Raw genomic sequence first — 72,089 nt, 5'->3', positions numbered from 1 at the left:
ATGGTGATGAACAGCTGTTTTAAAGACCTGGATGGAGGAGTGGGATTGAAGATAAAAAGACGTACTCGCATTCGTACTTTATAGACGTACTCACATTATAATTGTACAAACTTTATAGAGGAACTCGGTTAAAAAAAGAAAACGTGTGAAAATTGTCATCTACATTGGCAAACTATGTGCGGACAAACAGACAAACAAGACAAACAAACAAGACAGATAGACAAATGGACCCAAATGCAATACCATCTCCTCTGGCGAGGGTAACAAAACGACTTCTAAAGACACTCTTCTGAGAGAAAGAACATTGCCCGAGCAATGGAACCCTTAAATGACATGTTAACTACCTGTGATCAATTCGACAACAAAAAGAGCCGAAGCCAATTCTTCACCAGAAACATCTCTGAAAATGAAAGACAAACAAATAATTTGAGGCTGAGCGAAGCAAGGTCGAGGCCGTTTATTCCTACGACATGAAACACCTGACAACACAAGCCTGCAGAAAACGGATCTTTCAGAATGCTGGCCTCATTTTCCATCCAATCATCATGTAAGTTGGTATGAAGCTAATTTTTACCATTGCACACATTTCTTATTTAGTTAACTTAGTTGTGGGATGGCTTTGAAGGCCATAAAATACAAGTTGATGACTTTTCCTTAGTGTGGGGAAATGAGGTGCAGAGAGCACACTGCACAAGCACATGTGCACTTGTCAATGGAGATAGTTCGAGCCAAAATTTTCTGAGCCTGAACTGAAAAAAAACAGGAAAGGCAGGAATCCCAAATCAATTTCCCCCAATTTTCCACAAATTCCAAGGAAACTATTTCCCACAGGCTTGGGCTCTATTTGTTTGAAAACTTCTCTCAGCTCAAGCTCAAAAAAATTATGCTTGCACCACGTCTAATCTCTATCATACGTGGTGGCAACGGTGTGGCATAATTACTGCCGGTGTCGCACAATAGACAACACAGAAGATAATGAGCACTAAAATATTATCCTGAACTATGTGTTGACTGGAACTTTCAGTCGAGTTATTTTTCATCTCATTGGCACAAGGGCCTCGGCCAACGTTCCACAATATGGTCAAGGATGGTTTTGGACGCCTATTACTAGTCATAACTAGATGGTATTCAAAGAATACTTACCCTGCGCAGTCAACTTGTTGCGAGCCGACTCTTCTGTTTTGGAACTTTTTTTTTCTTTCTTTGATCCAATATTGCTGCCAGACCACGTGAGCGATGACATCATAAATTTATATTCTCCAATATAATTGTTGCATAGATCAGGCTCAATACATTTCAAACTGATCAGACTAAGCGTTGTCCCTGTCGAATTATGACGTCATAATTATGGCACCAATGACGTCATTGTTAACAACACATTCCCTATATGGAGTTCTTTACAATGAGCCATGTTTCAATTTTTTCCATGGAGGGGATTCAGAGATATAGAGGTGCAACTTTTTTCGATTTTTTCCAAGATTGCGTCTGTACCACGTGACCTACGACGTTATAATTGTCTTTAAAATATTCTACAGGAGGAGGCGCTCCGATGGTGAAAACTTCGTGTCCATCGGACTAACAGTTGCAGTGGAATTTTTTTTTATTCATACTGATCAGATCAAGCGTTGCACTTGTCGAATGACATCATAATTAAGGCACCGATGACATCACCATCATCATATCTTATTCCCCATGGTGAGTACTTGACAATGAGCCATGTTTCAATTTTTTCCATTGAGCGGTTTGGGAGATATAGAGGTGTAACGTTTTTCCAAGAAGGCGTCCATACTACATGACCTATGACGTCATAATTATGAATAAAAAGATTATACAGGCGGAGGCGCTTCTATGGTAAAATTTCGTGTCAGTCGGACCAACGGTTGCCGAGAAAATGAATTTTTAAAATGCAGACACGTACGGCACACACATACGCAACTGAATGCTTAACTCCGCTTTTCGCTTCGCGAGCGCAGGATAACAATAATAATAATTACTTAACAAGTGCCGGCTTATAATAAGGTCGTGTTTTCAGTACTGGTGTGCCTCTGCATGTTCAAATACTGTGTGTTCATATAAAATACTTCTCCAGCCCAGGTTGTACGAGGAACCGATCTCATAAGGGTCATCTTTCAGAAAAAAATATTCCCATTTGCTGGTAAGCAAACCATGCATCAAAAATACAAATGCTTCCATTGTATTATTATGGGGCAGCGGTGGTATTGTTGACGATGCAAGCTGCAGAAAGCGGACATGCAGTAAGGTGTTGTTAACCTGCGCTCACGGGGGAAATAGCAGGGTTAAGCGATCAGTTGCGGGCATATGTGTGGCATACGTGCGTGTCTGCATTTTAAAAATTCATTTTCTCGGCAACCGTTGGTCCGACTGACACGAAATCTTACCATAGAAGCGCCTCCGCCTGTATAATCTTTTTATTCATAATTATGACGTCATAGGTCACGTAGTATGGACGCCATCTTGGAAAAACGTTGCACCTCTACCTCCGAAACCGCTCAATGGAAAAAATTTAAACGTGGCCCATTGTCAAGTACTCCCTATGGGGAATAAGATATGTTAATGAAGGTGTCATCGGTGCCTTCAGTATGACATCATAATTCGACAAGTACTTGATCCAATCTGTATGAAATAAAATTTATCTAGAACTGTTAGTCTGATGGACAGGAAATTTTCACCATAGGAGCACCTCTTCCTGTAGAATGTTTTAATGATAATTATGACGTCACAGGACAGGTGGTCCAGGCACCATCTTGGAAAGAACGAAAAACGTTGGACCTCTATATCTCCGAAACTGATCCATGGAAAAAATTTAAACGTGGCTCATTGTACAGAAATCTGCATGTGGAATAAGTGGTGTTAACGATGAAATCATTGGTGCCTTAATCATGACGTCATAATTCGACAGGGACAACGTTTAGTATGATCAGTTTGAAATTTCTAGAGCGTGATCTATGCAATATTAGAGAATGTAAATTTATGAGGTCGTCGCTCACGTGGTCTGGCAGCCATATTGCATCAAAGAAAAGGGGAAAAAACCTTCAAAAACAGGAGAGTTGGCTTGCACCAAGTTGACTGCACGGGGTGAGTATTTTATGAACACCATCTAGTTTTTTAATTGATCATGCAAATCAGAGATGTTGATTTTTTTAAAGATCCAATGGGAAAGCGGATGAGAAGCAATGCACGACTTGCGCATAAATGAAATAAGCCTGGAGCCAGGTTGGATGTCACACCTGAAGCTAAAGACAGAAAACACGGACAGCAAACAAAGCATGATTCCAGAAAGAGTTAAGTGTTCAAAGTATGTGTAGACAGCCTGCTCTGACGTCCTGCGTGATGGGTGAGGTTCAGCAAGCAGCATGTCCAGTGATGAGCGTCCTGGCTCAAAACCCAATTGAAGATTTCTGCGGGTCTGCAGTGATAATCAAATCCGTTACTTTGCTTACAATTTGGCCGACCAGTGTGCAGTCGAGAGAATGTTTTGCTGCCGTTTTGATGGGCATGAAAATGGTACAGGTTGTACAGTTGATAACACAACGAACCTCAAATGCCAAGCGTGCTGTTGATAATTTACGATTACGTTACAGCTTACCACCGCCAGACTAGACGACAACAAACCAACACGGTAGCTTTTCATCCAAGAATGAATAAAGAACCGGGAACAAGTGTAGCCTGACCTGAGAAGGCACGAGAGTGGGTCATAACATGGTTGTTCAACACTCTACAAGATTATTAAGCAATCTTTTACATCAGTGCCCACTATTATTAAGGTTTTAGAAGCATTTTTAATATATTCTAGTATATCATAACCCAACATATTGAACTACATATTCAATCAATCGGAATTTGTATTCTCTGCTTCCTTAAAACCACTACGCAGTAATGATACACAGAGCAGCATTCATTGTCCCTCGATGTATCCCAGGATTCTTCTTCATGTGTTTAAGGAGTTCTGTTCTCCTTAAAGTGTTCTAAGCGGAGTATTTTGGGCAATAAGGTCTCAAACAAATTCAAAATGACAAAATAGGATCAATAACATTTGCACTTCTCGTGAACGAATGTGAAAATTTTCATGTAAAGAATTATTTTTTTTAAGCAATCACCTCCCAGAAGCAGTTATGTGCAGGTGAAAGAGCAGACGATAGATTACCGATTCATTGTAAGCTACGGTGGGCAGCGTGTTGGGCCGCGGGGAGGCAGACAAAACGTGTTGTTAGATACAACGTGGTTTGATGGTTCATACACCCTCAAATGGAACCGCACTCCAATCCTACTATATTATAAAAGCAAGTGTGTGTTTGTTTGTATGTTTGCTTCTTATGACGAAAAGTTTCGATTTTCGAAATCCAATGAGGAAATGAGGTATGCAGTGAGGAAATTTTCAGTTTTCGTCACATGTCCGTCTGTGTCGTTTGTTTGTTTGTCCGTGAGTGCAATAACTCACGAATGCTTTCAGCTATCTTCGTCAAACCTTACCAGAGGATTCCGAAGGACAAAAGTGAGGCTGTAAATATATATATATATATTTTTTGTATACTGAATCGAGGCTCGTGAAAGAGCTAACATTTATTTCACAAACAAATCAACCAGACAAACAAAATATACAAAAAGAGGGAGCGGAAGACAAGATGGGGAGAGAAGGGGAAGCACACAACCACAACATTTGAGAGCAGGGAGAAGTGTGGGAGGGAGAGGCTATATAGGTCAAACTATATAGGTTTTTGACTATATAGGTCAAAGGTCAAGGTGTGTGTGTGTGTGTGTGTGTGTGTGTGTGTGTGTGTGTGTGTGTGTGTGTGTGTGTGTGTGTGTGTGTGTGTGTGTGTAAATCATAGAAAGAACAGGGCTGGTTCGATCCCCACCAAAGTTTGCACATAGTACCTTGGGTTAGGTCATGGGCACAATAAGAATATACCTTTCCCGCAACACCCCTCCCCCCCACCTCTGTAAGATGGGGGGGGGGGGGGTGGGTTGGGGAGACTGCTTATGACTTTTGCCTGTTCATGTGCCACAGTGCAAGTGGCTCACTGACCCCTGCTGCAGAGAGTCGGGGATTATTAGCAACAACACAAAATATATTTGCCCCACCTCCCCCACTCCCAGGCTGCTCCCAAAGGTAGTGGGTTTTTCTAGTAAACTAAAATGCATCATGTTTGTGCTAATAACTCAAAAGTCCATCACACACACCTCACATCATTCAAGTGTGATTAATACCATTAATTACACAAATAAATAAATAAATAGATTTTAAAAAGTACGAACACAAGTCTTGATCCAGAACATGTTCAAATCACAGACCCCAAAAACTTGAGACTCAAATCAATCATACACTGGCCATTAGACAATCTGATTTGAGTTTGAAGTCCAAAATCGAAAGTGCAAACAAAGAGTGACTGGTGATGCTGATCCGAGATGGATGGACAAACGCAACGTTCTTTGATTTCGTTTGAGAAGGCGATGGTTCTTAAATGAGTTGACAATCGCATTTGCCGTAAAAAAAAAACAATATATATATATAATATATACATACACGTTTATCCTTTTCTACACAAGAAATAATAAAAGACTAAAAATAAGTTTACATTAAATCAAGGTACATTTTTATTAATCAAAGGAGAGACCGTTTTCATTCCTTCATTTGTAAACCAAAGGGAGAGAAGCTTCAACATGGTACACAATAATACAGGAAGTTCCACGTCATACCCAATATGGAGAATGATTGCATTATGTGCTGCAAGTTCCACCCACAATAGGAGCCTCGAGACTCCCATTGCAAATGCGTTTTTAAACAGCATAATAAAATAGTTAACTAGAACGGGCACTTGGTAGAGCGCAGACCTTCGCCGCAGCTACTGTTCTGTACTTGGCATGGGAGTGTAGGGAACAGAACAGTGAACAGTTTGGTGCTGATTTCATGCAAATTGGATAAAAATTGACCGCGCTATGGTAAAAATACGATTTTGACCTTTTCGTGACCTTGACCTTGACCTTTGACCCGATTGCTCCCAAAATCTAATCAAATGTGTCCCGTATAATAACCAATCATCCCACCAAATTTCATGCAATTCGGTTGAATACTTTTTGAGTTATGCGAATAACATACACACACACACACACACACAGACATACAAATAAATACACAGCGATCAAAACATAACCTTCCGCTTTTGCGAAGGTAATAAATAAATATTAAAATAATAATAATAAACGTATTTAAATGTCAGAAGAAAAATTTGTTTATATGCACACATAATGGATTTGGAATCACAAAAACTTACAGAGGGAAATTAAACCCAGGAGGAATCAGGAGCACATGGGACAACAGCAGATAGGAGAGGGGAAGATGGGCTGAAACATGTAGAGTGATTAGTTTATAGTGGGGTGTGGGGCGGTGGGGGGGGGAGGGGAGAGGTGTGCCACTAGCATGACCTGGTACTCCATCGTACTATCACCACCGCTGGGAGTTGGTGGGAAGAATTCCACAAAAGGTATGGCGGAGAAGGTCCACGCACCTCCGTGATCACACAATGGTCTCATGAGGAAGATCCCAACATATTGCGCAATATTTTCCAGACAATCAAACGGCACGACGAATGCCAACACTGGACTCTGCAGCAAGAGAATCACGGAACAACATCAAACGGGTAGCTTTGTCATCACGCAATGGACAAAATCAACAGGGCATTGCTTGGGGTGTGCTGACCGCCGTGGGAGGCGAGGAGAAGCTGACGTTTCAGGCATGAACCCTTCATCGGAGCAAAGGAGCTAATGTGCATCAGAAGCTTTGCGTACTTTTCCGGACCAACGACGCATGTTAAAGCTATAGTAGGTGGAATGCAAACACCCTGATCCCTGGATAGGCAGAACATTCAGGTGACATGTCGGTGGTGCTATTCATCTTGTTCAGGACATTTCTTCAAAATCTTCAGGAACCGATGAGAGCGAGAGAAAGGAGGACAACAATTCCATATCATTTGGCATCTGAATATCTAATACCTCGTCTCCACAAGCAAGTCCACGTCTGCCTGCAAAGTCGGCACAGCCGTTCCAAACCGTAAAAGATTGGATCAATGATCTGAGCCAAGCACACGCTACGTCGAGTTACGTGGATTTAATGGAGAGTCACGTGTGTGGGTTTCATGACGGCACAAACCCTGAAAATGACTGCAGTACATGACCCACGAGTGGGATATGGAGACAGAGCCTCCATTCAGTCGAAGCGATTCCTGTGGCTGAGAACCGAAGCTGGGGAGGTCATTGCTTCGTCGCATTGTGTGGTGTTGGAGTGGGAATCTGACAATGGAAGGGCACCAGCACACAATGGCCTACTCTTTTCAAAAGGGACGTGTCCTTTTATTACGCATGCACATGCGTGCATACCGTATATAGTAGAGATATACACTGGTATGTATGTGTGTGCAGTACAGAAACAGATTGGTATGTGTGTCCCGTATGCAGATATACACTGGTACGTGTGTTCCGTATGGAGATATACACTGGTACGTGTATTCCGTATGGAGATATACACTGGTACGTGTGTTCCGTATGGAGATATACACTGGTACGTGTGTCCCGTATGGAGATATACACTGGTACGTGAGTTCCGTATGGAGCTTTACACTGGTACGTGAGTTCCGTATGCAGATATACACTGGTACGTGTGTCCCGTATGCAGATATACACTGGTACGTGTGTTCCGTATGCAGATATACACTGGTACGTGTGTCCCGTATGCAGATATACACTGGTACGTGAGTTCCGTATGGAGATATACACTGGTACGTGTGTCCCGTATGCAGATATACACTGGTACGTGAGTTCCGTATGGAGATATACACTGGTACGTGTGTCCCTTATGGAGATATACACTGGTACGTGTGTACTGCACGGCGTACATAGATATACACTGGTATGAGTGTACCATACATAGATATTTAAATAAACTGATACGTGCGTACTGCACACATTATAATTATATATATATATATATATATATATATATATATATATATATATATATATATATATATATATATATATATATATATATATATATATACACATACATACACATTATATAAAAACTGGTACGTGTGTATCATGCATCGATATATAAATAAACTGGCCCGACAGCACACAGTGTGTAAACACATTAAATAAGTCAAACATTCACAATGAAGGTAAAACATTTCATTCATAACGAAAAGGTCAAACAGTGTACATCGGCAGACTGCGGCTCGGACACGTACCGAAACAATGTCGCTGGTACGTACAGACTGTACGTACCAGCGACACGGCCACAGGACGGGTGGAGGTTCGAGGGGCGACTGTTACAAACGAAAGGACGGACGTTCGGAAGCGGAAAATGATGAAAGGAGAAAGAGGAGAAAGAGGAGAAAGAGTCCGGACAGGAGGAAGACTAAGAGACTCGAGGAGACGAGAGCGCGGCGGGAGCTTCGGACGCCTCACCCAGCTTGCTCTTGCTCTCCTCCAAGCGCTGCACTTGGCTGCCGAGGTACAGTAGGGCCAGGGAGAAAGCGGCGGCCGCGGCCATCTGAACCTTCCCGGGCATCGTCCTGACCACCGCCATGCGGGGGGCGCACGGCGCCGACCTCCTGCAGCCCCCGCCCGCTAGCGGCGCCGGCGACTGCACGGACGAAGTGGGACGGACGGGCTGAGGCGAGGAGCTCAGAGAGTCTTGTGCCATGCGCTCAGAGAGGCGCAGCGCCCCCAGCGGGCCGACCATCGCTTTCTTTCGTTGTTTTTTAAAATTCATTCCGTCACTCTATTAGTCTATTTAGCGATTTCCTCTCAGTCAGCCTCACCTTCCCCTCCGTTCATCTCCCTCACTCATAATCATAAACCTTCACGTACGAGGGTGTTCAAAATGTTTCGGGTAAACTATTTATTCCTCAAATATCAGTTTTCTGAGGTTTTTCCTTTTTCTTTCCAGGTGTGCGATCTAATACAAACATTCCATTGGTTGTTTCGAAGCACCTCTATCCCCCACACCGCGCCAGCATAATCCCATGCCCCCTTGCATGCGTACGTAATACGTATACAACCCTTTGGCAAGCGTTGGGCTGTGACGTCACTGCGGGCTTGCTTTTCCCTGGTTTATATTCCTGATACGTGAAACACCCTGCAACCCATGCCTTCAGAAAATATACTTTTTGGAACGCCGCCTGCATTTTCCATGCAATTATCGTGTAAATTTGTATTTAAAATCTCTAGGTGTAGGCGCTCCTATGTTTAAAGTTTAGTGTCAATCGCTCAAGCAATTGCGGAGAAACAAATTTAAAAGTGAACTAGAACGGCACTTGGTAAAGAATATACCTCCACCAGGCTGAACGGTTTACGTCTTGTATCCCACTGATAGGCCGAATCTGGATTCGGACCTGAAACAAAATCTAATCCATTTGTTATTGTCACCTACCCAACTCATCCCCAAAGTTTTGTCATAATCCGTGCATAACTTTTTGAAATATTGTGCTCTATATTGTTTTTTGGCCAACCTCTCAATGGTGGACATGATACCCCACGCAGTGTTCAAGTATATACTTCAATTTAAATAAAATAATGATATTAAAGATCGTTTAAAAACTCCGGAAGTTTTACGCTGTTGAAGCAGTTTTATACAACACTGTGGCGGACACGAAAGCTCACTGGCGCGAGGGCATCATTCCGCGCACCAAGTGGGCGGCGGCTACGCCCGAGGGGTAGGCGTGGCCGCGGGATATACACCGGGCGCGCAGCCCGGAACGCTCCAGTGTTACAGTGGAGCTCTTGAATAAAGACTCTTACAACTTACCACGTTGTACACTTCTTCCTTGCTTACAAGCAGTGTGCGTAACACCGCGCTTCATTGGTGACCTCCGACGTTCTGGTCAGCCGTCACTGACCACCTGAACCCACCACAGCCATGGCAACCAACGCGGTAGCGATAAAGCTCCCCGAGTTCTGGGAAGCTCAGGCGGAGATCGGGTTCCTGCAGGCCGAAGCCCAGTTCAGGCTTCGAGGCATCACGGCGGACGAGACACGCTACTGCCACGTGGTCGCCTCCCTCGGGGCCGGCACGGCCGCCCACGTCGTGTCGGTCCTGAGGAACCCACCGGCCGACGACGAGGCGATCAAGCGTCTCCTCCTCGCCATGTTCGGCCTCACGGTGGACGCACAGGCCGATCGCCTCTTGGACCTCCCCGAGCTCGGTGACACGCGACCGTCGGTCCGAATGGACCATATGCTGTCGCTCATGGGCGACGAAACCCCGAACGCTCTATTCCGGGCATTATTTCGACGCCAGCTGCCGGCACGAGTACGCCTCGCGTTGGCCGGTTCTGCGACAACGGAACCCCGAGCGCTCGCGGCCGAGGCCGACAAGTTCTACGCGGCTTTGGACACGCAGGCGAGTTTCGGTGCGGCCGTAGTGGCTCCCGAGCCCAAAACTGCTGCGGGTGCCCACCCCTACTACGTGACGCACCGCGTAGCCGCTGAACCTCCTGCGGGTGCCCACCCCTACTCCGAGGGGCACCTCGTGGCGGCCGCCACGCCCCGCCCACCACCACCGCGGAAACCGCGGCCTCCGGCTTCGCCGCAAACCTGGTGCCATTTCCACGCTAGGTTCGGCCATGAGGCCCGGCAATGTCGCCCGCCGTGCTCATTCGGCAGGTCGGGAAACGCCCGGGCCAGCCCTCGGTAGTGGCACTGAGCACCGGCCGATTAAACAGCCTCCTGTACATAACGGACACCTTATCCGGGCGCCGTTACCTGTGCGACACGGGAGCGCAGGTGAGTGTCGTTCCCGCCGGTACGTCCGACAAGCAGACCGCGGGCCGGGGTCCCGCTCTGCTTGCTGCCAACGGTACGCCCATTCGCACATACGGAAAACGCTGCCTTTCTCTGCGGTTCGGAGGGCAGGTTTTTCGATGGTCGTTCGTGACTGCCGACGTGCCGATGGCACTGCTTGGCGCGGACTTCCTTTGTGCCAATGGCCTCTTGGTGGACGTAAAGCACAGAAGGCTTGTCCAGGCCGAGACGTTCAGCTCGCTCGCTTGCGCGCTGCCCGCCTTGTTGAGCAGCTCACGGAGCGGCTCATCGAGCGGCTTGCTGAGCGGTTCGGTTCCGGCCAGGTTCATCTGCACGCTTCCGGCAGCGGACGAATTCACCCGCCTCCTCGCCCGTTTCCCGGCCCTCACGAGGCCCACCTTCTCGGCGGGGACAGTCAAGCACGGGGTGGAACATCACATCCCCACCACCGGGCCACCGGTCTATGCCCGGGCACGCCGCCTTGAGCCGACGAAGCTCGCGGTTGCTAAAGCCGAGTTTGCTACGCTGGAGCGGCTCGGCATCGTGCGGCGCTCCGAGAGTGCTTGGGCGTCGCCGCTCCACATCGTGCCCAAGCCCGGTGGGGGATGGCGACTGTGCGGGGACTACCGCCGTCTCAACGACGCCACCACCCCCGACCGCTACCCCGTCCCCCATATTCAGGACTTTTCCGCCCGCTTGGCGAATATGTCCTTCTTCTCGAAGGTGGACCTCATACGCAGTTACCACCAGGTCCCCGTCAGGCCAGAGGACATCCCGAAGACGGCTGTCATCATGCCGTTCGGTCTTTTCGAATTTCTTCGGATGTCCTTCGGTTTGAAGAATGCGGCTCAGGCGTTCCAGCGCCTCATGGACAGCGTCTTGCGCGACTTGGATTTCGTCTACGTCTATCTCGATGATATCCTCCACCATCTCCGCATGCTCTTCGAACGCCTGGGCCAGCACGGCCTGATCGTGAACCCCGCCAAGTGCCGGTTCGGTGTCACTGAAATCGACTTTTTGGGGCACCGCGTCACCAGGCACGGGGCTGTCGCCCTACCGGCCAAGGTGGAGGCGGTGAAGGGGTTTCCGCGCCCCCGCACGATCAGGGGGCTCCAGGAGTTCCTGGGCATGGTAAATTTTTACCATCGGTTCCTGCCCCGCATCGCCCATCTCCTGCGCCCCCTGCACGAGGCCCTCCGAGGGAAGCCGGGCAAAGGTGACGTCACCTGGACCGAGCAGATGTACGCGGCGTTCGTGGGCGCGAAGCTTGCCTTGGCTAACGCCACCATGCTCGCGCACCCGACGCCCGATGCACCAATCGCCCTCACCACCGACGCCTCGGAATACGTGGTGGGCGCGGTGCACGAGCAATGGGTGCGTGGAGCTTGGCAACCGCTGGTGTTCTTCAGCCGGCAGCTTCGCCCGCCCGAACGCCGGTACAGTACCTTCGACCGCGAGTTGCTTGGGCTCCACCTGGCGGTCAGGCACTTCCTCCATCTGCTCGAGGGCCGTGCGTTCACGGCCTTCGTCGACCACAAGCCACTGGTGTTCGCGATGGGCAAGGTCGCCGAGCCATGGTCGGCCCGGCAGCAGCGTCACCTCTCGGCCGTGTCCGAATACACGACGGACATCCGGCACGTCGCGGGGAAGGACAACCCCCTGCACGAGGCCCTCCGAGGGAAGCCGGGCAAAGGTGACGTCACCTGGACCGAGCAGCCAGGCAGCGTCACCTGAAGACCTATATTCAGTCATATTCTATAACACCTTTTTCTTCTTCTTCTTCTATAAAAGGATGCTTTCGACTTGCTCACCAAATCCATTCATTCCAAAAAAAAATTCCATCTCTTATAGTGCATCTTTCATTCATTCCCTAAACTCTCCAGCACTCCATCCTCCCTCCAGCATCCTCAAACGTATTTTTGACTCGAATGTCTCAAGAAACTCATTTTGCAATAAATGTTCATTTCCCATTAATCGTACATTTTTCAAAATCCCATCACCCCAAAATCCCATTTCCCATCACCCCTCCCCTCTAAATCTACCCCCTTGCCCATCCCCTCCAAATCATCCCCATCACCCATCTCTTTCAAATCTTCCCCCTTGCCCCTCCCTTCCAAATCTTCCCAATCACCCATTCCTTTCAAATCTCCCCCCACACCCCTCCCCTCCGAGACTCTCCCTCACTCCTCCCCTCCTAGACTCCCCTCTCACCCCTCCCCCTCAAAGCGTCCTCCCCGCTTCTTCCCCCTTCCAACTTTCACCTTCATCTCCCTCAACCTTCTGCCTCGCTCTTCCCCCTCGTCAAATAACACCTCACTGCGCCTCTCCCAATCACCATCAAACCTTTTGTCTGCCCCATCCTTCCCTTTCTCCGAGCTATTCTGTAATCTCTGACACACCTTCAACAGCTCTTCCTACCTCTTCCTCCTCTTCCACATCTTACCCTACCGCTCCCCCCCCCTGTTCTGTATCCGATGCTCCCCCTTCCTCTTCCTTAACAGTATGGACCTCAAACATCCGGGGCCTTCGCTCAAACATGTCTGATCTCTCCATACAGGTTGCTTCTGACAAACCAGACGTGATCTGCTTAACAGAAACTTTCCTCCTTCACGATGTCTCTGATTCCTTGGTATCTCTCCCAGGTTACTCCCTACTCCGGTATGATAGACCTGAGCCTCGTCCTGGAGTTGGGGTTGCTATCTTTATAAAAAACTCTCTTCCTCACTCGCCCTGCACTGCCCTCTCTCCACCTCACCCCCAGGAATACCTTTGGCTACGGCTTCCCCTTCGCTCCCACCTTTTGTTCATATGTGTGTTGTACCGTCCACCAAACAGTGATGACTCCATCTACATCTCGCTGTCTGAGAATATGGACCAACTTCTATCTACCCATCCCAACTCTCTCTTCCTCATATGTGGTGATTTCAACTGTCACCATGCCAGTTGGCTGGGTGTGGGTACCTCTCTCACCAGCCATGGCTCTTCAGCAAAGGACTTCTGTGACTCACTGGGACTGACACAAACTGTCAATTTCCCGACCCGGATTTCAGTCAACGGAGCATCTTCTCTTCTGGACTTGGTTATGACTAACTTCCCTGAAAATGTCTGCTGCTCTTCTTCTGCTCCAATCGGTTCTTCTGATCATGTGCTTGTTAAAGTGGACATGTCTCTGACCATTCTCAGAGAGCGTCCTCAGCGTCGACGAGTCTGGCATTTCACTCAGGCCAACTGGCACGGTCTTCAAGCAGCCATCAATCATCTGGACTGGTCTCCCATCTCTACTGCCTCTGACATAAATTCTTCCTGGGAATTCTTCCAAAGCAAACTGCTCTCTCTCATGCACAGATTTATCCCATCTCGTCTTCTGTTGTCATACCCTTCCTCCCGTCCATGGTACACGGAATCTTGTGGTGAGGCTATTGCCCAGAAACAACTTGCTTTCGTCTCCTGGAAAGCAAATCCAACGGAAGGAAATCTCATTTCCTTTCACAAAGCCCGAAACAAGTGTGTGTCCACGCTCAGGAGAGCCAGGAAACAATATCTCTCCGTTCTCAGGACCGAACTCTCTTATCTGTCTCCCTCTTCCAAATCCTGGTGGCGTCTGGTCAAATCTGTTTCTGGTGTTTGTTCCCCCTCCATCCCCTCCCTCACCTCAAATGGCCACACGGCTGACTCCGCACGCGAAAAAGCTGAATGCCTCAACTCTGTGTTTGCCTCTAAATCTTGTGTCCCAAACCCATCCCTCTCTGTACCCACCGTACCCAGTCGTACCCAGCTGCTCCTGGACTCTGTGTCCTTTCCTCCTGACAAGGTGGAAAAGTTTCTGTCAACCCTCGACTCGGATTCTGCAACTGGACCTGACGGCATCAGCCCACGGGTCCTAAAATCCTGTTCTTCCGCTCTTTCACTCCCTCTCTCTGTTCTCTTCACCCTCTCTTTTGCTCAAGGTCATCTTCCATCTGCTTGGAAATCTGCCAACATCACCGCTTTGCACAAAAAAGGTGCAAAAACAGATCCCAGCAACTACAGACCAATCAGCCTTCTCCCAATTATCAGCAAAGTCATGGAATCCATCATTGCTTCAGATATGAAATCTTTCCTCTTCTCCAATGGCTTGATCTCTGATCATCAATTTGGTTTCAGACCTGGACACTCTACTCTGGACATGCTGCTTCTGCTTTCTCAACAATGGATGGAGGTCCTCAATGCCAAAGAGGAAATTAGAGCAGTCTCTCTTGACATATCACGTGCCTTCGATACGGTCTGGCACCCCGCTCTGCTCACCAAACTCTCCTCTTTTGGTATCCATGGAAATCTCCACGCATGGCTGGCGGACTTCCTCTCTAGTCGTAGTCAACGTGTGGCCCTGAATGGGTTTCTCTCATCTCCTCTTCCTGTTCAGGCTGGAGTTCCAGAAGGCAGAGTTCTAGGCCCTGTCCTTTTTCTGGTCTTCATCAATGATCTCTCTGACTCTCTTGAAAATCCTCTGTATCTCTTTGCTGATGACTCTACTCTCTGTCGCTCCATTCTTCATCCCTCAGATCGGCAGTCTGCTGCCTCCTCACTCTCTGCAGACCTGGACAAAATCACAGACTGGGCATACAAGTGGAACATGTCTTTCAATCCTGACAAATCTCACACTCTTACGATGTCTCTCCGAAAAGACCGACTGGACAACCCTCCCATCCACTTTCTGAATAATCCTCTCCAAGAAGTTCTGTCACTCAAGCTTTTGGGTCTCACTATCTGCCATGATCTTTCCTGGGAAAACCACATTTCAAATCTGGCCTCCAAAGCCAGTCGCCGACTGGGCATCCTCCGTCGTGTGAAGTCCTTCCTTGGCACACCTGAGCTCCTCACCACATACAAGGCTTTCATCCGCAGCTCAATGGAATACTGCTCTCCCCTCTGGGCTGGTGCTCCTGCCTCACACCTAGCTCGTCTTCACGCTGTTGAAACCAAAGCATTCAGAATCATTGGAATCTCCCGCGATGAAGCTAACTCCAAGGGCCTCTCACTCACTCACCGCAGGCAGGTTGGTGGTCTTTCCATCTTCTACCGACTCCTCTCTGGCCTTGCCCCCCCAGCTCTCTCTGGGCTCTGTCCCGCAAATATTCCTACAGGTCGCACAAGATCTGCCTGCAACCCTCTTATGGTCAAACTGCCAAAATCAAGACTCTCTGCTCACCTTCACTCCTTCATTCCTCTTTTCTCCCGCCTCTGGAACAAACTCCCTCACTCTCTTCAATCCCACTCCACCCTCCAGGTCTTTAAAACAGCTGTTCACCACCATCTCTTATCTTCCCCCATCCAAAACCTTGATCTTTTCTACCCCCGCTAATTTCACCCCAATTCCACTTTTTTGAAATACCAACTTCTGTCCTGGAAGTCATTGGTGTCCTTGTGTTTTATACTTCTCCCTCCACCCCCCCCCCCCCTTCCCATGCCTCCTCCCCCCAAGCCCTCTCCCTTCCACACATCTCCCTGCTCTCAAATGTTGTGTGCTTCACCTTCTCTCCCCATCTTGTTTTCCGCTCCCGCTTTTTATATATTTTGTTTGTCTGGTTGATTTGTTTGTGAAGTAAATGTTAGCTCTTTCACGAGCCTCGATTCAGTATACAAAAAAAAAAAAAAAAAAAAAAAAAAAAAACCCGGTGACGGATTGCCTTTCCCGGTCCGTTGCCCACGCGGTCCACCTCGGCATCGACTATGCCCGGATGGCGGCAGACCAGGCTGCTGACCCCGACGTCCAGGCCTTGCAGACCGCCATTACGGGCCTCCGCATCACCGAGGTGCCGTTCAACGGCGCGGGCATGGCCCTCTGGTGCGACGTCCCCCTCGGGCGGCCTCGCCCCATCGTGCCCACGGGCTGGCAGCGCCAGATTTTCGACGCCATCCACGGCCTGTCCCACCCGGGCACGAGGGCCTCCCAGAGGTTGATCGCCTACAAGTTTGTCTGGCATGGCCTCCGGAAGGCCGTCCGCGGCTGGGCCAGGACGTGCCTCGCGTGCCAGCGCGCGAAGGTGCACCGACACACCCAGGCCCCATTGGCCCCGTTTGCGGTGCCGGAACGTCGGTTTGACCACGTTCACGTGGACCTGGTGGGACCTCTGCCCCCCTCGTGGGGTTTCACCCATGTCCTGACCATGATGGACCGCACCACCCGGTGGCCGGAGGCCGTGCCTTTGGCGTCAACGACGGCGGCGGACATCGCGCAGGCGTTCATCGCCACCTTGGTCGCCCGGTTCGGCGCCCCCTCGGACATCTCGTCCGACCGCGGCCCCCAGTTCACCTCGGAGCTCTGGGGGGCGGTCGTGCGGGGGCTCGGGGTCCAGCTGCACCGCACCACGGCCTACCACCCCCAGGCTAATGGCCTGTGCGAGCGGTTCCACCGCTCGTTGAAGGCCGGGCTCCGGGCGACCCTCCGCGATGGCGGCTGGGTCGACAGGCTCCCCTGGGTGCTGCTGGGCATCCGGACGGCGCCCAAGGACGACCTGCGCGCATCCACGGCGGAGTTGGTCTTCGGGCAACCGCTGCGGGTGCCGGGCGAGTTCCTCCCCGACTCCACGGCACCATGGTCTGCGGCGCAGGAACGCTCCACGCTGCAGGAGACCGCCCAGAGGTTCGCCCCGGTGCCCACGGCGCACCACGGGCACCCACCTACGCACGTCGCCCCAGAGCTTCGCACCGCGGAGTACGTCTTCATCTGGCACGACGCCCACCGGACACCACTGCGGTCCCCGTACGACGGGCCTTTCCGCATGTTGGAGACCGGGGTGAAACATTTCACCTTGGACATCGGCGGCACTCCTGACCGTGTCTCCATAGACCGCCTCAAGCCGGCCCACCTCGACGTGGACCACCCACCGCCGGTGGCTCGGCCCCCGCATCGGGGCCGCCCCCCGGCGGGCGGACCCCCGGCACCACCCGGCCCCGCTGGCACACCGCCCCCCGAGCCTGCACCCATCCCGGGTGCAGCCGGAGGCATCCCACCTGGCATCCCTGCACCCCGGACGCCGCCAGTCGTCAGAGGGCGCTTCGGCCGGGTCATCCGTTTGCCCCGCAAACTGGCCCTCCAGGTGCGCGGGAATTCTGGGGGGGCGCGTGTGGCGGACACGAAAGCTCACTGGCGCGAGGGCATCATTCCGCGCACCAAGTGGGCGGCGGCCACGCCCGAGGGGTAGGCGTGGCCGCGGGATATACACCGGGCGCGCAGCCCGGAACGCTCCAGTGTTACAGTGGAGCTCTTGAATAAAGACTCTTTCAACTTACCGCGTTGTCCGCTTCCTCCTTGCTTACAAGCAGCACGCGTAACACCGCGCTTCAACACCTTATTTACATGTCCGAGTACTGTTGAACTTGAGGTTTCTAGAAGTGATAAGAATGCGATTTGTCTTCTGCAGCCTTCAGGTATATAATTCAATTTAAATAAAATAAAGATTTAAAAGCCAAATAAATAAATAAATTCCGGGTTTTTTCGCCGTTTCCCCAGTGTCTATTACATTACACAATCTAACACGTAACATTAGTTATCCATGTCTGTTGTTTGTGTCCTTTATAATGTCCTTAAAAACAGTACGTTTCCTGTTTGGAATGATTTTCAATTTTGTTTGACTGCCACACTGCCACAGAGACAGATAGAGTAATAACATTATCTCACTCCTCTTGCTGAGAGGGGAGGGGGAAGGAGTAATGAGAGGGGGGGGGGGGGGAAGAGGAGGGGAAGGGAAGATAAGACGGCAAAGAGGTGATGGGGAGAGAAGTAGGATGGCAGAGAGGGGTGGGGGAGAGGGGTGGGGGAGGGACAGACATGGGTGGGTGAGGGCAGGGAGGGGAGAAGAGATGGGAAAGGTGTGGGGGAGAGAGAGAGGGAGAAGGAGTGCAAGAGTGAGAGGGAAAGGATGAGGAGAAGGACGGGAAGAGTGAGGAGTGGGGGGGGTGGGGGGGGGGTGAGTTGAAAAATCCACACCTGTGACTCCCAGTTTAATATCTATCTGAGGGACGGCACACACATTGATGAATCACTTTGCCTGTGAAACACCAGCATAACAATTTATATAGCTGGGCTGGGATGCAAACCCAGGGTAGAAGGATTATAGCGTGTGTACATACCTCTCAAACATCGTGCTTGTCCCGTTGCTTTAATCCCCTAATTTATTTTGCCTTCTAACTCCTGGGATGTCCCCACGGAGTAGCTAGCCACTGTATCACCATAGAAGCCCAGTGCCATTTAAGCACTCAACGTTGTTTTTTTTTACATGTATATTTTACACACTTTTATTTAACTTAATCTGATCTTTATTTGTTTGTCTCGTTTCCAATCTCTGAGCCGTTCGTTTTCTACGTCCATATGTCCTAGAGAGCTGAAATTTGGCCCCCGATCCTCTTTTCTGGTACGTTTTCATCTATCAAAATTTAATTTAAAAATAAAATTGGTTTAAAACCTCTTTTTTTTAAATAAAAGTGTGTAGCCCTAAAACATGTTTTTTCGTTTACTTGTTTATATAATGTAATTTACTTATTTTATATAAGTTTCGATATTAATATAATGTATTTTTATCATTTCTTTTTTGTCGACTAAATATCCCTAAGGATATTTGTCTTCAGATGTCTTCAGACTTTTTGTTTGTTGTTTGATGACAAAACCGAAATAATGTCTGCTGCTGCTGCTGATGCTGCTGCTGTTGCTGCTGTTACTGCTGTTACTGATGCTGTTTCTGCTGATGCTGCTGTTACTGTTGCTGCTGTTGCTGCTGCTGCTGTTAATGCTGCTGATGTTGTTGCTGCTGTTACTGATGCTGTTTCTGCTGTTGTTGCTGATGCTGTTGCTATTGCTGCTGCTGCTGTTGCTGTTGTGCTATTGCTGCTGCTGTTACTGCTATTGCTGCTGCTGTTACTGCTGATGCTGTTGCTGCTGCTGTTACTGATGCTGTTGCTGCTGTTGTTGCTGATGTTATTGCTGATGCTGTTGCTGTTGCTGCTATTGCTGCTGCTGTTACTGATGCTGTTGCTGCTGTTGTTGCTGATGTTATTGTTGCTGCTGCTGCTGCTGCTGTTACTGCTGATGTTGCTGCTGCTGATGTTGCTGCTGCTGTTGCTGCTGCTGCTGATGTTGCTGCTGCTGGTGCTGCTGTTGCTGTTGTTGATGTTGATGTTGTTGCTGCTGCTGTTGTTGTTGCTGCTGCTGATGCTGGTGCTGCTGTTGCTGTTGCTGATGTTGATGTTGTTGCTGCTGTTGTTGCTGCTGCTGATGTTGCTGCTGATGTTGCTGCTGCTGTTGCTGTTGCTGATGTTGATGTTGTTGCTTTCCTGAATCATCTGCCGCTCCTTTCCTGAGTCGTTTGTTGGTTCGTTCGGGGGCGGTTCTTAATTACAGGCGGAGTCCAAGCTGCCAATCAATGGGACGATATCCGTAATCGTTTATTAAACAGATTACACAACCTTTGACCTCCTGCAAATCTCTGGGGACGCATTCAGCAGCTGTGTGGTCACTTCAAACACATTAACTAAGAAAACGACTAATTACCGGTATATGGACAAATTGTGAAAAATACGGAAGGATCCACCTGTACTGCGGAAGGGAATTCATACAGGTGAAAGGTGAATAAACTCTCGTGCATGTAATTGTACACCAACCTTGCTGTTGCTTCGTCTGCAGAGTTTTTCTTTGAGGACGCGAGGCGATGCTACTACAGGGACAACGTTAATCTATTATAGAATCGTTAACATAATATTGTGTAACAAGACAACGCGACATTCCGTGTGGTTCTAGAAAAACGATTCGGGATCTGTTGACTTTTGAATCCGAATCCACGCACCTCAGAACCACATTTTAAATATAGCCTACGTTAATAGTATGCTACGTATGCTACGCCTTACAAGCCTACATTGTTACAAGGAACTTCGACACAGGATCGGTCATTCCGACTCATTCGACCCATAAAAACCAAGGTTGTTTTTGTTCACTTATGGTTGTTTGTCCGTGCTCTTTAAAAAAAAAACCAAAAAAAAACAAAAAACCTCAGATACCGAGCTGGGGTGTGTTCAGTTACCAAGCAGCTTGCTATCGATTGCCAAGCCAGCCGTTCCTTATCAACCGTTTCGTTGAAGTGCTTGCTTGAATGCTTAAGCTGTTTGGCGAGCGCTCTCCAAGCTGCCTGGTAAATGAACACACCTCGGACGTCGTCGTGTGTGCAGATGCCCACATAGTCTGGTACATGACTATGTTTGACTATACTCCAATACAAACAGCAGATGTAGTCATGTTTATTAAACTGACGTAGAAACCGATTGATTGTGGTTATAATGAGCCTCGAATAAAATGGAATAAGACGATTAGTCAGTGGAGGTGTTGATTGCTGTTTTTCGCATTAAGGCTGGGCTTCCATCTTTTTTCTTCAAGCATTTTGGCTCGTAGCGTATTACATTAATGGCGAGGATAATAGACATCCTTGCCGTTAACAAAACAATCCAGGAGGAGATGATCGTGATAGAAACAAGAAAAACTTGTCACATAATGACATAACCTCCGCTGCCGTCATGGCGCGTTATCTCGGGTTTGGTTCGTTCCTCGCCCTGTGCCTGGTGAGTGGCCTCGTTCACATCGCGTGATCTCCCGTGTTTCCCTCTCGAATCACAGACATGTTGGAAGGATAAACACTTAATCACTCACGTATGTTGTTCTATCCATTATTACAAATATTGAGATAGAATGATGTGTGTGTGTGTCGGTGTGTGTGTGTGTGTGTGTGTGTGTGTGTGTGTGTGTGTGTGTCGGTGTGTGTCGGTGTGTGTGTGTCGGTGTGTGTGTGTGTCGGTGTGTGTGTGTCGGTGTGTGTGTGTCGGTGTGTGTGTGTCGGTGTGTGTGTGTCGGTGTGTGTGTGTCGGTGTGTGTGTGTCGGTGTGTGTGTGTCGGTGTGTGTGTGTGTGTGTGTCGGTGTCGGTGTGTGTGTATGTGTGTCGGTGTGTGTGTCGGTGTGTGTGTGTGTGTGTGTGTGTGTCGGTGTGTGTGTGTCTCGGTGTGTGTGTGTGTGTCGGTGTGTGTGTGTGTCGGTGTGTGTGTGTGTCGGTGTGTGTGTGTGTGTCGGGTGTCGTGTTTTGTTACTGTCAATTCTTCTTCCTGAGAGTATTTATATATCAAAATCTGTGTAAACTTTGATGTACAACTTAATGAATTAAATTACCTCACACAAACACGCACGAGACAGACCTCCGTTCCACCTCCTGAAACCCAGCCACGTGTGGAGATAGCAACTAAAAACAGCAACTTACACACACAGAGAACCCTAATACCCTTCAGAGACCTAAGACCCTTTAGAGCACTAAGAACCTTAGAACCTAACCCTAACCCTAACAACCCTAATCTACTATATAAGAGAGCTGTTGGTCTGTCTAGTGACTAGTGTCTGTCTGTCTGTCTGTCTGTCTGTCTTTGTGTCGCCATTTTTCTCAGATGGCTGAACAGATCTTCGTCAAACTTTCAGACTCAGAGGTTCATCAGTGACTGCCTGGGAGTGTTTTAGAAAAAAAAAAAAAAATTCTGAAATAAAAACAGTTCGTTTTTTTGGATTAAAAAAAAATCGCTCAATAATGGCTAAGCCTTTTAAAATTAATGACAGTTATATACAAATACACATTCGCATAAATAAATACAAAACAATCACGAGCCATTTGAACACAAATAAATCAAACAATTCCGGAAGTGAACGAAGGTTGTAGTCAGGCTTCTTCTTCTCCGTGATCGGAATCACACTTAACTCAGAAACGTGATGAACGTGTACTTACTCAGAAATTCACCAGCATATATTCAACGAAAAGGTGATGAACCCCCTTCCGGTCCCCCACTCCCTTCCTCACGCCTCGCTTCCTCATCCTCCCTACCTCACCCCTCCCTTCCTCACTCCTCCCTTCCTCACCCCTCCCCCTCCCCCCCTACCTTCCTTCTCCCTCCCTCTCGCCTCCATCTCACCCCTCCCTCTCACTCCTCCTCCTCACTCCTGCTCCTCCCCCTCCTCCGCCTCCTCCTCCTCCTCCCTCCTCCTCTCCTCCTGCCCGGCAAGGCCGGGTACTCCTGCTAGTACCACATATAGAGCATGTGTTACGTGCTCCTCCCCAAACCCCCTGGTCACGGTGTACCTCCGAGCCCCGAGAGGAGTCACGGCAGAAAGATGTGTTATTCTGTGTCAAAGATCAATGGTGAAACCACACCATTGTTACCAACAAACAAATATTGTATTAAGGTCACACAAGAATAACAACACAAAAACAATAGTAATCAATTGTACAACCAATATATTGTTACGGACCGCGGATAAGATGTTGGTTTGCCGAGCAGATGGCACCGCGACCCTAACAGTTACCCCGACTAACCCGATTCCTGAACGTTGGCCGAATCGCGCCACAGATATTCAATGGGGAAAAGACTAAAGCGAAGGATGTGAAGAAGAATAAAGACAATGGGTAAGGAATACAAATATAATTTATTTACTATTTACAAGACCAAAATAACCAAGGAGAAGGAAGGATAATAAAATAATTTACAGAAGAGGCAAGGCGACACAGCGAAACTTAGCTTAACTATGCAGGCTTAATTAATCCCAGGACAGAACAAACAAAAGACAGACTCACACGGGGAATGATGATAGGAATGGCAGGAGGTGGATGGCTGGAGGGAGAGGAAGGTCCACTGGAACTGGGTCACGGTCGGGCCGGGAGCGGCAGCTCCGTTCCTCCCTGGCCACGGTCGGCACCGCCGTCAACGCCCAAGCTGCGGTCGTGCGAGCTGCCGCGGGACGAGCTCTGCCGGTCGAGTTAAAGCTGCCTGGTGGAGCCAACGCTGCTTGGTGGAGTTTAAAGCTGCTGGTACTGCTCGTGGTACTCCTCTTGCTTGCTCTCAGGACTCTCTCTCAATGCTTGCTCTCAGAACTCCTTCTCTCAATGCTTGTTCTCAGAACTCCTTCTCTCAATGCTTGCTCTCAGAACTCCTTCTCCCTCCTCTCTGCTCTGCGCTGCTTGTGTACTGCCAACTCTCTGACGCACCTCTCTTTGCACGTCTCTCTTTTGGTCCAACCACGCACTCGGCTCTTGCGCGCGCGCTTTTATAGCGCCTCAGGCGATCAAGCCGCCGGCCTTCAGGACACGCCCCTCGGTGAGCTCGCTTCGGCCCTGATTGGTGGGCACAGGCCCTCTGACTCCACCCTTGATGACGATGGGCGGGCACGCCCTTCTTCCCCGAGCTGAGCACATGCTTAATGGCGGCAATTGTAGTTGGCAATGCGAATGGCAATTGACGAAAAGGGAATGTGAACGGAATCTACTCTTATTTCACTTGGTGCAATGGAGTGTCATCTTAATGGAAGACAAGGCCTTACCCTAATACACATAATAAGGAAATAAACTACTGAACAGGGATATTATGGTGTCCTTCATGTATGCTTTATGGAACTAACTACGGGAACGCCCTTTGACCTTTATACAACACTGGAGTAAGGAGGGCGATATTTTACAACAATTTACACTACAACAACAAAAAAAACAAACCATTCTCATATCCACAACAATATATTTCCTATGATGGTACCATCAGGTTCGTACAATATAACTCTCTGTGCTCCAAGTGAGCGAAAAGAAGAACATTCCCAATGTCTCTATTCCCGGCTTCAAGCCAAAGTCGATTCACTCCAGTGATCATCCGTACGATGTCGTATCGAGACCAGAATCCCGTTGGGTTGACAGTCACAGTCCCGCTGCCAAAGATGGGTGAAGGTGCCCTCAAGGCGACTGGGAAATCACACCCTCGGGTATGGACGTTCCACGGCTCCAAATCGGCGAACCGCAGATTTCACACTCAAAAGCCACGTTACACACGCACACCAGATTAACATCTGAATGTGGTGAAAATGGGTGAAGCGAAGTGAAAAACCTTGAGCGAAGCGCAAAGCGCGCGAGTCAAAATGGCCGACAGCCCTTTCTCGTGGCGTAACAGCACTACGATGAGTCGATGATTCTCCTCGGAATCAACCGCAAAACCTGACACGCAGGTTGATCTGTCACAGCGATAACAACTCCATTGCAGGAATCCCTTTCCTGGAAAACCCGAAGTTCCCTCGTGACCCTCGTTCGTCAACGTTTGCTCCAGACCTCGAAGCATCTAGGCTTCTTGTCCGACTCACTCGCTCCGCCTTCTCTTCCTCCTCTTCCTCTTCGTCGTCGTCTGGTTCTGGTTTCATTTAAAACATTAACTTTTTTACCTTTTGAAAATAGTAATCTATATTTCCCTCAAACGACAACAATAATAGTACATGGAATCAAAAATGTTTGCAGTGGATGAAAACCACAACAACGGAAGTGACGAATCCGTAACACATGATAGAACCGTTAGACCCCTAAAATCCCACAGATCCCCTTGGATCCCTTTTACCTTTCAGACCTTTTCGCCACTTCAGACACCTTTAGTTATATCTCTTCACCCTTTAGACCTTTTATATCCTAGAACCCTAGAACGTTTAGACCCCACAGACCTTTTAGAGGATTACACCCATTAAGTGCCTTGATTCCCTTTAGATCCCCTAAGCCTTTTGACCCCTTGGACCCTAACTACTATAGGAACGTACTCTTTAGATCTTGAGACCATTGATGACCTTTTAAGCGCACACCACACAAACATCTATAGGCTTCCAAAACTCAGAATATACTTTTTTCAGCAAGTGATTCGCAAACTTGACCCACCCAGGGTGTGGGTACTCTGTTCGTCTAATTTAATCTTGTGGAACTTTCTAATGAAACTCGCTATTAATCTTTTACAGTATACGTATACATTATACAGTATAATGTTGTGCAGCTCTATGAAGAGGTTATCATTATGAATTTACTCTTGCGTTGTTGAGCTCTCTAACCATGATGGTTGTTTTATAAAGAGACTTGAGTTTAATAAAATATGCAGTTTCATTTCTTTACTCCTAGTTGTTTCATAATCCATCCACAACTTTTTGAAATATTGTACTATATATCGTTTTTGGCCATATTATCATTACTCGATGGTGAAGAATCACTTGAAAATTAAAAAATTCCCTTATCCGGATCCATATTCGGATCGTCACCAAAATCAAATCGATTCATCCTTGTCACCCACACAACATGTCCACCAAATTTTGTCCGAATCCATCCACAACTTTTTGAAATATCATGTTCACAAACAGACAAACGGACAAACAGGCAGTGGTGAAAACATAACCTCCATCCACCTTCGGTGGCGTAGACAACAACACGCTGAGGTCATCGGCATGGTTGAACACTGACAAAAGTCTCTTTACGATGGTGGAACTCAATAAATCGAGTTATAGGTACATTTTGATGCCATAAGCAGAATTGCAAGGCATTAGTAATTATGCTTGTGAGGTTTGGTGATGATGCACAAACCTTCGAGAGGGGAGCTATAACATCAGACAGACAGATAGGCAGATATACAGACATATAGGCAGGCAGACAGATATACAGACAGATAGATAGACAGACAGATGTTGCCCTTTTATTTATAAGGGTTTGAGAAATGCTCTTACTTCTCTTTTAAGAGAAACAAACATGATGGAGATAAATTGATTCTGAATACTGTCCTGTAGCAATACCTTGCTTCAATATAACAAGGCTAATGATCACAAACTGTATCATCATGAGTGTTAGCCCCTTGGGCAAAGATCAGAGAGATCCAAAGCAGCTTTTTTTTATTTCTCCACAAGATTCTAATTTACCCCATTTACCACATTTCCCTTTAAATGTGAACGTTGTTTGTGCATGATAATGTTTCTCCTTGTGTATTTGCACTGCCCAATCACATGTACACCTTTGTCGGCAGGTGTCGGTGAGCGCTGCCGAGCTGTCGTCCGATGTGTGCAGAGACCGGGGCTTTTCCAGTGGCCTAGTGTGCTCGTCTTGCGACCTTTTAGCTCAGTTTGACCTGCAGCGCCTTGACCCTGATTGTCGAAGCTGCTGCCAGCCTGAAGCGGAAGAACAGGAGATGAAGGTAACGCCTCTGTTCTGTCTGTGTTCTATTCAGAAACGGCTTTTGGTTTGTTTTTGTGAAAAACTGAGTCGTATGTTTGGGTGTTGCTCTATAGTCTATATGCTTCATCTAATGCGTCATCCCATTCCGAGAGCCGGGCAGTATCGATATGCTGCTTTGATATAAGTGTACCCTACCATGACTGTATTGGCATGGCCAGTTTACTGCAAAGCATTGATACATTTTCCACCTTGTGCAAGGAAATAGGTTGGTATTAAAATTGTGTGCAGTTTTAGATTTTGTCCCCTCCCCGGAAATTGATAGCACACTTGTAGGATCAGTGAATAGGACTTTCTAAAGTAATTTGGACATCTTTGTGACGTTAATTACTTTCTCCATTATTAATCCCCTACCGGTGTACACCGGAGGGGACTATAGGTTTGCACTCCGTCCCTCCGTCTGTCAGTCTGTCCGTTTGTCAGTCCGTCACGCAAAGAACAGCTTTCCGGACTTTTTTCCTTAACTCTTAATGCTAATGATTTCAAACTTGGTACATGGTTTCCTCATGATAAGTTACAGATCAAGTTCGAACTTCACGACGATTCGATCATTTTTGACAAAGTTATGGCACTTTGAACTTTGGTAATTTCCCCAACAGTTTTCCGGACGACAGACTGCTGGTAGGGGACGTGTATTGCAGCGCAATACTCAGAATGCTTGTTAGTCCCCTACCGGTGTACACCGGAGGAGACTATAGGTTTGCACGCCGTCCCTCCCTCCGTCCGTCAGTCTGTCAGTCCGTCAGTCCGTCACGCAAAGAACAGTTTTCTGGACTTTTTTCCTAAACTCTTAATGCTAATGATTTCAACCTTGGTACATGGTTTCCTCATGATAAGTTACAGATCAAGTTCGAACTTCACGACGATTCGATCATTTTTGACAAAGTTATGGCACTTTGAACTTTGGTAACTCTGATAATTCTGATGATCCTTAACTCAGTGCCATTTTAAGTTTTAATTTCCTTTAAAAAAGGTTTTCTCTGCAATAATAGGACCGATTGAGATCAAATTTTCACCATATGAGGGACTCGGTCTGTAGAATATTTTAATGGTAATTATGACGTCACAGGTCACGTGGTTCGGCCGCCATATTGTTTTTCATGAAAACACGAAAACCCCTTTCTCTCTGCAATGGCTGAACAGATCGAGGCCAATCTTTGCAGGCAGAATCGCATACCCATGACGAACAAAAAAGTCAACGAGCATGACGTCATGCGTCACATGGTTTCAGAGTTATGACGTTTTTAAGCATGAAACTTTAAAACCGAGCTCCTCCCTCATTTTTGATCCAATCAAGGGGAAACTTCACAGATCTGTTCAGCATGTCAATCTACTAAAACGTCCTTTTGGAATTTGCGATAGGGCACATGGTTTGGCAGATATCGTTAATGAAACGAAAATATTTTTAAAATGGATATCTCTTGTTTATTCTAGAGTTCTCCTCAAGCCGCACCGCTCGCCCTCAGCCTCGTCTCGCGAACGTCAACAGCGCGACACAGTGCGCGCTTTCCGGAGGGGCGGAGCCAAGCCGAGCAACATATATATACACATCGATCATTGATCGTGAACCGGAAAATATAATAAATTATTTATATTTAGCGACTCGAAAGGTTCTTTATCAACAACTTATTTTCTCGTGCTTCTGCTGACCTGTCTGCAATGTGTATAAATCGAAGTCCCGAGTGTGAATCACAGGTGAGCCCGTCCTAAGGTAATTAGCGATTGGGAACGATTCAGAACATGTGGATAAATAACCCTTGGTAATTTCCCCAACAGTTTTCCGGACAACAGACTGCCGGTAGGGGACATGTATTGCAGCGCAATACTCAGAATGCTTGTTAAACTGGCATCATACCCACATCACGTGTCAGTCGCTTCCCTGTCATCGCCTACAAGCCAGCATCCTTCCAACCCCACTTCTTCGATGTGTCCCCTCTTCGGCATCCCTCCACTTCATGTCCCCTCCTTCTGCATCCCCCCTGACCCCACCATCTCAAAGTTCCCCCTTACCCACACCTTCAAATCATTGCCTCACCTCGTGCTTCTGTTGGAGGTCACGTCTTTTCGAAGCTGCTCCATGCGCTCACGCTTTCGAAGCTAAGTGATATTTCTCAATTGTGTTTTTGTCGAGACTGTATCTATCTTTCGGTGTATGTACCTATAGCGTATCTTTTGGAAAATTTTCGGTGCTAATTTTTCGTACATGTATACACAATCGTCGGTTAATGGTATCGAGTATTCTGCGGCCTAGTACTCGTAGGCTTAGACTACCGTACCGTCTCTGACCTTGTGGTTTGTTTTTCTCTCAGCGATTCGTCGAATGCGCTGAAATTATTTTCGTCTCTGTTTCGTACCAGTCGTTCACCCCGTACCTCCTTGTTTAATATCTGTACTCACAAAAAAAAAAAAAAAAAAAAAAACCCCAAAAAAAGCATTTCCTTCCCAGGTCTTATTCGTTTATTTGTTGTTCTTTTTGTTCGTTCGTTCTTCGTTCGCGATCACGCGGTTAGAAATGTATAATCTCTCCCCTGAACAACTATTTTCTCTCATATATTATAACACCCTTTTCTTCTTTCCCTACAAAAGGATGCTTTCGTCTTGCTCACCAAATCTATTCATTCCAAAAAATATATATAATACCATCTCTTACAGTTCCTCCTTTCTACATTCCCTAAACTATCCAGAACTCCATCCCTCCTCCAGTGTCCTCAAACGTATTTTTGACTCGAAGGTCTCAAACTCATTTTGCAAAAAATGTTCGTTTCCCATGAATCGTACACTTTTCAAAATCCAATCTCACCCCTCCCCTCCAAATCCTCCCCATCACCCATCCCTTTAAAATCTCCCCCCTTGCCCCTTCCCTCCCCTCCCTCCTAAACTCCCCCCACACCCCTCCCCTCCGAGACTCTCCCTCGCTCCTCCCCTCCTAGACTCCCCTCTCACCCCTCCTCCTCAAAGCATCCTCCCTGCTTCTTCCTCCTTCCAACTTTCACCTTCATCTCCCCAAACCTTCTGCCTTGCTCTTCCCCCTCCTCAAATAACACCTCACTGTGCCTCACCCAATCTCCATCAAACCTTTTGTCCGCCCCATTCTTCCCTTTCTCCAAGCTATTCTGAAATCTCTGACACACCTTCAACAGCTCTCCCTACCTCTTCCTCCTCTTCCACATCTTACCCTACCCCTCCCCCCCCCCTGTTCTGGACCCGATGCTCCCCCTTCCTCTACATTAACGGTATGGACCTCAAACATCCGGGGCCTTCGCTCAAACTTGACTGACCTCTCCATACAGGTTGCTTCTGACAAACCAGATGTGATCTGCTTAACAGAAACTTTCCTCCTTCATGATGTCTCTGATGCCTTGGTATCTCTCCCAGGTTACTCCCTCCTCCGGTATGATAGACCTGAGCCTCGTCCTGGAGGTGGGGTTGCTATCTTTATAAAAAACTCTCTTCCTCACTCGCCCTCCACTGCCCTCTCTCCACCTCACCCCCAGGAATACCTTTGGCTACGGCTTCCCCTTCGCTCCCACCTTTTGTTCATATGTGTGTTGTACCGTCCACCAATCAGCGATGACTCCATCTACATCTCACTGTCTGATAATATGGACCAACTTCTATCTACCCATCCCAACTCTCTCTTCCTCATATGTGGTGATTTCAATTGTCACTATGCCAGTTGGCTGGGTGTGGGTACCTCTCTCACCAGCCATGGCTCTTCAGCAAAGGACTTCTGCGACTCACTGGGACTGACACAATCTGTCAATTTCCCGACCCGGATCTCAGTCAACGGAGCATCTTCTCTTCTGGATTTGGTTATGACAAACTTCCCTGAAAATGTCTGCTGCTCTTCTTCTGCTCCAATCGGCTCATCTGATCATGTGCTTGTCAAAGTGGACATCTCTCTGACCATTCTCAGAGAGCCTCCTCAGCGTCGACGAGTCTGGCATTTCACTCAGGCCAACTGGCACGGTCTTCAAGCAGCCATCAATCATCTGGACTGGTCTCCCATCTCTACCGCCTCTGACATCAACTCATCCTGGGAATTCTTTCAAAGTAAATTGCTCTCTCTCATGCACAGATTTATACCATCTCGTCTTCAGTTGTCATACCCTTCCTCCCGTCCATGGTACACGGAATCTTGTGGTGAGGCTGTTGCCCTGAAACAACTTGATTTCGTCTCCTGGAAAGCAAATCCAACGGAAGGAAATCTCATTTCCTTTCACAAAGCCCGAAACAAGTGTGTGTCCACCCTCAGGAGAGCCAGGAAACAATATCTCACCATTCTCAAGACCGAACTCTCTTATCTGTCTCCCTCTTCCAAATCCTGGTGGCGTCTGGTCAAATCTGTTTCTGGTGTTTGTTCCCCCTCCATCCCCTCCCTCACCTCAAACGGCTTAACGGCTGACTCCGCACGTGAAAAAGCTGAATGCCTCAACTCTGTGTTTGCCTCTAAATCTTGTGTCCCAAACCCATCCCTCTCTGTACCCACCGTACCCAGTCGTACCCAGCTGCTCCTGGACTCTGTGTCCTTTCCTCCTGACAAGGTGGAAAAGTTTCTGTCAACCCTCGACTCTGATTCTGCAACTGGTCCTGACGGCATCAGCCCATGGGTCCTAAAATCATGTTCATCTGCTCTTTCACTCCCTCTTTCTGTTCTCTTCACCCTCTCTTTTGCTCAAGGTCATCTGCCATCTGCTTGGAAATCAGCCAACATCACCGCTTTGCACAAAAAAGGTGCAAAAACAGATCCCAGCAACTACAGACCAATCAGCCTTCTCCCAATTATCAGCAAAGTCATGGAATCCATCATTGCTTCAGATATTAAATCTTTCCTCTTCTCCAATGGCTTGATCTCTGATCATCAATTTGGTTTCAGACCTGGTCACTCTACTCTGGACATGCTGCTTCTGCTTTCTCAACAATGGATGGAGGTCCTCAACGCCAAACAGGAAATTAGAGCTGTCTCCCTTGACATTTCACGTGCCTTCGATACGGTCTGGCACCCTGCTCTGCTCTCCAAACTCTCCTCCTTTGGTATCCATGGAAATCTCCACGCATGGCTGGCGGACTTCCTCTCTGGTCGTAGTCAACGTGTGGCCCTGAATGGGTTTCTCTCATCTCCTCTTCCTGTTCAGGCTGGAGTTCCCCAAGGTAGTGTTCTGGGCCCTGTGCTTTTTCTGGTCTTCATCAATGATCTCTCTGACTCTCTTGAAAATCCTCTCTATCTCTTTGCTGACGACTCTACTCTCTGTCGCTCCATTCCTCATCCCTCAGATCGGCAGTCTGCAGCCTCCTCACTCTCTGCAGACCTGGACAAAATCACAGACTGGTCAAACAAGTGGAACATGTCTTTCAATCCTGACAAATCTCACACTCTTACAATGTCTCTCCGAAAGGACCGACTGGACAACCCTCCCATCTACTTTCTCAACAATCCTCTCCAAGAAGTTCTGTCGCTCAAGCTTTTGGGTCTCACTATCTGCCATGATCTTTCTTGGGAAAACCACATTTCCAAGCTGGCCTCCAAAGCCAGTCGCCGACTGGGCATCCTCCGTCGTGCGAAGTCCTTCCTTGGCACACCTGAGCTCCTCACCACATACAAGGCTTTCATCCGCAGCTCAATGGAATACTGTTCCCCCCTCTGGGCTGGTGCTCCTGCCTCACACCTTGCTCGGCTTCACGCTGTTGAGGCCAAAGCTTTCAGAATCATTGGAATCTCCTGCGATGTAGTCAACGCCGAGGGCCTTTCACTCACTCACCGCAGGCAGGTTGGTGGTCTTTCTGTCTTCTACCGACTCCTCTCCGGCCTTGCTCCCCCAGCTCTCTCTGTGCTCTGTCCCCCCAATATTCCTTCAGGTCGCACAAGATCTGCCTGCAACCCTCTTATGGTTAAACTGCCAAAGTCTAGGCTCTCTGCTCACCTTCACTCTTTCATTCCCCTTTTCTCCCGCCTCTGGAACAAACTCCCCCACTCCCTTCAATCCCACTCCTCCCTCCAGGTCTTTAAAACATCTGTTCACCACCATCTCTTATCGTCCCCCATCGAAAACCTTGATCTTTTCTACCCCCGGTAATTCACCCCAGAGTCCTTGCAGTGTTCATATGTTTTAATCCTCTCCCACCTCCCCCCAAGTCCTCCCGATGTCCCTGCTCTCAAATGTTGTGTTTGTGTCCTTCCCCCTCTTCCCCCTCTCTTTTGTGTCCTTCCCCCTCTCTCCCCATCTTGTCTGCCGCTCCCCTTGTTTTTTGTGTTTTGTGTGTCGGTTTGTCTTTTTGTGTGATTAATGTTAGCTCTTTCACGAGCCTCGATCTTGTATACAAAAAAAAATAAATAAAATAAAATAAAATAAAATAAAATAAACCCACCCCTCAAAACTTCCCCTCACCCCCCCCCTCAAAGTTTCCCCCCTTATCCCATCCCTCACAGCTTCCCTCTCACCCTACCCCCACAAAGCTTCCTCTCAACCTGTCCTTTCAAAGCGTTCTCCTTACTCCACCTCCTCAAGCCCACCCCTCATTCCACTGCTCTCAGCTTCCCCCTCGCCACGCCACCTTTCAGTTTCCCATCGTCCCTCCCATCCAAACTATGATGTTTTCTACTCATCTTGTCCACCCCATGCATCTTTTCCTGCCCCCCCCCCCATTTCTCCCTGCACCCATTGTTTGGCAATATATCCCTCCATATTGTGCTTCAACTCCACTGTTGTTGGTTCCCCTCCTCTCTACTGTTCCTTTTGTCCTGTTGCGTCCTGATCCGTTCAATGTCCTTCTACGAGCCTTGATTTTGTGTCGAAAAAAAAGAATATCTATGCTGCAGCATTTGGGGAAGCCGAGAAGTGATTAAGATGCTTGTTGAGGCGAATACCTTGACCAACAATACAACAACAACAACAACAGGCATTTTAAGGCCATTTTCCCTGCAAGAGCAGGGGTTAGCTTTGCGGTCCCCATGACAATGTTCTCCATTTTGCCATATTTTCTGCATCTCCCCTTGTTAACCCCCTTGCCCGCATTTCTTCTTCGACCATCTTTAGCCAAGTCTTTCTCGGTCTTCCCCATCCTCTACTTCCTTCTACATTCATTTCCATCACTCTTTTCAACCAGTCACTTTCATCCTTCCTCAACACATGACCAAACCATCTCAACCTGTTTCTCTTCACAGCATCAATCACAGGCTCTATTCCCATCATTTTTCGCAATTCATCATTTGTCTTCCTCTCTCTCAACGATACTCCGCACATCCACCGAACCATTCGCATTTCCACCCTTTCCAGCCTTCGTTGCTGCTCTACATTCATGACCCATGTCTCGCTCCCATAAATCATAACACTTCTCACACATGCAGCATACACCTTTCCCTTCAGCTTCAATGACACTCCCCTCCTCGTCAGCACGCCACTCAGTTCCCGAAACTTCTTCCATGCACATCTCACTCGAGCAACCGTTGCCGAATCTGATCCACCTTCTCCATTCAGCATGTCTCCAAGGTAACAAAATGTTTTCACACCTTCCAGCTTCACGCCATCTCCAAGTTCCAACTCAACATTTCCTTCATCTGCAGCTCCCTCTGTGCACACCTTACACTTGAATGTAGCTGCCACACTGGTTAATGACCCTCTCAAACCACTACATTTTTGATGAACCCACTCAGCGCACATTGTACATTGAATGGAATTCACTCCGACACCCTTCCTGCACACAGCACACGGCCACTTCCCAGTTCTTTCCACCTCACCACATGCTTTACCACTTGCCATCACCTTCGTTTTTCCGATATTCACCTTCAGACCTTTTGTCTCCATACATTCCTTCCACTTGTTCATCTTCTCCTTCAGTCCATCCATACTTTCTGCAATCAACACCAGATCATCTGCATACAACAACTACCACGGTAAACCCTCCTTTACGTTCTGAGCCAGCACCTCCATCACAGCTACAAATAGTAGTGGACTTAGTACCGACCCCTGATGCACTCCCACCTTCACCTCAAACTCACCACTGTTCCCGTCCTTCGTCCTTACAGCTGTGCACGCTCTTTTGTATATTGCCATCACTATGATCAACCATTCCTCCACACCTAACTTCCTCAATGCCCATGTCACTACTTCACGTGGAACCCTATCGAATGCTTTCTCCAGATCAACAAACCCAAGAAACAACTTCTTCCTCTTCTCCATATACTTCTCCTGCAACTGCCTCAAAATAAAAAGCACGTCTGTCGTGCCTCTTCCTGGCATAAATCCAAACTGCATTTCGTCAATCTGCACTTTCTTCCTTATCCTCCTCTCCAACACCCTTTCCAACAATGTTCCATTGTTCCAACCTTGACCAACAATGTTGAAGACAATCCACTCATTTACTTTTTCCCTACATTACCAGATAGAATTATCTTTTTATTCAGAGGTGTAGGCTCATGGATAAGCTACGAGACATAGGGCAGCTGTTTTGCAGACTTGTAGGGGGTCTACTTGGGGAACAGGCAGACAAAGGAATGCATCCAGGACGTATAACAGATCATTAATTGGCAGGAAAGGAAGAGGGAAAATGCGAGGGGATGAAGTGGCTATGGGGAAAAGCCTAAGGTGATGACAGATATGGCTCTCTTTGAAGAGGGAGGGTGGTTTCGGAGGAGTACAAGACAACAGATGCAGGAAGTTGATTCCGCAAACAAAAGAATGGAGGGATGGAGGTGAGCATAAAGCTTAGACATGGGGAGGTAACCAGGCGTCTGTTTCTGGGAGACTGTATTAAAATGCTGCTCTTGGAGAAAATCAGATTTGAATCGTTACAAGAGCATTAACAGACATCTAGGAAAATAAGGCCTGGGGGGGGGGGGGGGGGGGGGGAGGGGGGTTGGGGGAAGGGGGTGAGGCAGCTATTTTAGAAATCCCCAGAAATGTCCAGAGCTATTTTTTTTTTGTATTTTTTTTTTTTTTTTGTATACAAGATCGAGGCTCGTGAAAGAGCTAACATTAATCACACAAAAAGACAAACCGACACACAAAACACAAAAAACAAGGGGAGCGGCAGACAAGATGGGGAGAGAGGGGGAAGGACACAAAAGAGAGGGGGAAGAGGGGGAAGGACACAAACACAACATTTGAGAGCAGGGACATCGGGAGGACTTGGGGGGAGGTGGGAGAGGATTAAAACATATGAACACTGCAAGGACTCTGGGGTGAATTACCGGGGGTAGAAAAGATCAAGGTTTTCGATGGGGGACGATAAGAGATGGTGGTGAACAGCTGTTTTAAAGACCTGGAGGGAGGAGTGGGATTGAAGGGAGTGGGGGGAGTTTGTTCCAGAGGCGGGAGAAAAGGGGAATGAAAGAGTGAAGGTGAGCAGAGAGCCTAGACTTTGGCAGTTTAACCATAAGAGGGTTGCAGGCAGATCTTGTGCGACCTGAAGGAATATTGGGGGGACAGAGCACAGAGAGAGCTGGGGGAGCAAGGCCGGAGAGGAGTCGGTAGAAGACAGAAAGACCACCAACCTGCCTGCGGTGAGTGAGTGAAAGGCCCTCGGCGTTGACTACATCGCAGGAGATTCCAATGATTCTGAAAGCTTTGGCCTCAACAGCGTGAAGCCGAGCAAGGTGTGAGGCAGGAGCACCAGCCCAGAGGGGGGAACAGTATTCCATTGAGCTGCGGATGAAAGCCTTGTATGTGGTGAGGAGCTCAGGTGTGCCAAGGAAGGACTTCGCACGACGGAGGATGCCCAGTCGGCGACTGGCTTTGGAGGCCAGCTTGGAAATGTGGTTTTCCCAAGAAAGATCATGGTAGATAGTGAGACCCAAAAGCTTGAGCGACAGAACTTCTTGGAGAGGATTGTTGAGAAAGTAGATGGGAGGGTTGTCCAGTCGGTCCTTTCGGAGAGACATTGTAAGAGTGTGAGATTTGTCAGGATTGAAAGACATGTTCCACTTGTTTGACCAGTCTGTGATTTTGTCCAGGTCTGCAGAGAGTGAGGAGGCTGCAGACTGCCGATCTGAGGGATGAGGAATGGAGCGACAGAGAGTAGAGTCGTCAGCAAAGAGATAGAGAGGATTTTCAAGAGAGTCAGAGAGATCATTGATGAAGACCAGAAAAAGCACAGGGCCCAGAACACTACCTTGGGGAACTCCAGCCTGAACAGGAAGAGGAGATGAGAGAAACCCATTCAGGGCCACACGTTGACTACGACCAGAGAGGAAGTCCGCCAGCCATGCGTGGAGATTTCCATGGATACCAAAGGAGGAGAGTTTGGAGAGCAGAGCAGGGTGCCAGACCGTATCGAAGGCACGTGAAATGTCAAGGGAGACAGCTCTAATTTCCTGTTTGGCGTTGAGGACCTCCATCCATTGTTGAGAAAGCAGAAGCAGCATGTCCAGAGTAGAGTGACCAGGTCTGAAACCAAATTGATGATCAGAGATCAAGCCATTGGAGAAGAGGAAAGATTTAATATCTGAAGCAATGATGGATTCCATGACTTTGCTGATAATTGGGAGAAGGCTGATTGGTCTGTAGTTGCTGGGATCTGTTTTTGCACCTTTTTTGTGCAAAGCGGTGATGTTGGCTGATTTTCAAGCAGATGGCAGATGACCTTGAGCAAAAGAGAGGGTGAAGAGAACAGAAAGAGGGAGTGAAAGAGCAGAAGAACATGATTTTAGGACCCGTGGGCTGATGCCGTCAGGACCAGTTGCAGAATCAGAGTCGAGGGTTGACAGAAACTTTTCCACCTTGTCAGGAGGAAAGGACACGGAGTCCAGGAGCAGCTGGGTACGACTGGGTACGGTGGGTACAGAGAGGGATGGGTTTGGGACACAAGATTTAGAGGCAAACACAGAGTTGAGGCATTCAGCTTTTTCACGTGCGGAGTCAGCCGTTAAGCCGTTTGAGGTGAGGGAGGGGATGGAGGGGGAACAAACACCAGAAACAGATTTGACCAGACGCCACCAGGATTTGGAAGAGGGAGACAGATAAGAGAGTTCGGTCTTGAGAATGGTGAGATATTGTTTCCTGGCTCTCCTGAGGGTGGACACACACTTGTTTCGGGCTTTGTGAAAGGAAATGAGATTTCCTTCCGTTGGATTTGCTTTCCAGGAGACGAAAGCAAGTTGTTTCAGGGCAACAGCCTCACCACAAGATTCCGTGTACCATGGACGGGAGGAAGGGTATGACAACTGAAGACGAGATGGTATAAATCTGTGCATGAGAGAGAGCAATTTACTTTGAAAGAATTCCCAGGATGAGTTGATGTCAGAGGCGGTAGAGATGGGAGACCAGTCCAGATGATTGATGGCTCCTTGAAGACCGTGCCAGTTGGCCTGAGTGAAATGCCAGACTCGTCGACGCTGAGGAGGCTCTCTGAGAATGGTCAGAGAGATGTCCACTTTGACAAGCACAAGATCAGATGAGCCGATTGGAGCAGAAGAAGAGCAGCAGACATTTTCAGGGAAGTTTGTCATAACCAAATCCAGAAGAGAAGAGGCTCCGTTGACTGAGATCCGGGTCGGGAAATTGACAGATTGTGTCAGTCCCAGTGAGTCGCAGAAGTCCTTTGCTGAAGAGCCATGGCTGGTGAAAGAGGTACCCACACCCAGCCAACTGGCATGGTGACAATTGATGATCCTTACTTTGCATTTCAGACTTCGAGAATCCAATGATTTTTGAGTTAGGAGAAGCAAAACGTTCATGGTAGAATAGCCATGTCGGAAGCCAACCTGATGATCAGAGATTAGAAAGTTTGGAGAAGAGATGATGCCTAAAGTCTGCAGCAATGATAAATTTGCTTATGATTGGGAGGGGATTGACCGGTCCTTTGTTGAGTGAATCAGACTTGGAACCTTTCTTGTGAAGACAGGTAATGTCGTCAACTTTCCATGATGAAAGCAGCCGACCATCGGAAAAAGACTTTGAGAAGGGCGAGGAAAGACGAGAGGAGAAATGAAGGCCGAAGCACAGTTTCTATAATTGAATGTGTGTGGCGGTTCATTAACCAAAGCTTGTGCTTTGGGGTTTAAGCTGAAGCTCTGAAAGAAGAGTTTGTCTTTTGAGTCTTGCATCAGTTTGGTGAATCGAATGTGACCTCTTCCACACCCATTATCACCTCATTCTTCTATGAGCCTCGATCTTGCATAGAAGAAGAATGTACCTATTGCCCATATACAAGCAGAACAAGAGTGATGTTGGCAGTACTTTTATGGAGATGGATTGTTTTATGGGTCTCGTTAAATGTATAGTGGCATACTGTGCTTGTGAGTCCTCAGAAGCATGGCTGTGGTCGTGCATGGTTGAACATGGACTTAAATGCAGTGTCGGACATTGATGGAATACGTATTTTTGGTGTACGCTGCTGTATTGCATGGCAGCTTGCTGCAGACTCTCGCTGTTGCCCTTTTCCTTGTTGCTGGCTTAACGACCAAGAGAGGAAATTCAAAATCTTATCTTGTGACGTTTTCCCAATTAATTTGCCGGAATCTGCTAGATGATCACACCAATTCATCTTCAGCATCACCAGCTCATTTGTCTCAGCACGCTGTTCTGATTGTGGGTGTCCTATTGTGGCAGCGAGCACTTTACGGACCTTGAACGTGTGTGTGTGTGTGTATATATATATATATATATATATATATATATATATATATACACATACATACATACATACATACATATATATTTGTGCAGCGTCTGTCCTGTGTTGTGTTGTGTTGTGTTGTCTTGTGTTGTGTTGTCACTGAACTACTTTCTCAAACTTTTGTGAAATCGTACCAAACTTCTGGTATGCACATATCTCTCCCGTCGGTATGTCCTAAGGGTATTTTTTATTTTTTATTTTGGGAATTTTTTTTTTTTTCAACTTCAATTGTTTATAAAATGTGATATCACGTATATTACAAATACATTTGTGCAAAATAATTGTTTGAATTATGATTGGTTTAAAGTTAAACCATGACAAAACGGCAACTCGGGTACAATCATTTATCTCTTTATCGACACATCTGGGCAGTGTCTGTGTTGTCACTTAACAACTCCCTCAAACTTTTGTTTCCGTGGTTGTGAAGTGTTTTTAATAACGTTGTGGTGGTTTTGAATCACGTGGTGGTGAGGTATTTTGAATTGTGTGGTGGTGAGGTGTTTTGAATTACTTGGTGGTGAGGTGTTTTGAATTATGTGGTGGTGAGGTGTAATCGTCCCAAACTTCCAGTCTGCAGCTACCCCTCCCCTATGTATGTGCTGAGGGGTTCTTTCTTGAAAAAAAAACATTCAACCTAAATTGCCGATAAAAATGTAATATCACAAACACAACAAATACATTTGTGCAAAGTAATTGTTTGTATTATGATTGGTGAAAATCATGACAACACAGCAACTCAGTTACAGTCATTAGCCTCAGCTAAAATAAGCCTGTTCCTCAGTGTCAACGCTTGGTGAGGCGAGCTCAGCGAGCCGAGCAAGCTAGTATATATATATATATATATATTGTTGCGAATATGGAATTTGACCTCCATATCCGCTTGTAAATATTCCCCTATCTTCTCCGATACTCCCCAACTCTCCCCTTACCCCATTCCCTAGTCCCATTGTCTGTAAACAACACCCATTAGAGCCGATCTTCCCCTTCATGCCCCCATTAAATGTCGTGCCCAGGTCCCCCGCACCACACGTAGACAATTATAGGACATCTTGCTAGTTATTCTTAATCTATGTCAGTTAAGGACTTGTTTCCATTAATTATGACTCTTCGTTGCACCAGAATGTGATGATATGGCACCAGTAGGAGTTTAGGACCGTCCCATACCTCCCCGCATCTCTTCCCATCATCTCAAGCTCCAACAACAACCACAACAACAGCGGCTATGCGTCCTCACTCCGGCTCGGTTGGCCGCCATTGAACATGTGCTCGACGGGGTTACCCAGAAGGGGGCTCCCTGTCGGCCCCTCGTCAAGGGCGGAGCCGGTAACCCCCGCACCCAATGAGAAGCCATGGGCCGATGCCATATGGGGCGGAGCTAACGAGCGAGGGCGTGACTCCCCGCCGGATATACGCGGCCCCGCGCCGGACGTGACGAGAGATGCGCCCCGAGCTTGGAAGGACAAGACGCCACCCTCCCGAGCGCTGAGCGACCTCCCCGGCATCTCCACCAAAGTCGCGACCCACGAGCGCTGAGCGACCTCCCCGCATCTGCTGGACACCACCGTACGCGATTCTGTCCCTGAGCCAGGTGCACCTGAGCCATCGACTGCCGCTTTCCTGGCCATCAAACCCCGTGTGAGTGAGCCTTGTCCCGTTTATCTGTGGTCTGTCTAGGGTTAATATAAGAGTGTGTTTAAGTGCCCACCTTCCTATGTTTCCCTCTTGTCCCTGTAATCTAACCTTTTCCGCCTTAATATAACCTCCTCCGGAGGTCTTGAGAACTGAACCCCTGGTGTCGTATTGTGTGATTGTAATCCAGCCGTGTGTCTTCTTTTTCTTTCCTATTGAGCCAGCATAGCGCGGCTTCGTCGACGTTCGAGTACAATCGGGTAACTTGTGCGGATACGGCGGCCATCCCGCTCGGCCCACCATACCATCAAAGTCGTATCTGTAACAATTGGTGTGAGGAGTGAGATTGGACCCGGAGCGCGTTTACGCGCTCGAAATTATAACAGCGAAATTTGATTGTGTTTTACAAAAAAAAAAAAATAATAATAAAAACCCGAATTTTGAAAGTCGCGCTATGGCGGATCAAGACGGCTGGGGTCCGGTAGGGGAGAGTGAGGTAGGGTCGATCCAGGACCAAAATGAGGGACGTGAGGAGAGCGAAACAGCGAGGGTAGCAGGCGCGCAAAATGGCGCCTCGCTGGTCACCGCGCCGGCGACCGTGACAGCGCCCCTGGTGGATCCGAACCTTTTCCTCCTGCAAATGGGGGCCCTTATGGACAGGCTAGAAGCCAAAATGGGACAAATGGGGAACCGGATGGATGCTCAGGGTGAGCGATTGGAGGGCCAAATGGGGGTAATGAGGGACGAAGCGAGGGCTCGGAGTGAGCAATTGGGGGTAATGAGGGACGAAGCGAGGGGTACCGGTGAGAAGTTAGACAATAATTTTGAGGAGTTAGACAAGAAAATTGGGAAGTTAGACAATAATTTTGAGGAGTTAGACAAGAAAATTGGGAAGTTAGACAATAATTTTGAGGGGTTAGACAACGGGATAAAAGAAGTGAAAAATGGGTTAACGGGGGTAGAAAACAGAATGGCCGCTCAAGAGAATCAAATGGAAGGGATGCAAAAAGGGTTAGAGGGGTTAGAAAACAGTATGGAAGGCAAATTGAGGGACATGAGGGACCAAGCGGAAAGGGAAGTTAAACAAATGGAGCAGCAGATAGAGGGGGTCAGAATGGGGGTAGAAACCAAACTGGATGCTCACAGGGAGGAAATGGAGCAGATGAGGGTGGCATCTGGGCAGGAGATGCAAGTGATGGGAGAAGAGATCAGAGGAGGAGTGAGTGAGGAGGTCGGAGGAGTGCGCGAGGAGGTGAGGCACTGTGAGGAGCACATGGAAAAGGAGGTGAGAAAGGCGACTGTAAAGTTACAAGGGGGCATAGAGGACCTGACGCAAGAGGTGGAGCAGCTGACGGTGGGACAGACGGAGTTAGTGGAGCAGGTTCAAAGGAACACTGCGGTATTAGGAGGTTTAAAAGCGACACAAAACGACATAAAAAACGACTTGATAGCGACGAAGAGGGAATGTCAGATGGTACGTGAGGGACTGACAACGAGGTTGGACGAGGTGATAGAGGTAATGGAGACGACGGACCGGCAGGTGAGGACGCACATGGAAACGGTCAAGGTAGCCTTGGAGGACGAGCTTGAGGAGACGTACCGGGGAATAAAAGAGGTGAGGCACAAATTAGAAGAAGTGGAAGAAGGGGTGAGCGAAATTAAGAAGCGACGGAGAGGGGATAACAAAGAGATAAAAGAGGAGATAAAAGAATTGGTCCAAAGTCTGTGTTCGGATCGTGATGATGTGCTCATTAACCGGATGAGGGATTCGCAGGTGATGGAGGAGAAGCGAAGAGAAAGAGGACCCGGTGTAAGTGGTGACCAATATGGTCGTGCGTATGATGCGCCAGGGGATTTAAGGAGCTTGGGGGTCGAGATAGACCCGGGTGTTCGTGAGAGGCCGTGGGTGAAGTGTGCGACAGGTCTGGTGTGCGAAAGAGGAGGTGTGCGAGAAAGTCAGACTCTGGGGTGTGTGAGGAAAAAGTGCGTGCCAAGGAGTGAGGGTGCTGGCGAGAGTGAGTCGGTCGTTGCGTGTGTGCGAGGGAGCACATGGAAGCGTGGTGTGGTGAGTGTTACAGAGGGTGTGACGGGAGAGTGTGCGCGAGAAAGGTGTGTGACGGACAGGTGCACGAGGAAAGAGTGCGCTGTCAAGAGTAAGGGTGAGTGCGCTGTCAGGAATGGAGGTGGAAGTAGTGAGAGTGACATGGAGCGTGAGTTAGTTGTGACAGGTGAGCGAGGATGTACACCTGGGATGGAAGGATGCACACCTGGAATGGTAGAGCGTGAGTGGGAATGCACGCTGGAGTTGGTGGTGAGGCACGTGGTTGGGTGTGCGAATGAGAGCACACCTGTGATTGTCACAGAGGAGGTGACCGAGGAGGGGGCGCGAAGAGGTGTATTGGTGAGGTGTGCTACCAACGAGTGTGTGCCAAAGTGTTCGGTGGTCAGGTGTGTGACCAAGGCTGTGAGTGGAATGAGGGTACCTGGGTGTGTAAGGAAGGGTACGAGGAGCATGGGCACAGCTGGATGTGTGAGCAAGGAACGGGCTGCGGGGTGTAAGCATGCAGGTGAAGCATCGACATTAAACGGGTTAGAGGTTAGGTCGACTTTTAGCCGAATCGGGCCCTCGGTGCGTGCTGGGCCTCGCTTTGAACGGCCGCGTCCGTGCTCCACTAGGCGGAGCGGGCAGCCCGATAGAAAGGGTCGTCATGGCGACCACTTTTTGGTGAGGCATTCCGGCAGGCCGAGATCGAGCCATGGGATGGCTCCGTGCCGAGATGGTGCGTGGGATCTCGGCCCGGGTAAACCTCCTTCCCTGCACCGAATGCGGGATGTATCCAGCCGCTGGCACAAAACAACCAGCATTCATTGTTTGGCTTTACGAAGCCGGGCTTTGGACAGGGATTGGCGCACCGAGAGGTATTAGTGAGTCGACTGGGTGATGAGGTTAGTGTTTTGGACCCAAAATTAGAGAAAAACAAAATTTGATGATTGGCAAAGGATTGGCAGTAGTGATTGGCAGATGATGGGCAGTGATTGGCAAATTTTTGATTTATTGAAATTTGATGTGCAAAATTGGTAGTGAGAGACCCCCGATGTGGTGGGATGGCAAATCCACCATCTTTCCCATAGTGGGGCAAAGGAGCTATAGTTTATGGGGTGTATGGCAGTGAAAACTAGCCCGGGTGGGTTAGGTTATATTGTAGGGATCTAGAAGAGATTGACATTAGGTAACGTTAAGGTTAGTTAGTGACTGATACCTGTAGTGGGGACGCAGGCAGATTAGTGTGGATTATAATGACGAGGGAGCGCAATAGTTTAAAGGGACGACTGGGAAGCGCAAGTTTCAGAGGGGAGTAGTTAGCTGAGATGATGCCGTGTTTGTGAGAATTGAACAGGTGTGATTGCACAGGGGTGCAACTGGACAGGTGTGTGGAGCAGTGTATGAGTAGTGAGTGTGTGGATCAGCGCGAATGCGCTTGGGGGAGAGAAGGGTGCAGGTGGCACCAGGTGTGAGAGCACAGGTGTGCAGGTACAGGTGTGTGGAGAGAGTTGGAGTGAGTGGTACGGAGTGGTGTGCATGGTGCGAAGGTGTGGATGGGGGAAGAGTGGACCCCTTTCACGAGTACCCGGGGCGGGTAGTGTAAGTGTTAGGTAGAGGGTGCAGGTAAATTGTGGTTGGATATTGGCATCTGTGGTGCGGTTGCAGAATGGTGTTGTGAATGGGTGCATTAGTGTTGTGGAAATGGCTGGGCGTGTAGCCTGTTAGTGTGTGTAGTTGGTTGGGCACTCCACCACTGTGAGGATGTCGGCCAGGTGAGGCCGCAGGTGGGCTCTGGGAGCCGGTAGTTGTGAGTGGGTGCCTGAGGATCCCGGGTGTGGATCGGGCAGCCCAGTGCCAGAGAGGGCACGGAGTGGGGAGAGAGCCAGAGGGCCTTCCCCAGGTAGTTAGGTTAGGGTGAGGAGCAGGTAAGCTCGGAGGCAACTGCAGTGGTGGAGGGGTGCAGGTGGGTAGACCCACTGGGAGAGGTACACGCCACAGCCCAGAAATTGTACGAGGGCACCGGGAGATGAATCGGGGGAGTGAGACCCCAAATTGAAGAGCACCACAGTTTGGCCAATGGGAATTGGTTTTTAGAACCCATAGTGTAAGAGGGCCAATGGTTTGGCCGGAGAGAGACCCCGGGTAGTGTAAAGTTGTTAAAGTCATTTAGGAGATAGTTAGGATTGATGAACCTGTCGCACCATACGCAGCCACTTGCCTGTGGTGATGATGATGACTCCACACCTGTGTTTTCTTTGTTTGTTGCAGGAAATGAGATTGCTGTGAGGATTTGTGAGACGCATCACGACGTGGATGAGACATTGGGGTGATTCCATCTCTCCCTCCCTAGGAGGGACTGATGATGAATTGGTAATGGCAAATTTTGATGTTGAGTTGAAAATGGCAAATTTTGATGAGAGTTGAAAATGGCAAATTTGATTGGTTAGGAGGGAGAGAAGACGAATTTGGTATATGGGAGGAACGGGGAAGACAGTAGGGATGTTTGTGGATTTGTAAAGTAGATGTTTATGGGTAGTGTTGTGTTTTGTTGATACAGTAAGGGGTAAGGGAGGGGCCATGTAGGTTACCTGGTGGGGGGGGCGTACGGTAGGAACGTACCTGTCTCACCTGGTTCCCATGTGCCCCCAGTGTGCATCACCTTGCATTGCGTGCACTCTTGCGCCCTTACCACCTTACTCACTTGTTTCTTCTGTTGTCTCCCACCTCCGAGGATCTGGCTTTGGGGTAGAGAGAGAGGAGAGAGAGGTGCTGGCGACGCAGTTGTGGGCCTGCACTTTCGCTGTTCGCTGCCTGGATCGGTACACCATATGGACCGCAATGTTTGTGGCCACCCACAATGGACCGCAGTTCGTTTGCGGCCAAGCACCACCCGGGGATGGACCTATGGATCAACGTGGCACCTATGCCATACAGGTGAACCACTAATAGTTAATACCACCAAGTGCACCACAAGAAGAGCAAGAGACACCTGCAGGGTTAGGGGTTGTTGAAGTTATTTTTATTCCAATGAACAATGGTGACTGCACCGATTGGTGGTGGGGTGGTGCTTTTGATGCGCGGGAAGGGTGCTCTGCACGTTATTAAAGGCCGTCGGCCACAGAGCACTCGTGGGTTGGTGTATCGATGTTGGCAAGCGCGCTCTCTCTATGCATAACATCTGCATGTGTTCCTCCAAAGACAGGTCCTGGATCGTAGTGTAAATAGCAGCGTAGTCTTGTAAATAATGCTCCCTACCGGCTGTATGTTTAGTTTGAGGATTCTTTCCGGATTCGGTTATCCTGTGGGTGTGTTTCTGAGAGGAGAAGGGTGCAACGTCGCAGGGGGACATATTTACTCATTTGTGAATATCTATAAAACTGTCGCACTCAGGGTAGAGTTAATAGTAGAGGGAACTACATTGCGTGCCACACTAAAGTAGGTAAAAATTTATCGGGTCGGGACGCCCCGAGGGTAGAGAAGGGTGCAATGTTGCGAATATGGAATTTGACCTCCATATCCGCTTGTAAATATTCCCCTATCTTCTCCGATACTCCCCAACTCTCCCCTTACCCCATTCCCTAGTCCCATTGTCTGTAAACAACACCCATTAGAGCCGATCTTCCCCTTCATGCCCCCATTAAATGTCGTGCCCAGGTCCCCCGCACCACACGTAGACAATTATAGGACATCTTGCTAGTTATTCTTAATCTATGTCAGTTAAGGACTTGTTTCCATTAATTATGACTCTTCGTTGCACCAGAATGTGATGATATGGCACCAGTAGGAGTTTAGGACCGTCCCATACCTCCCCGCATCTCTTCCCATCATCTCAAGCTCCAACAACAACCACAACAACAGCGGCTATGCGTCCTCACTCCGGCTCGGTTGGCCGCCATTGAACATGTGCTCGACGGGGTTACCCAGAAGGGGGCTCCCTGTCGGCCCCTCGTCAAGGGCGGAGCCGGTAACCCCCGCACCCAATGAGAAGCCATGGGCCGATGCCATATGGGGCGGAGCTAACGAGCGAGGGCGTGACTCCCCGCCGGATATACGCGGCCCCGCGCCGGACGTGACGAGAGATGCGCCCCGAGCTTGGAAGGACAAGACGCCACCCTCCCGAGCGCTGAGCGACCTCCCCGGCATCTCCACCAAAGTCGCGACCCACGAGCGCTGAGCGACCTCCCCGCATCTGCTGGACACCACCGTACGCGATTCTGTCCCTGAGCCAGGTGCACCTGAGCCATCGACTGCCGCTTTCCTGGCCATCAAACCCCGTGTGAGTGAGCCTTGTCCCGTTTATCTGTGGTCTGTCTAGGGTTAATATAAGAGTGTGTTTAAGTGCCCACCTTCCTATGTTTCCCTCTTGTCCCTGTAATCTAACCTTTTCCGCCTTAATATAACCTCCTCCGGAGGTCTTGAGAACTGAACCCCTGGTGTCGTATTGTGTGATTGTAATCCAGCCGTGTGTCTTCTTTTTCTTTCCTATTGAGCCAGCATAGCGCGGCTTCGTCGACGTTCGAGTACAATCGGGTAACTTGTGCGGATACGGCGGCCATCCCGCTCGGCCCACCATACCATCAAAGTCGTATCTGTAACAATATATACAGACTTGGCATTTAATATGGAATTTTTTTTTTTTCTTGACTTGGGTTTACTTTCTGAACTCAGTATATCAATCTGGTGAGTTTCTTTTACCCTTCGGTGATGTCTTTGTTGAAAGAACCATGTCACTGATTGTCTTTCGCAGCAAGAAGTCAATAACAGGATTATATCACAGGTGGCGTGACAAAATGTAAGGACAGGTACATTTGACGCTTGGCTTCACAATCGGGTATATAAGGGTTGTTGCGTTCTGTATTAGTGGAAAACAACTGCTGCACGTCTACAAAAGCTATTGCCGCTTCCTCTGGAGATGGTCCGTCAACTTGACAATGCTGTTTGTCATGGAGTGGTGGCTTTACGAAATTCTGGCATGAAACAGCGTGCTATTGCTCGGCAGTATGGCATTACTCAAGGTCAGGTGTCAAAGATCCTGAAATGAAATGCTCAGAGGGGTGTCCCTACTCCAATACCGAGGCCAGGACGTCCACGCAGAACCACAAGGAGAAATGATCGCCAGCTGCACCGGTTAGTCTGCAATGGCCGTACCAAGTCAGCTAATCGGCTTAGGGCTGAGTGGCAGCAACTGACAAATGTGCCTGTATCCAGAAGGCTAGTCAACCAACGACTGGTTCAAGCAGGCTATCGTGCCAGGCGTCCCCTGAGAAAGCCACGCCTGACCAGACAACACAGCCAGCGCCGATTGCAGTGGGTCAGAGAGCACCGTCAATGGCAGCCAGGACACTAGAATCACGTGACCTTCAGTGACGAGTCGAGATTTCTGGTCTATCGTCAAGATGGCCGCGTCCGAGTGCGCAGACTACGCAGATTGCGAGTGCGCAGATTGAGCGCAGTGCGCAGATTGCACTACCCGCATGAAGCCCACAACGAAGATTGTATAGTGCCAAGAGTCCAAGCTGGAGGTGGTGGAGTGACCGTTTGGGCTGCTTTTCATGCAGGGGGCAAAACTGACCTGGTTGTTCTGAATGGAAACCTGAACCAGTTCAAGTACAGGGTCATTCTGGAAGAAACATTGCTTCCATTTGCTCGTGTAGCCTTTCGAGGAAACTTTGTCTTCCAAGATGACAATGCACGGCCTCATCGTGCTCGCATGATCCAACACTTTCTTGCTGACCGTGGTGTAGAGCATATGGAGTGGCCTGCCATGTCCCCGGATATGAATCAGATAGAGAACTTGTGGGCAGAATTAACGCGTCAAATCGACAACTTGGACCAGCAGCCTACCTCTGTGCGTGAATTGCAGCAGACTATTGTCACTGGATGGCAAGCGATTCCTGTCCAAACCTTGGCAAATCTCGTGAACAGCATGCCTCGACATGTACGTGCTCTCCTGAATGCTCGTGGGGGTTACACGAAGTACTGAACTGTAATTTTACTGTCCGTAATCCAAGTCATAATTTAGCTTTTGTTTTTGTTGAAACTTTTTTTGGCTAATGTGCAAAATAAAGTGATACTTCTGGAAAACGTACAGAAGTTTAACACAGTACTGTCCATGAATTAAGTTCGATATCAGTTTACATCACTTTCAAGGATCAATTTATTTGCTTCGAAATGTCAAATGTGGTTTTTGTTTCTTTTAAAGGTCACATTAACAAAATCTAGAATAATTTCAACATAATTCCAATGAACTTTTGGTTCTAAGTCATCTTGAAAAGTAAGTTCACCCCCACAAAAAAAATATTCCATATTAAATGCCAAGTCTGTATATATATATATATATATATATATATATATATATATATATATATATATATATATATATATATATATATATATATATATATATTGTTGCGGATCTGTCGCCGGCCTTCTCCCCTTATCAAGGGGGGATTAATCCCCTTGTCTTTACTGACCTGGCGCGACCCGAGACCTATTACGTCCCTTCTGGACAGCGCCAAATAGGGTTTCGGGACCAAATTCGCTCGTACCTAAGTTCTACCGCTGCCCTGTAAGCGAGGAAATAAGCCTCGCATGAACCACGTGTGATGGTGATACGCCGAGCCGTTTGCGTACACGTGATCCGCGCCGTAATAGATAATGGAACCCGATTCAAGCGGTTTTACCCGTGCCACGCTTAGTCAATGGAGAAATCACAAAGATGATCAAATTCAGAAGAAAAGGAAGAACAAATAGGTTTAATTATTATGCACGTATTTACAGCTCAGGACGAAGAGACACAGGGAAGCTTAGACAGTCTTATTTCTTAATACCCAAGGACAAACGGGCCCGTCTCACTCACACTCACACGGAGATTGCAGATGGGCTGGATGATGTTCTCCAGCGCTGCGGTGGTCGTCCAGGCTCAGCCCTGTCCGGCTCTCCACGGTCCCCGGCACGTCCCGCACAGATGGAGGTAGGCGAAGGCAGGAACTCGTATCGTGTCGCTCGAACAAACGGGTAATCTCGGGGCGAACAGTAGAGGGCGGACTTTGTGCGGCTGGCGGTTATTCAGCCGCGTTCACTCGCTTTGGCTGAACCGCGCAAGTTATAACCGCCCTGGCTGCGCCCACGTATTCCTCGTAACCAAGTTCATACAGTGTGAGTGATCCTCTTCAAGAGCGTCTCCCTTCTCAGAACTCAGAACTCCTTCAGCGCACCTCTCCCATAACTCAACTGAGATGGGGGCTTTGCGCAATCAGTTTTATTGCCAACCCCTTAGCCCGTTCGATGTTCCAACCACGCCCTGTGACGCAGCACTGCAGCCACACGCTGTGAGCCCTGATTGGTGGCTCATTCTTACCATCATCGCCTCGCCGCTGCGCCGACCTCAACCCTCCTCCACCTTCCGAGGCCCACCTCATGTTAACTCACGCCCAGCACAACTAGGTCTTTTTAGCCGCAATGAATCGAGCCTATGGATGTGGAATGGTTTGTAGAAGTAGGGCCTATCCTCCTGTCTTCACACAACGCAGGATTAACACTGGAAGGGGGCCTACACTCACATATACTAAGACATAACTATACTACAAATGAGGCTACATGTTGCTCGTGTGACTAACTATGGGGGGCAAACCTTTAACCTTTATTGAGCTCTACTGTACAAATCTCAAAACCGAAGCACTGCCCCCCTCCCTCGTCAGACTCGTCCCCGAGTCGAACCCACACAAGTGTGAACGACCGGTTTTAAGAAAGACTTGGGACTAGTTTTTAATTACATGTGACACTTAGATGTGGTTCCCCTCTAACATTTACTCTAACCCGTGTATGTGACAGTTTTACTACACTAAATATGTCCCACCTACTGCGTTGTGTAACTAACTAACAGCATCGCACCCACAACTAACCGAATTGCGGAATTAATTGTCAAACTACACATAAAGCCGGTGGGTAGCATCTTATTTACAAGCACAAAAACCTAATTATTTACATCTCTATAACCCAGGACCTCTTCTTTTTGGAAAGAAGGTTGGAGGGGAGAAAAAGCACAGCAATGCACCAATACACAAAACACAGTTCAAAAATGCACAGTTCACCATTTGCTGCTGGGCCGCATCTTCTTGCTTCATCTTCTGTGTGCAATAAAAACTTAGTTCTTCTTTCCTGGCACACCAGAATAAAATGTACAAGAACCCGTGTTCGTTTTTATTTGCCAGCAGGGCCAACCTTATGTGGTCCAACTGCGTGACATTGATGCCACTCAAAATACGTGGTCCGAAGATGCAAGTTAAGTTTGCAGCAAATGATTGCTCAGAAAAGTGTAAAGCCACAAAACGTGTGGTCCATGTGTAATGTGGTGCAGCAAAGTGTCTGTGCGCGCACAGTAAAGTTATAATAAAGAATACGGCAGCAAAGCACTGCGCAGTTCATCTGCACAGGTGTAGCAATGTGCAGCAGAGGTGCTGCACAGGTGTAGCTGCACTTGCATAGCAAGGTGCAGCGGCACAGTTTGAGGTTGCTGCACAACTCCTCATCCAAAGTGGGTCCATGGGTGGGGAGGAAGACAAAGCACAGTCAGCAAAGGAAAGGGCGCAAGGGTACACATCAAAACAAGGCAATGCAGCATGAGGGGCGCGGGAGAGCGAGCAGAGCAAGCTCGTCCCTAACCGTTCGTACCCCCCCATGTCAGCTTACACTACCCTTGCCCTTCCCTGTATTTACAAATTACAAATTCGTCACTACGTCCTGTCTCCCATATCCCCCTCTAAGCCAAATTCGTCTTCCAATCCCTCCCAAGAAGGAAGAGATGGAATCAATACACAATGTCACTTTCCGTCGTGATGCGTCTTACTCACTCAAATCATTCACCTGGTGCTGGTGCGGAGCTTTGTCACCTTGGTGAATGAATGTGGATTGCGCGAAGGGAATTCCTCTTCCTAACTACTCTAATTGACATTAACTCAGTTAAACTACCCGGGGTCATACACTGCCAATCGGCCTCTTTACACTATGTGGTTCTAAAAACCAATTCCCATTGACCACCTGGTGCCTTACAAATTTGGGTCTCACTCCCCAATTTTTCATACTGTGCCTTTGCACAATTTCTGGGCTGGGTCGTGTGGCTCCACTAGCAGGTCTACCTACCTGCGCACCTCCGCCACTGAAGTCGCCACCCGAGCTTACCTTGCTCCTTGCGACTACCTGAATTGGGGAAGGCTCCTCCTGGCTCTCTCACCCCCTGATGCTCTCTCTGGCATTGGGCTACCTGGGTCCTCCTGGATGGATCCCCGCCCCTCGGGCCCCACTGAACACGACTCTGACTGGCTCCCAGAGTCTACCTGCGGCCTCACCTGGCCGACAAACTACCAGTGGCGGAGTGCTCCAATAACCATACGCACCAACAAAGCCCACACGTCCAGCCATTCCACAGACTCATGCACCCATCCAAGCACTTCTTTGCCACTACCTGCACCACAGGTGTCAATATCCAATAATTTACCTAAGCCCTCTGCCTGACTTTTAACTACCCACCCCGGGTATTCGTGAAGGGGTCCATCTTCCCCCATTCACTCCTTCGCACCCTGCATTCCACACCTTCTATCCCGCACCAAGCATTCCACACCACTCATTCCACACCATTTATTCCACACACCAAGTTCTCTTGCACACCTCTTGTGCTCACATACCTGTTCCCCACTTGCACACCATGCAAGTCAATTCACTTCAACACACTCCATTCGTCCTCAATACACCACCTCTGGTTATCCCCAACAAATTCCTCATTTGCGCCTCATTCTCAAGCTCAACACACACAGTGATTCTCATTCAATTCCTCATTTGCTCAAGCTCATCCTCACACACAATTTCTCCGCACTACTACACATACACAGCATCATCTAACTAACTACTTCTCCCCCTAATACTCGTGCTTCCCCGTCTTCCCATTAAACTAATCACACCCTCGTCATTATCATCCAGCTAAGCTAACTATGTCCCCTCTACCTGTACAAAAGTCACTACTTAAATCTTGTCATCTACTGTCATTTACTAAATCCCTAGCAATTATCCTAGCCCGCCCTCGGCTAGTTTACACTGCCACCCCATAATCTACTGTTCATGTGCCCCAAAGGATGTGAGGAATAGCAAAACCACCACTCTCCCACGCCGGGTACCATTCGCCAACACTATTTCTATTAGTCCACTCCACTTGAGCCTCTCGGTGCGGAAATACATTTTCATCACAGCTCGGCTTCGAAAAGCCGAGCGATGCATGCGGGTGGTTGGTCGCCTGTTGGTTGGGTCCGTCCGGCATTTTCGATTCAGGGGAGGAGGTTTTGTTGGGCCAAGGTTCAGGGGGCCATCCCTGCGCGGTGCCTTTCTGTCCCATGCACGATGGCCCAACCGCCCACGGTCGGAGTATCGCACCCGCCAGGGGGCGAAGCTCCGAACTCTCCTACCCCCCTCCCCCCCGAACTGTGCCGATCGCCTTTCCCCCCAAGGCGCGGCACCGACCATACAGGGTGGGGCCCCGCACGAATCGTGCACGCCGCCGCGGCAACGATCCCCGCCGATCCCCACTGCACACAAAGCACCCCGCGCACCGAGGGCTCGCGTCGGCTATACGTCGCCCTAAATGCTCCCCCAGTCTGCGTCGATGCTTGAGCCGCGTTCTCAACACTCGCGACCCACTCCTCTCTCGCACATCGAGGCGCTCCAGCGCCTCCCATACACCCCCTGCATTCGGTTGCCGCACGCTCTCGTGCATTCTCTTTTCTTGCACATTCAGGTACACACCACACAGGCGCACTCATGCCGCTCGCACACTCCATTATCACACACCCTCACACACATCCTGGCGCTCTCATACCACTCGCACACCCTCGCGTACACGCTTTTGTTACACCCTCAGTAACAACCACGGGTGTGCACTCTCCCGGTACACACCCAATCAGCGCTCACTTACCCACGGGTGTACAATCTCCTGTTGCACACCCAATCACATGCTCTGGTGTGCACTCCCGCACACTCTCTACAACACGCTCTGGTGTGCATCCTCTCTCACTCTTGGCCATCGCACACTCTGTTTCACACTCTCGCTCCGGTGCACACTTCCTTCGCACACGCGTGCCATTCACTCGCGTACATCGCACCACAGACCTTCCACGAGCGCCCGGGTTTCGTCGGGATCCCAAGCGCGCCAAAAATCTTTTCGCGCCAAACAGTTTCGCGCCATACACACTCCTGCTCACTTTAAGGACCCTCTTCCGCGGCAGCACCTGCAAACCTTCATTTTTGTTAGGAAGCACGACATCACAATGCAAATCCAGACTTTGAGTGCATTCCATTTCTACCTCAGATTTAATTTCTATCTCTGCCGTCTCCTCGGCCCCAATTTCAACTATACACATTTCTTTTTCTATATCTAGCTCGACGGCCGCCGGTGCACATAAAATTTTATTTTCTAATTCGGCGGCCGTCGGCTTTCCCACACCCCGAGTCGCGATTTCTACCCCCTCGGTCACTTTAGCCGCGCTCTGCCCAAGCTTGCTTTCTACGCATTCCTCACACCGCGTTACCTCGTCGCGTACCAATGCGACCTTTCCGCTCGACCTGCGCCTCATGTCCTCCCCCATCTTTTTTATTAACTCCCCTCGGGTGTCCATTTTGCTTTCCAGCCCCTTTTTCACCTCGTCCAATTGATCACCCATCTTTTTTATGTCCCGGGTGGATTTGTCCCCCAATTCTTTCAATTGGCCACCCATGTTGTTTTCCAATTTATTTAACCCGTCTTTCAGTTCCCGGGTGGTTTTGTCACTTTGGGTGTCCATTTTCCCATTTATTTTATTGATGTCATTCTTTTGGGCGCCCATCATTTCTTTCATTTCTTTCATGAATTGCGCCATGACGAATGGCATATACCCTGGCACCGCGGGCTCGGCTCTCGCCGCCACGTGCGAGGCGTCGCCTTTTTCTTCCCCTGCTACCTCTGCTGCCGTACCCTCATCAATTTCCTCTTCTTCCCCCAATTCTTCCTGTGGGTCCTGGGTTATCAACTCTTCCTCTTCATTTACCGCCACCGGCATTCGACCGCTTTGGCTAGCCATGGCACGAATTAAAATTTTTGGATTTTAAAAACTGAATTTCGATCGCTCATAATTTTGGGTCAAATTTGTCCAAAAAAAACTTGGTTGGGTTCCAAATCCCACTCCCCGACACCAAATGTTGCGGATCTGTCGCCGGCCTTCTCACCTTATCAAGGGGGAATTAATCCCCTTGTCTTTACTGACCTGGCGCGACCCAAGACCTATTACGTCCCTTCCGAACAGCGCCAAATAGGGGTTCGGGACCAAATTCGCTCATACCTAAGTACTAGCGCTGCCCTGGAAGCGAGGAAATAAGCCTCGCACGAACGACGTGTGATGGTGATACGCCGAGCGGTTTGCATACACGTGATCCGCGCCGTTATAGATAATGGAACCCGATTCAAGCGGTTTTACCTGTGCCACGCTCAGTCAATGGAGAAATCACAAAGACGATCGAATTCAGAAGAAAAGGAAGAACAAATAGGTTTAATTATTATGCACGTATTTACAGTTCAGGACGAAGAGACACAGGGAAGCTTAGACAGTCTTATTTCTTAATACCCAAGGACAAACGGGCCCGTCTCACTCACACTCACAAGGGGATTGCAGATGGGCAGGATTATGTTCTCCAGCGCCGCGGTGGTTGTCCAGGCTCGGCCCCGTCCAGCTCTCCACGGTCCCCGGCACGTCCCGCGCAGATGGAGGTAGGCGAAGGCAGGAACTCGTACCGTGTCGCTCGAACAAACGGGTAATCTCGGGGCGAACGGTAGAGGGCGGACTTTGCGCGGTTGGCGGTTATTCAGCTGCGTTCACTCGCTTTGGCTGAACCGCGCAAGTTATAACCGCCCTGGCTGCGCCCACGTATTCCTCATAACCAAGTTCATATGGTGCGAGTGATCCTCTTCAAGCGCGTCTCCCTTCTCAGAACTCAGAACTCCTTCAGCGCACCTCTCCCATAACTCAACTGAGGTGGGGGCTTCGCGCAATCGGTTTTATTGCCAACCCCTTAGCCCGATTGATGTTCCAACCACGCCCTGTGACGCAGCGCTGCGGCCACATGCTGTGAGCCTTGATTGGTGGCTCATTCTTACCGTCATCGCCTCGCCGCTGCGCCGACCTCAACCCTCCTCCACCTTCCGAGGCCCACCTCGTGTTAACTCGCGCCCAGCACAACTAGGGCTAGCCGCAATGGATCGAGCCTATGGACGTGGAATGGTTTGTCGAAGTAGGGCCTATCCTCCTGTCTTTACACAACGCAGGATTAACACTGGAAGGGGGCCTACTCTCACATATACTAAGACATAACTGTACTACAAATGAGGCTACATGTTGCTCGTGTGACTAACTATGGGGGGCAAACCTTTAACCTTTATTGAGCTTTACTGTACAAATCTCAAAACCGTAGCAATATATATATATATATGTAAGATCTTTGATTATAACTACTAGGTTATTTCTCCCTTTTTTCTTTACATTTTGTCCAGGTAATCGCGTCCACATCCAATCCCAACATCCGCTGCATTGCAGTTATTTTTGTTGTTGTTGTCGAAGGGGCTATTCTTTATTTTTTCTTCTTCTTCTTCCTCTTCTTTCTGTCCTATCTTTAATAATGCACATAAATCATGTTTTCTGTGCTATATTCTCCTGATCCTTCCCACAGCGTTATGCTGGAGCTTTATTGGAGGTATGTGGATGAAAACTGGGGAGGTTCCCCCAGGTCCAAGGTAAGTTTATTTCCTTCCTTTCTTGCTCGAAATGATACCCAAGGTAACTTTAATTGTGAGATTCATAACCATTAATCCTCGTGATAAATTCCAGGTATATTATTTTAGTGCTGATTATAAAGTGTCTGCTTAACTGAGTGCTTCATCCAAACCGATTTGGGTTGTAAAATGGCTCTCCAGGTTGATATCCAGAGCGGCCGTAGTGTAGAGCAGCCAGGTGCTCCATTATTTGTGCTTCGGCCAAATTGACCTCAGGGTGGCTGTTAAGAGAAGCAAAACAACGAAGCTGACATCGTAGACATCTTTCCTTACCATTTTCACAGTTAAAGTTTATCTCCTGCCTTGTATCTGCAGCTATTTTAATGATTCCACAAGGTCACTTGGTGAGGCCCGTCTTGTGCTAATAGTTTGTTATTTTAATTGGCTTTGCGTGGTTCTTTAACCTGGGTTCATGGATTGTACTGAAATCTCCATCAAATTGTAAGGAAGCTCAGGGAAAATTATTCGTATTGTAAATTAACATCGCCCAGTGTGGGATGCTTATGCTGCAGTATTGCTGTCCAACTCCGCCGTTATTTGCACCACCAAAATCCTGGTTCCACTGGTTTCGGTTTTTCTTCATTTTGTTCAAAGTGAGGTTTGCCCACATTTAGCAGATTGCTCAAATTACTGAGATGGTGAATGGCGGTTGTTGTAATCCAATTGAACATCTCGTATAAATGCGACAGTCAGGAGAGGTCAGCTCTCTGTTTGGGAGTGGTTCTCGGTGAGCTTTGAATGTGCAAGCCGTACGCTTTCTCCCTCTGTGGACTCTCGCCATATCTATCGCCATGCACGAGAGTACATTGAACGATCGTGCAGCAAATAGTTTTGTGTAACGGTGTATTTTACGTGCACTTTTCTTTCAGTTTGTTCCCTTTCCTTTCACGTGCAGTTGTTCTAAATGTACTGCAAACGGAGTGCAGGTGCGTGCCGTGTAATGCAGCGCGAGGGAGATTCGTTTTCCTGAGAACCTGTTGTCCAATTTTGTGGAGGCTAATCCATCTTGTGCTTGTTGGAAGGACAGCTGTGTTACATCACATGGAGCGCAGGCTTACCTTGTCGTACATGTATCATTGGCTTGATAGATGGGTTTGACGAGAGAGGTTTCACCGTATAATCGCGGTGTGAATTCTGTTTTGTGCCCGCATTTCCTTTGTCTCTTTTGAATTTCTGGCTCGCCTCTGAGGAGAACTTTATCCAGGCCTAGTAAAGTGTGGCACGTGAAAAACAAAATTCCTCTTAAAATTCCATTGAAATAATTGGTTCTCCTTAAATTGACATAATCTTCTCTCTGTTATCATCTTTTCATAACAGCAGGGAGGTCCAGCAATGAATAGCTGCATCAAAAGGTTCCCGTCATTGAAAGGGCAATCCAATCACTCTGGAGGCTTAAAAGAGGGGCTGTGGGTGGATTATGTCGAAATGTGAGAATGCGATTGTACAATTATTGCGGTTGAGACAAATTACAGTAATTGTGCACCAGTGAGGTCCCACAGAATGCAGAACATTAGGCGTTGATCCGTTCTACAGCACAGTATTTCATCACCCTTCTGTCTGTGTGGTCCTCTTGCTTTTTCTCTGGTTCTAACCACACGTACCATTGACATTTGTGAGGAATAAAAAAGCTTGTATCAAGATTTGCATCGTTCTCTCATGCATTTGTTTGGATTCCAAATAGCGGCTTGGGTCGGTGGGGGGCTGGAGGGAAGTGGGTGGAGGGGAGGGGGTTCAGCATTTTCCTTTATCTCTGCACAATTGGAGATCTGCTTGGGTCAACTTAAAATGTAGGCTCTATACCATTGTGTGTGTGTGTGTGTGTGTGTGTGTGTGTGTGTGTGTGTGTGTGTGTGTGTGTGTGTGTGCACGTGCGTGTGTATGTTTGCGCGTGCGTCCGTTTCCATCTCTCTCTTGGTTCCACAAACAGGCGAAAGGAATGGACAGGAGGGCGGTAATGCTCAATCCTGTGAGGTTAAAGAGGATGGGATGCTATTCCGTTCGTTAAGATAATGATCATTCTTGGACAAAACGCGAAATCAGGTGGCATCACCTTTTTTGCAGCATACGTGCTGAGGTGGGGGAGAAAATTGAGAACTAAAACTCAGAATAGTAGAAGAAATGAAGTTGGTGGGAATGTGAAGCATTTTGTCAAAAATCCAACCGAATTAACATATGGGTGCATTGTACCGTAAAATACATCTTGGCCATCGATACTATGAACTAAGATTGCAGAATGAATAAACTATGAATGTTGAGCCTAGTGAGAAGGACTAGCACAGTATAAAGAGCGTTGTGAAATTGTGTTCTTGTGACTGCTTTCACGCCGAGTGTTTTCTTAGTGCATCTTGTTCTCTTCCTTGTTGTTGAAAAATAATTATTGACAAATGACATTTTTTGTGTAACAACCCACAAGTCCAAAATGACAATCTATCACTTCTCGTCTTCCTGTCATTTTGTTAATTCGTCTGGTATTGTATTTTGAATTTGATTTTTAATTTGAATCTGGTATTGTATTGTATTTTGTTAATCCTCCTTTCTTTTCTTTTATTTCTTCTTTATGTATTCCAGGGTCATGACTCGTGGAAGAGCTAGATACTTTTACATCAGTCTTAGCCATGTTGCATTCTGAATTATTGGCAGCGTTGCTGCCATTCATTTATTTATTTCCACGATACAAATTGGCATTCTGGAGGTTTGAACATTCCTGCCAAGGTTGATGTGGATGTTTTTTGTCCTCCCCCTCCCTCCTCCATTATCTGCCCACTCCCTGGCAGCCTTTGTTAAGAGCAACAAGCCAAGCACATTCAAAGGGTTGACGATCAAGGTAATACATCATTACCGTGCTGACTGTGTTCCCTTGCGCAGGTGGCCATATCTGTCATGATTGACATGCATTCGTGTCATATGAGTCTCTTTTGAAATATCTAGCTTTCAGTGTTTTATATGCTCCTGGGAGACGGTGTGTGTGCCTCGCCTACAAAAGGCAGGTGAGATGTGGGCCTTTAATGCCGGTTCTTTGTTTTAAAGCTTTTATGTTGTCAGGTTTGGCGACACTTTGTAGTGCGGGTGAGTCCACATTGTTTGGCTCTACCTTATTTTCGTTTTCATTTTTACATGGCAAGAGCTCATGGAGGAGCTAGAGCACAAATTGCATATGTATACAGACAAAAACACGAGACGACACAGGACTTCACTCGGACAAACATCTGCCGATCTTGGGGGAAGTGATTAACTTACCAGGGCATTCTGGGTGCAAGCTATTGTCTGTGCATGGCAATTAAGGAGACACATCGCCTTCTCCCCCACCCCCTTCACAATCAAACTGAGCATCAAGCAAGGAAGCAGCACATGCACGTACCATTTTAAGTCTGTGATATGACTTCGCAGGATCGGAATCAAACTGCTGAACTCCCAGACTTGGAGTGATCTCTCAAACCATTATGCCACCAAGTCTGTATTTACAGCTGATGCTAAAATGGAAGACACGTTTTAAATTCTGGGAAGTAGAGTAAAAAAAAGAACACTGTAATTTTGATATTTGGTTAAATCGAGTATCAACTTCTGCTTTATCCTCGTCATGCCTGTAGACATGATTATCAATATAACCACTGATGAGCATTGCAGTCACCTTTCCCAATGGAGTTTGTATAATTATTTACTGCCACTATACTGGCATCCTGATGTGCACGTGACACCCGCTACCCCCTCCCCAACCCTCTGCTTCCCCCTCCCCCCTTCTCTCTGCTTCTCCACCCCTCTGCTTCCTCTTCCCCACCCCTCTGCTTCCTCTTCCCCACCCTTCTGCTTCCTCTTCCCCACCCCTCTGCTTCCTCTGCCCCACCCCTCTGCCTCCTCTTCCCCACCCTTCTGCTTCCCTTCCCCCACCCTTCTGCTTCCCTTCCCTCACCCCTCTGCTTCCTCTTCCACACCCCTCTGCTTCCACTTCCACACCCCTCTGCTCCCTCTTCCACACCCCTCTGCTCCCTCTTCCACACCCCTCTGCTCCCTCTTCCACACCCCTCTGCTCCCTCTTCCACACCCCTCTGCTCCCTCTTCCACACCCCTCTGCTCCCTCTTCCACACCCCTCTGCTTCCTCTTCCACACCCCTCTGCTTCCTCTTCCACACCCCTCTGCTTCCTCTTCCACACCCCTCTGCTTCCTCTCCCCCACCCCTCTGCTTCCTCTTTCCCACTCCTCTGCTTCCTCTTTCCCACCCCTCTGCCTCCTCTTCCCCACCCTTCTGCTTCCCCTTCCGCACCCCTCTGCTTCCCCTTCCCTATCCCTCCACCTCCCCCTATTCTCCCCTCCACCTCTGCCCCCAGGCTGCCTCCTTCACACCTCTTCCATCCTCTTCCCCACCTGCTCCCTCCTCCACCCCATCTCCTGCCCCATTCCCTCACCCACTCCCTTCTCCCCTCTCCTCTTCCACCTTACTACTCCTTACTTATCCTCTCCCACCACTTCCTCAACCTCCTGCCTCACACACACCCTCCTCTCCTCTCCATTGTACACCGCTCCTTTCCTATGCCATCTCCAGGCATTGCAAATCGTCATTGCCGGGCACCAAAGGGGGCTCGGCAGTGACGCACGCTGAAAGAGAGTACTCAGTTTTCACTCTAGTTTCTTTCTTGTTTGTTTGTTTTCTTGTTTGTTTTCTTTCTTGTTTGCTTTCTTGGTTGTCCGGACGATATCTCAGCCATCCTTTGAGCTAGGAAGCTGAAATTTCGGCACAGTAGTGAGCAAGTCCTTTGTCAAAAACGGTATTTTTTGTTTTTTGATTAATCAATTAATTGATGAGTTATTTAATTATTAGCGATTCATTAAGTACTTATTTAATTAATTAAATTTCATTTCTCTTCTGACCATTATTAACTCAGGCACCTTTTGAGTTAGGAAGCTGATATTTGGACATGCCAATGACCAGGTGATTTGGCTGCAAAGGCTATTTTTGATTTATTAATTAATTAATTAATCAATTAATCGATTAATTATTTAATTATTTGATTAATGACAAAAAAAATTTTTTTTTTTAACTTACAGATTCTGATGAAATAGTGATGGTTTATGTGTTCTCTGACCGAATTGATTAATAATTTAATTTATTTATGATTATTATTTATTTATTTTCATTATTAATCATTTATTTATCTTCTTTCTCATTTGGCCAATATCTCAGGCACCTTTTGAGCTCAGAAGCTAATATTTGGACATGAGTGACCAAGTGATGTGGCTATCAAGGATATTTTTGATTTATTGATTAATCAATTAATCAATGTATCGATTAATTATTTAATTATTCGATAAATTACTAAAAAAAAATTTTTGCCCCCAGTTACACATTCTGATGAAATGGTGGTGCTTTATGTGTTCTGTGACCGAATTGATTGATAATTTAATTTTTTAATGATTATTATTTATTTATTTTCATTATTAATCATTGATTTATTTTCTTTCTCATTTGGCCAATATCTCAGGCACCTTTTGAGCTGGGAAGCTAATATTTGGACATGACAGTGACCAAGTGATGTGGCTATCAAGGATATTTTTGATTAATTGATTAATCATTTAATCGATTCATTATTTATTGATTAATCGATGAATTACTTATTGATTAATCAATTAATTATTAAATTTTTTATTAATGACTTATTTGATTAAATTTCTAAAAGATACATCTTCGGATGAAGCACGAGTGGTTTTGTTATGGTATTAGCCAATTGATTAAGAAAATATTTTGTGATAATCTTTTATTGATTTTAATTATACAATTAATCAATCAATTAGTGGACACCTCTCCCTCCCAATGCAGCCTCTATGAGCTGCACTGCGGTATTGCCGGGCGCCAGAGGTGCCCCGGCAATGCCGCGCTGTAGGATATTTAATTATTTGGCATGGGGGCGGTGTACTTTGAATGTATGTGTACTTGTTTCATTTTTTATTTCGATGATTTAGAGATCCAGCATATTTTTAGAGCAAGATCTAAGAATCTACCTGTGCCAACAGGAGTTCTCGCTGACGCATCATGTATATATGGTTTTGGCACGTAGCACAGACACAGATTGCGTCTGAGTGGACCCTGGCGCCTCTTAATAGGATCGATCGAGCAACCCGACTCTTCCAGTCGATTCTTGTGCTCATCAGCTTTGTTTTGATTACAAACCCCGACAACTTGACACAGCCCTGCGGGTCCATAAATGTCACCTTTCAATGTTTTTGCACCTTGCCCTTCAACCTGTGTACACGTCTCTCAACCTGTGCATCTGCACCGATTTTCCCCTGGCCCCGCCTCCCACTCCTGGTTTGCATTACCTATGTCGCACTATTAACGCTTTCAACACCTGATACCTGCCATGTACAGTATGTTGTTCTGTTTGTTCCCAATTCTTGAGCGCACGGCTCATCATGCTGAGATTCCTCATTCCATTCCCATCTACTGTGATGATTTTGTCCATTGTGTATGGATGTCCTCACAATTCATGCCATCGTATACTCATGTCTCCTCATGTATTTGTCGAAGAAGAAGGCTCCTCCATGAGCCTTAGCGATGTAGGGAAAACAAAAGTCCAATGAGAAGCTAACAAAGTCCAAAATGCGTATCTGCAATATGAAAGCTAAATGTTCAACGGTTTTTGAATATCGCGTACACAAAAGTACATGGACGGATGATCAGTTGGTCGGACATAGCTCATTTAATGTCCCTTGTCGGAAGGGCGGGGGACAAAAAGGAAAGGAAAGTATGTTTGTTTCATGTTTTATTGCTTCCTGTAAACAGTTTGGTGTGAACATTCCCAACAACTGCTCAAAGTGCTCATTCAGCACTGTTTTTTGTTGTTTGGTTTTCTTTTCATTGAAATCCTCTTTTACGCACCTGCCATGTTGTACAAATGCTATGCAGTATTTTTTATCTTTTATAAGGTCGACATTTGTGCAGAAGGTATATAGGGATTTTCTAGTTCTATGTTTGGTTGCTCTGTGTGCTCGATGGTTCAATTTCCTGTATTTGAGATTGCGGAATGTCACAACCACTGCTGTAAGCCACGTCGAGATGACGCAATGAGGAACGGGGCATGTTCAGTGGTATTTCTGAATTGACGTCCTTTTGTGCAAAACGTTTTAACTTCTGATCTTTGTACAGATGTTGAGGCTCATGGAAGAACTAATGACAGGTGAAAAGAGTTCTCTCCTGCTTTTATTTTATTATTTTTTTGTTCTTCTTCCCATTTTTCCCTTTGCATCCCAGTATGTGCGTGGCGCTGACCCCGTTCTTAAATTGCTGGACCAGGATGGGAATGTTGCTGAGGAGTTGAGCATCGCTAGGTGGAACACGGACAGTGTCGAGGAGTTTCTCTCGGAGAATCTGGAACGCTTGTAAACGCAGAACTTTCCTTCCCATATGTGCCTTTGTACCGTCTCCTCTCCGTTTTTCCGTATTGGAATACCCATTTGTTAAAAATAAAAACGAAACTGCAGTTTGCCACTATGCTGATAATGGAGAAGCTGTATGTGGTTCAACACATGTGTAACAATTTGATGAAAGTGGCTTAACAATCTGCACGGAGTGAACTTGCTTCTTTGGACCAAATGTTTTCGTGTCTCACACCTCGATTACTCCATCGACTTCTTTTTTTTGTTGTTAATCTCTCCGAGTTTGTCTGTTGGTTAATTGTTTGGGGTGTAACGGTCGCTCTGGACTCGGACAAAATCTTCGAGTCCTGTGACGAAGACCCCAAGGATCTTGAGATGTCACGGTGGCCGCCTTTCCAGCGATTTGCCGAGTGTGTTGTCCTGCTTCGACCACCCACCCCACCACCCATGACGATTGCGTGCCAATCCATTCGTGGAGTGCGCTGTCTGAATTCCCGGTTTGAATGGGTGTCGCTGCATATCCCTGTACAATAAACTCCAAACGGAATCCTTTTCTCACTCGTTTTGTATGATTATTATTATTATTATTGAGGAATCTGTATCTTTTCATGTGCATGGCCTATCGATTCGTTACTTATCAAGTAGAGTATTTTAACTTGTGGAATAGATTCCCTCCAATTTTCGCTCACCATGATGCAATATGGTCGCTTTGGATTTGAATGCAACTTCAAACTGCTGATTCTGTTTCGGTTATAATTGGCTCCAAGACAAGTAATAACATGATTGAAACCTGAAAGGTCTGCAGCAATGTCACACTGTGCCATTTCTATTACAGTATCATCGGGTGGTAAGGACTGTGGATATCCCCTTTCTTCACATTGATGCCACTGGATTTGATCTGAAGGAAAGGTGAAAGGATCTGATGGTAGACCTGACAAAAGTAAAATTATATGTGGTGAAGTGATAGTTTTTTGGTCGTTTTGGTCTTTGTTCTCCATTAGTGGGTTTGTATCATTCCCCCACCTGTGCTGCGACAGGATTTGTTTATTACCTCTGCCACCGAAGGTGGATGAAAGTTATGTTTTCACCCCTGTCTGTCTGTGAACAAGATATCTCAAAAGGTTGTGGATGGATTCGAACGAAATTTTACAGAGAGGTAGTGTATGTGACACGGACAAAATGATTAGATTTTGGTGAAGATCTAGATTCAGATCCGGCTACTATAATTTTTGAAGTGATTCTTCACCATTGGGAGATAGGGCCAAAAATGGTATATAGCACGGTATCTCAAAAGGTTGTGGACAGATTTGGACGAAACTTGGTGGACCGGTTGGGTGTGTGACAAGACCAAATCGATTCGATTTTGGTGAAGATGTCATTATGGATTCGGATGTGAGAATTTTTTTTTTTTAAACTGATTCTTCATCATTGAGAGTTTGGGTAAAAAGTGATATATAACATGATATTTTAAAAAGTTGTGGACGAGTTATGAATAAACTTGGTGGATGTGTTGGTAAGGTGACCAGAACAAGCCGATTAGATTTTGGTTCAGGTCCGAATCCAGATTTTGTCTATCAGTGGGATACAAAAGGACCGGCTCGCTTTGCGGCAAAAAGGGTTGGCGTCAGGAAGGGCATCCGGCCGTAAAACATTGCTTCAAAAAGGGGACCGAAAAACAACAACAACCACAGTTCCCGAAAAAGGCCAACCCCCGCTTGCGGGGAAAAAATGGCCTCTAAAGGTGGTTTGGTTAGTGGGATACAAAAGGTAAACTGTTCAGCCTGGTGGAGGTTTGTGCTCTACCGAGTGCTGTTATACACTACCGGTCACAAGTTTTAGAACACCTCAATTTTTCCAGTTTTTATTGAAATTTACGCAGTTTAATGTCTCATTGTCCTCTGAAATTAAGCACAGAACAAATAAACAATTGGAGATAAAAAAGAAATCATAGAATCATTGCAAAGAAAGCCAAGGTGTCGGTGAGTACAGTTTCCTACACCATCAAAAGGCACTTGGAAACTGGAGGAAACTCTGACAGGAAGAGGTCTGGCAGACCCAAAGCCACAACAGAATCAGAAGACAAGTTTCTGAGAGTCAACAGCTTGCGTGATAGGCGGCTCACAGGACAACAGCTTCAAGCACAGCTTTACACTGGTCGAAGTAAGCAAGTCTCAGTTTCAACTGTGAAGAGAAGACTTCGAGCTGCAGGTTGGACAGGTCGAGTGGCAGTAAGAAAGCCATTGCTAAGATGGCAAAATAAGAAAAAGAGGCTTGCCTGGGCCATGAAGCACCGCCAGTTGACGACTGAAGACTGGAAGAAGGTCTTATGGACCGATTAATCAAAATTTGAAATCTGGTTCATCACGCAGGGTTTTTGTACGCCGTCGAGTAGGCGAAAGGATGGTTCCTCAGTGTGTGACACCAACTGTCAAACATGGAGGAGGAAGCGTGATGGCCTGGGGCTCTTTTGCTGGATCCAGAGTCAGCGACTTGCACAGAGTGACTGGCACCCTGAACCAAAAGGGCTACCACAGCATTTTGCAGCGCCATGCAATACCCTCTGGTATATGCCGAGTTGGTCAGGGGTTCATCCTACATCAAGATAATGACCCTAAACACACCTCTAGGCTATGTCAAAACTACCTTCGAGGAAAAGAACAAGATGGCAGGCTTCAAATCATGGAATGGCCAGCACAGTCTCCAGACTTAAACCCTATCGAGCTGGTTTGGGATGAACTGGACAGAAGGGTGAAAGCAAAGCAACCTACAAGTGCAACAGATTTGTGGGAACTTCTGAAACAGTGTTGGGAAGAACTTCCCGCACAATATTTGATTTCCATTGTAGAAATAATGCCACAAGTGTGTTCGGCGATGATATCTGCAAAAGGTGGCTACTTTGCTGAGTCAAAAATTTAAATTAAATTTTGTTAAACAAAATGATTCTATGATTTCGTTTTCATCTCCAATTGTTTATTTGTTCTATGCTTAATTTCAGAGTACATTGAGACATTAAACTGCGTAAATTTCAATGAAAACTGGAAAAATTGAGGTGTTCGAAAACTTTTGACCGGTAGTGTAGTTTACTGGTGTTTTTGCTTCACAAACTTGGTCAGGATTCAAAAATACGTGTGAGAAAGGCTCGTAGGCCAAGAGTCTCAGTCTGTGCTCCTCACTACAGCAGTGCGTCAGCCGCGTTGTGCCATTGAAGAAATGTCCGTCATCATGTTCAGTCGTTTTTGAACGTGTTCTTTCATCAATGTTGGTGTCTCGTAATTAAATACCAACGACAACAGCAATGTGGACAATTTTGTCCACCATGAACATGCCCTTGAAATAGTGCAATGGTGTCACATTGGGTGCTTTGAGTGATAATCAAGATAAGGTTTAAACACTGGAACTGGTGCCAACTGTGCCAACCCACTAATGGAGACAAGGTCTATTTAACCCCAATTCACCCTGACCTGGTGCACCAATTTTTTGGCACATCCCTGAGGGCATTATGCTTTCAAAATCTTTACCTGGTATTAAAGAGGACATGTCTGCATGCTTTACAATGCTAAATGGACCAACAACTTCCTTTTGTCTTAGTCCTGAAAAAGCAGTTGTCAGTCCATGTGGGCACAACCATGTCCTGCCAAGAAGGTGGTTGTTCTGGTACACACTACCTTTCTGCTCTGCACCACTTTGCTGTTTACCGTGGAGATGGTACAGTACAAGCTAAATTGAAAAGGATATTCTATCTCCATCGGATGGTCTATTCAATCACTTGTTCTTTTGTTCTTTTCATTGCAGCACTGGGCTGCGGGTGGCATCATTTAATGGGGCGCAGCTTTGCCCCACCTGTTGGTTATAACAAGAATTTTGAATCTGGCCTTAGGGCCAGCGGTAGCTTACCAACTCTTTTTGAGAGACCCTGGGATTTTTCAGTGGGACTAACTTTAATGTCCACTAATGAATGCTGACAGATGAAAGGCCCATGAGTTCAATGTCCATCTGAGGAACGGCACACGCGTTGATGTATTGCCCTGACTGTGAAACACCAATATGACAATCTATAACTATCCTGCTAGCCCTGCAACTGAAAATACGGTTGAGCAATACAACTTTAAGGACAATTTCATGTGCTTCCCTTTTTTAAAAATTACTATTATTACAATTTTTTTCATTAAGTCTAAGGCTCGTAATGGAGCTCTTCCAGCAATTTCTGAAATCCTCATGGTATTCTAGCTGGAATGCTCGAGCAAAGGTTTTGTTCAATGGAACACTGCGCACTCCTTTGGGTTGGCGCCTCTGCCTCGCACCTTCCTCTTAATGACATGGAAACCGAGGCCATCGAAATGTCCCGCAGTGAAGTTGAGACTCTGGACACGTTCCTCCCACATCGAAGTTCTGTGACCTCTGTGTTCTACCGCCAGCTTCCTATTCTTGCACCATCTGCTAGCAACACCCACTTGCTGTGAAACTCCCAAAATCCAGGATTACTATTCACGCTCCACTTATTTGTTCTTTTTTTTTTTGCCTTCTCAGTCTGTTCAATCACTCTCTTCTCTCCAGGATTTCAAGTGGGCTGTTCACCACCTCCTCAAAGCTGCAGGGGGGGAAGAGGTACACAGCAGCCCTGATCTTGCTTTTTAATTCCATGATGATGTTCTGCAGGAATTCTGGAATGAGTCTCGTGAGCGAGGAAAAAAGTCTTCTTTTATCTATATTTTCCTTTGGTACATGGGAAACCAAATCTCCTGTCTTTTGCGCAGTAACAATCTTTTCTTTTGGTATGCACTTTGTTTTGCTTTCACCATTGTTTTTGCTTTTCCAAAGCAGTCATCTCATTAAAATACCGTTTTGGACAAAACGTGCAGCGTCTTGTTCGATCCCTTTAATCCTCACTCCTGACTTTTTTTGTTGAGGTTGTTATCTTGCTTGAAATTCCCTGCAGTGCTTGCTTTGCAATGATGAATGGAGAAAAGTGTAAGGAGGAGGAGGAGGAAGAGGAGGAGTGGGATGGGAGATTTCTTTACTCTGCTTTACATTTTCAAACAAATTAATTTGTTGCCATCACATGTTCAAACTTTGCTCGTGCTCTGTGAGATCTGTCCCTGGAATTCCATCATGCCATAAAGTGGTTCTTGAGCAGTTGAATCGATGGAGATTGAAAAGATTTTGATCGCACCTTCATTTTAAATTTGATAACAAATCCGATGCACGAGCAAGATGTCCAGGCCCGCACGAGGTAGAGATGGGGGAGGCAAAAATTCGAATGGCATCTTCTGTCGTCGAGCCGGCAAGCTGGGAGCATCAATTCACATTTATTGCCACGTCTGATGCAATGTAAATGCTCCAATGGCGGCGAGGTGCTCAATTTGGAACTGTTTATTCGATAGATGTAGCTATTTGATATCTAGGGTCGTAATAAAAATGTGTATTGGTGTCAAAGCCAGTGACGAATTACAAATTAATAGGATAGGATTAGGATTACCTCTGCCACTGAAGGTAGACGCAGGTTATGTATTCACCTCTTTTTGTCTTTGAACGGGTTATGGACGGATTCCGACTAAACATGGTGGACAGGTTTGGTTTATTACAAGGACGAATTGATTAGATTTTAGTGAATTTCTGGAATCGAGAGTTTATTTAATTTCTCTAAGTGATTCTTCGCTATTGAGAGAAAAGGCAAAAAACGATGTATAGCACAATATCTCAAAAAGTTGTGGACGACATGACAAAACTTGGTGGATGAGTTGGGTAAGTGACAAGAACAAGATGATTCGATTTTGGTTCAGGTCCGGAATCAGATATGGCCTATCAGTGTGATACAAAACGTAAACTGTTCAGTAGGGTGGTTCTCAGCTACATAAAGCAAAAAAAAAAAAATTTAATTGTTTTACTCCTAACCTTTAATTTTTTGGGTGTTGAGGTAAAACTTCTGCCTGTGAAATATTTTTTCAATACATCAAGTGTTAGGGGTTGCACAGTGACTCATGGTTACCAGCCACTCAATGTTTGTGCCCGATAAGTGTTGATTTCCTGCAATCGGGAAACCTCTTGCGATGTTCTGTCACAACTTGAAGCAGATACTGGGTTTGCTGTTCATCCCTTGTCAGGAGACGATTGTACTCTTCAATGAGAGCAACTACATACACCAGAGTACAGCTGTACTGTATTCAATTAACTTCAAAATGTGCAGTACATAGCAGGGTCATAGGTCAACTGTAATGGTCAAAATCACAAGTAGAGCAGCGGAGAACAATAATCATCTCCAAACATTTATGCGAGCCAAATATGTGAAATTACAAACTACGTGTGCAACCCCTAAATTTAGTCCAAATGGCTTAAAATTTCACTATAAGGTTTATTTCATACATACAAATTTTTTTTAATGTTAGGAGCATGACTTTTCCAACTTTGATTTTGAAGAACCACCCTACTGTTCAGCCTGGCGGAGGTATGCTCTCTACCAACAGAGTGCTGTTCTAGTTTTAACTTGATTCACTGGCGTGGTTAGAGTGATCTCTCCGATGCAAGTGGTTAGCGGTTTGAATGCTCGAGTGTTAAAAAGATGGTCCATCTGCTTGTTCTTGCTTGAGGCTCAGCACTTGCAGGATGCAGCACAAACTAGCCCCGTGGGTTGACACGCCCCTTTCCTGCGCATGGCAACATCCAATGGCTGTCAGTGGGATTTCAGTCTGTCTTTCTGTCTTTCAGACTGATTTCAGTCTTTCAGATGCCAGTCTGACCACGTGTCAGTGGGATTTCGAAGTCACTCCCAGGACACTTGTTTGGAGCGCCATTTCAAACCCTGTGCATGCGACACTATAAGTCCTCTCTCCACCTCAATCATCATCAGCTCCGAGGAAGGCTTAATGCTCGAAACGTCAGCTTCACTTTGCTTCCCATGACTTACGATAGATACCTCTGTCAAGGTTCAATTGATAAAACCGATCATTCAGATCGTTTGCCTACCACAGCCTTGGCCAAGTGGAGTACAGTATTCCTATTGAGTTCTTTAACGATGACCTTTTGAAACGGCATGGACGTGCTGCGGCTATGGCTGCTCATGCTGCTCACAGTGCGTGTGTGCTGAGTGTTTCTGTGCGTGGGAAAGCAGGGCACGAGGCGTGGATTGTTTAGACAGTTAATTACAGGCAAGCGCTAGGACACCATGCTGCAGAACAAATTAGTATCCGAGCGGTTAAGACTAATTGCTAGGCAAGGAGAGAATTGGATTAGCAAATTTTTATAACTGGTTTTGCTTTAATTAAAGACCTTGAGTCCATTGCTCAAAAACTACTGACTTTAAAAAAAATTCTCCAATGCAACATCTATTTAGTTCACAACCGTCAATATACAGTCACGTGAAAAAGTAAGTACACCCCATGTAAAGTTTTGACTTTTTCAACATATTTCAACATACAGCTATTTGATCTTCATTTCAAAAATATTGATAGATAAAGGTGATATAAAGTAACAACTAGAACGGGCACTCGGTAGAGCGCATACCTTCGCCGCAGCTACTGTTCTGTACTTGGCATGGGAGTGTAGGGAACAGAACAGTGAACAGTTTGGTGCTGATTTCATGCAAATCGGATAAGAATTGACCGAGTTATGACAAAAAACGCACATTTTGCAAGGTCGTGACCCCCCTGACCTTTGACCCCCAACCGCTAACAAGGGTACTGGGTCATGTCGTATATCACAAGATCGGGCATTGAATTCTGAAC

The 72,089-nt window shown here is 47.4% G+C and overlaps 2 protein-coding genes across 3 annotated transcripts in view; one reads left to right on the top strand and one right to left on the bottom strand.

Moving 5' to 3' along the window:
* The window catches only part of HS2ST1 (heparan sulfate 2-O-sulfotransferase 1), a 136,648-nt gene extending 127,884 nt beyond the window's left edge, over positions 1-8,764 (bottom strand). Inside the window, exon 1 of one of the 2 annotated variants that reach the window (XM_068124968.2) lies at positions 8,485-8,764. In XM_068124968.2, coding sequence (XP_067981069.2) covers positions 8,485-8,761 — 277 coding nt within the window. In that variant the 5' untranslated portion in view covers positions 8,762-8,764. The remainder of the gene's footprint in view (positions 1-8,484) is intronic. The other variant, XM_068124967.2, reaches the window with a different exon arrangement.
* A 12,456-nt stretch (positions 8,765-21,220) lies between these two features.
* SELENOF (selenoprotein F) lies at positions 21,221-64,923 on the top strand. The gene is made up of 5 exons (XM_068124959.2): positions 21,221-21,405; positions 26,672-26,839; positions 56,903-56,966; positions 59,780-59,829; positions 64,247-64,923. Exons 1-5 carry the CDS (start codon positions 21,361-21,363, stop codon positions 64,376-64,378), a joined length of 459 nt encoding a protein of 152 aa, XP_067981060.2. The 5' UTR covers positions 21,221-21,360; the 3' UTR covers positions 64,379-64,923.
* Positions 64,924-72,089: the final 7,166 nt, after the last annotated feature.

The sequence above is a fragment of the Myxine glutinosa genome, chromosome 8 (genome assembly GCF_964187855.1).
Source record: "Myxine glutinosa chromosome 8, kmMyxGlut1.1, whole genome shotgun sequence".
NCBI lineage: Eukaryota > Metazoa > Chordata > Myxini > Myxiniformes > Myxinidae > Myxine > Myxine glutinosa.
This window is presented reverse-complemented; position numbering and strand designations above follow the sequence as displayed.